At 32.1% G+C, this 72,089-nt stretch overlaps 6 protein-coding genes across 14 annotated transcripts in view; 3 read left to right on the top strand and 3 right to left on the bottom strand.

Moving 5' to 3' along the window:
- The window catches only part of LOC132717817 (complement C1q and tumor necrosis factor-related protein 9-like), an 8,172-nt gene extending 1,489 nt beyond the window's left edge, over window positions 1-6,683 (top strand). The window contains exon 2 of the mRNA XM_060701380.1: window positions 6,259-6,683. Within this exon, the coding sequence (XP_060557363.1) occupies window positions 6,259-6,683 (425 nt within the window). The remainder of the gene's footprint in view (window positions 1-6,258) is intronic.
- Window positions 6,684-11,572: 4,889 nt separating this feature from the next.
- Window positions 11,573-13,994, top strand: LOC132717818 (heavy metal-binding protein HIP-like). Its single transcript, XM_060701382.1, has 2 exons — window positions 11,573-11,912; window positions 12,244-13,994. Exons 1-2 carry the CDS (start codon window positions 11,597-11,599, stop codon window positions 12,660-12,662), a joined length of 735 nt encoding a protein of 244 aa, XP_060557365.1. The 5' UTR covers window positions 11,573-11,596; the 3' UTR covers window positions 12,663-13,994.
- Window positions 13,995-14,681: 687 nt separating this feature from the next.
- On the bottom strand, window positions 14,682-20,856 carry LOC132717825 (uncharacterized). The gene is made up of 4 exons (XM_060701397.1): window positions 20,784-20,856; window positions 19,352-20,337; window positions 17,031-17,248; window positions 14,682-16,692 (listed from the first exon to the last, which is right to left on the bottom strand). The coding sequence occupies exons 2-4, from the start codon at window positions 20,291-20,293 to the stop codon at window positions 16,599-16,601; spliced, it is 1,254 nt and encodes a 417-aa protein (XP_060557380.1). The 5' UTR covers window positions 20,294-20,337; window positions 20,784-20,856; the 3' UTR covers window positions 14,682-16,598.
- Window positions 20,857-23,742: 2,886 nt separating this feature from the next.
- Window positions 23,743-43,224, top strand: LOC132717823 (sperm flagellar protein 1-like). 8 transcript variants are annotated; one of them, XM_060701392.1, is made up of 9 exons: window positions 23,743-24,119; window positions 28,549-28,660; window positions 29,058-29,191; window positions 32,301-32,321; window positions 34,126-34,270; window positions 36,543-36,596; window positions 37,460-37,513; window positions 39,160-39,289; window positions 40,282-43,224. In XM_060701392.1, exons 1-9 carry the CDS (start codon window positions 23,960-23,962, stop codon window positions 40,402-40,404), a joined length of 933 nt encoding a protein of 310 aa, XP_060557375.1. In that variant the 5' UTR covers window positions 23,743-23,959; the 3' UTR covers window positions 40,405-43,224. The 8 variants fall into 8 exon arrangements, with proteins under 8 accessions (XP_060557375.1, XP_060557369.1, XP_060557376.1 ...); XM_060701386.1 differs by lacking the exon at window positions 32,301-32,321 and having other exon boundaries at window positions 29,058-29,284; XM_060701393.1 differs by lacking the exon at window positions 32,301-32,321 and having other exon boundaries at window positions 23,745-24,119.
- On the bottom strand, window positions 42,011-49,360 carry LOC132717824 (uncharacterized). 2 transcript variants are annotated; one of them, XM_060701396.1, is made up of 4 exons: window positions 48,908-49,360; window positions 47,684-47,866; window positions 44,896-45,103; window positions 42,011-44,081 (listed from the first exon to the last, which is right to left on the bottom strand). In XM_060701396.1, the coding sequence occupies exons 2-4, from the start codon at window positions 47,846-47,848 to the stop codon at window positions 43,681-43,683; spliced, it is 774 nt and encodes a 257-aa protein (XP_060557379.1). In that variant the 5' UTR covers window positions 47,849-47,866; window positions 48,908-49,360; the 3' UTR covers window positions 42,011-43,680. The 2 variants fall into 2 exon arrangements, with proteins under 2 accessions (XP_060557379.1, XP_060557378.1); XM_060701395.1 differs by having other exon boundaries at window positions 47,684-47,861; window positions 48,908-49,358.
- A 3,210-nt stretch (window positions 49,361-52,570) lies between these two features.
- Window positions 52,571-70,955, bottom strand: LOC132717821 (F-box/LRR-repeat protein fbxl-1-like). Its single transcript, XM_060701385.1, has 7 exons — window positions 70,404-70,955; window positions 65,108-65,588; window positions 60,170-60,436; window positions 59,803-59,969; window positions 58,093-58,295; window positions 54,164-54,343; window positions 52,571-53,371 (listed from the first exon to the last, which is right to left on the bottom strand). The coding sequence occupies exons 1-7, from the start codon at window positions 70,494-70,496 to the stop codon at window positions 53,200-53,202; spliced, it is 1,563 nt and encodes a 520-aa protein (XP_060557368.1). The 5' UTR covers window positions 70,497-70,955; the 3' UTR covers window positions 52,571-53,199.
- Between the last annotated feature and the right edge of the window lie 1,134 nt (window positions 70,956-72,089).

The raw sequence follows: 72,089 nt of genomic DNA, 5'->3' as shown, positions 1-72,089 counted from the left end.
GTTTTTAATTATAGATCAGTATTTTATACTGTGTGTCGGCCTCCCACATACAAGCATGTATGCTTTCGGATTTAAAGGTATTATAAGAATTATTTTATAGGTATTATTATATTGTCACAATTGGATTACAGTTTTATAAATTTCATTGATGCAAACAAACCTTATTCGTTTTTTTGCTTTTTTATTTATTTTTTTTCATTGCCAGTAAAAAGTATCTTCATTCCCAGTTTATGCTTTTGAACTTCTCCACCTTGACCACAAGTACGACAGACACTTTACTTATTGGTCTAACCTGACGGTCTGGTGATTACACAAGATGATACTTACATGTCAAATTTAATATGATTTGTTTCTAGTTACTTAAGTTCATGTTTTATTTAATGGCAACAAGCGATGTAATAGGACATTGTTGCGCGTTAAGAGACCAGTCATTTGTCACACAAACAGTATTCAAGTGAGGAGTCGCATTTTCCGTGGATTTAGCACGGATTAACGTTCCAGTTCAATGACAAAAGTCTTGCTTAAAATAATCTACATTAGGAAGAAAATTTCCGCTTTGCCTTAATTATTATACATTGAAGTATTTTATATAATCGTATTGCAAGACATATCGTTTACATTAGTTACATAGATTTGAAAGACTGAAATTTATGTTAGTTCTTATTAATTTAATTACACATGTACATGCACGTATGATTATGTAATTACCTCGTTTTGAAATTTCCATCGGATTTTAATTGCAGTCACTATAAATGATTTTGATAAATGTCATATGGCACTACTGTGTCACATTGAGGGTTCCATGATAATCGCCGTATGAACACATACGGTATGAACAAATCCGGTAATTTGCACTTTCCAGTGCCGTTCATGAACAGGCTCTATCAACATTGTCCATTTTGCAGTGTTAGCCTTTCTTAAGGGATTCTGGTTTTCTCTATTTTGCTTTGGTTATGTTTGATTGGGCGTTACGACACACCGACACAAAATAGGTCATTTGGCGACTTGAGGCGACCTCAAGTGTACGCGCATTATTTCAGGCACGAATAGGCACCTGGGTAAAACCACCGACGTTCTGTAAACCACCGACGCTTCCCCCCCCCCCCTCTCCATACACACTCACACCCACAATTTAGGTATTTGGCAATGAGATAATATGTGTTTCAACACATTTAATATCTCATTGCTCAAAATTATGGACCCCGTGGTTAAATGGTTAGTGTCACTCCTCTTTTATTGTCAACCCTCTTTTTGTATACATGAGTGAACCCGTCTTAGATTGTATCCTTTCAAGATTCACTTGGTTTGTAGATTCAAGTTTATAAGGACTCAGACACATTGTACATTTTTTTAGTTTCCTTTTTTCTTTTTTTTTTCTTTTTTTTTCTTTATTTTTTTCTTTATTTATTTATTTATTTATTTATTTTTATTGATTCAATTCTTCAAAATTTTACACTTTTCGTTTTCGTTTGAGTTAAGGTAGAACGCGACACTTTGCGAACTTTCGAGTAGCGTCTTGAAAATTGGCATGCAAAAAATTGACCATATTTCTTATTAGGTTCCGTTGATTTTATTTCAATAGTTCCAGCCAATTTTTGTACACATGACGTCAAAGTTGACCATCAAAGCCCGTTTTTGAACATAACGTCGTTGCGTATCCTTGGCAACTGTTACGGGTATTTCAACGCCATTGGCGGACAAAATATCTTAAATTCTAAAGCATTCGACGGAATTTATTTTTTCTTTGAAGCAGATATAAAACTTATTGTTTTACGCCAAAAATTGTTTGAGTAATGGAAAAAAATTGTCAATTTTGTGTAAAATTTGACGTTCTGTTAAGCCGAAATTTTCGGCTTTTAAGCGGCTTATTAATAAATTTTTGATTTTTTTTTCTTTAAACGTCCTTTAAAATGTATACTTAGTCAAAATAACTAAAAACATTAGGAGGTCACCGACTCATTTTTTTTAGGTACACGTGATTTTATTTCACCAACCCCGTGAGTAATTTTGTAACGAAAGTCTTACGTATGCAGATACGTCTGAGACTTCAAAGTGCGGCAATAATGTTCAGCTTATCAGGAGAATAGTTCTAGAGTTTTACTAATACATATAAACCAACAACAACATTGTTCCATTGCAAATTCTTAAAATTGTACGGAAAAAAAAAACGATTTTTTTTTCTTGTTTTTAAGCATGTTAATAACTTCATAAGGAATTGTAAACAGACGCATGTAAAGAAAATGACGCCAGGCGTTCAACGGCAACGCGTACGCTGCGCAAACAAAAATAAATACAGCTGAGAGTAATCATTTGCGGTGTTCCTTTTTGATATTGTAATACAATAAGATTAGATTAATAAACTTGAATCGAGAAATATGCCTTAAGGAACAAAAAGCAACTACAAAATGTATATATTTTTATGTAAATTTAGAAATTTACGGAAATTCAATCATAAATTAATACGTAGTCTACAAGAAATTCTGCAAATCTATACATTTTGCATTACCCACACTATGAGTGATATACTGTGAGTGATATGTATTTTATTTCACCTATTAAAACCCAGAATTTGAATTTCACTTGTAATAAAAAACTATTGCAACAATTTGACAGAATTGGCGAAATACTGACAAATTAAAATATACGGTTCATAAATGAAACTTAGTCAATTATATTAGCGTGAAGCAAACAGTCATGCTTGAAACGTTAGCTCAGTGGGTGTTGGATTACAGATGTAGCACTTTCGATTCTACAAGTATCTGTAATACATATTCTCTCGTTTTGCTTATCATTTTAGAATATCATAATGTTAAAAATAACGATTAATTGAGGATTCACCATAAACGCTGTATTAAAAACATTACTAACAAATCGGCCTTTGCAAATATTCATTATTCACTGTATAGCCAAATTTATGGTAGAATTTATTTTAGGAACAGGAAAATTTAGAAACATTATTTTAAACATGAAATATAATGAAACGCTGTAAATACACGTCTGCGGATTTTAGCGAACCGGCGGCCCTGAGCTAGATACTGCACAAAGGAGTGTTGCGTTGTAAATCTTTATACAAAATAAAGATATTCAATATATATTGTCATTTTTTTGTCTGTACATGCTACGGGCACTGTAGAGGATCTGTCGATGTTTCACTAACTATTTAATCAGTATGCAACTGACATGTTAATAAAACCGAGAAATATTACATTTTACTCAAAGTTTTACTATTTAATGTTATTCTGACAAATGTCAGATCAGACTATTATTTCTTTCCTCTTGTAGAAAGTGGGTAATTCTGAAGTACATCTTTATTCACTGTTTTATATACAAAATCTGTATTTACAAGAATAAAAAAAACATATTTTGGTAATATCTGATCGTGTAATTTAAAAAAATACGTATTTTAGTAAATACGAACTTCATTCAAAGTTCCCGCATATTACGAGTGTACGGATCACGGTATATTAGTCATATACGTATTGCATGATATACGGTCCCGTACATCAAATTTCACTTATTTTTACCTGTCTATCTATAATATACGGAATTCCGTACCCTTTATTGTATCCATATATTTTCCGCAGTGGTCATAATAGCGTAAAATGCCGTAAAAAGCGGGATTTTGACACAGGGCGATCGTTTTAATAACATCAAAAAACCAAACGCCCCGTGATAGCGTGACTTTTATCCAAAGGGGTGGGGGAAATAAAATCACGTGTACCGAAAAAATTGAGTCGGTGACCCCCTAATTTTTTTAGTTATTTTGACTAAGTATACATTTTAAAGGACGTTTAAAGAAAAAAATCAAAAATTTATTTCAGGAATTTTTAAATAAGCCGCTTTAAAGCCGAAAATTGCGGCTAAACTGAACGTCAAATTTTACACAAAATTGACAATTTTCTTTCCATTTCTCAAACAATTTTCGGCGTAAAACAATAAATTTTATGTCTGCTTAAAGGAAAAAATAATTTCCAACGAATGCTGTAGGATTTAAGATATTTTGTCCGCCTATGGCGTTGTAATACCCGTAACAGTTGCCAAGGATACGCAACGACGTCATGTTAAAAAACGGGCTTTGATAGTCAACTTTGACGTCATGTGTACAAAAATTGGCTGAAACTGTTGAAATAAAATCAACGAAATCCAATCAGAAATATGGTCATTTTTTGCATGCCAATTTTCAAGACACTACTCGAAAGTTCGCAAAGTGTCGCGTTCTACCTTAAACATTTTTTCTTTGATAATTATTGATGAAAAAGTAAAATTCTTCCGTTTAATCCATCCTATTAGTATATGACATATTTTCAAACTGGTCCTTCCGAACGGAAAACAAAACGAGAGCATTTAATGGTGATCCACATGAAAAGAAATTTCGCGAAGTTGTATCATGTATTCCATTTCTGACAGTTTGATGCCGTTGAAACTAATGCCAAAAATTGCATATAATGAGTCTTACAGGATGAAAATGTTTATGGTATATTTATTAGACTTTGGTATCGCCTGAATTTGTACTAGCCTGCTATGTAAAATGACAGGTCACTTATCTATGTCAAATGTAGGTAGACTAGTGTATGTTACATAGAAAATCCCTTTCAAATATTTTATCACTATTTGAAAACATTGAATTCCATAAATCACAGACATCTGTAATTACTGACATGAAAACCATTTTGAGTGCTTGGGCCATTTGGTGAAAGCTGGAGTTCGAGCAAGGGAAAACAATCGGATTGTTAAGGAGTTTTAGGTTATTTTCTATTGCGTTCTTCAGTATGAAATTCTAACGGCTAGCCGTGACAGAATGATAAGACCTACAAAAATAAGTGATCCCAGATGTTTATTGCTAGTTATAGTGGAATTTAAACACTCACGCACACACAATCGAACAGGTACCGTAAATTATTAATTTTTGTTGGGGATAGAACTCATCGAATATATTGAATGTGCCTGTGACACCTGTAAAAATAATCAAGTTGATATTCAGATTGTAGAATGCCTGTACTCACAGTATGATATACGAAGTAAGCAGTCTGATACATTTCTTTGTTGGATTTTACTCTGCACCAACGCTGTAAGGTAACATTGCGACTTTCCAGCTTCGCTAGTGAAGAAATACCTCTGGTGCCCCCTCGCCTTATTTCAACCAGCGACTTGTCGTAAACTAGGTGTTGCATATTCCTTGTATGAAAGAATACCAACAGCGGTGAGGGGCAAGTGGATGGGCATTTGTATAGATATAAACTTGTCTATGTACGCAAAGCAATTTACAAAAGATTAATATTAGATGCACATAACACCTATCATAGTTACATACTATACCTTAATCAATCGCTTTTACATTTAAATTTCAAACAAAAAGGATATTTAAAAAGCATATTTCGTCTTGAGTGAGCAGATGAATCGGGACATTTCTTTATGTCCCATAAAGTTACTAAATATGTACGAACATTTACTCAATGTCTATTGTAACATAATACCACTAGCTAACTTAATTTTATAAAAAACATAATGCATCATGCGACTTTAAGCGGTAGTTTTGCGACATTCAACGGCAAGGAAAAACCATGCGACATTTAACGGTAGCAGAGTTTGCGACACTTAGCGGCAATCGTGCGACATTTAGCACCAGTGCGACATTTAGCGGCATTGCGACATATAAAAGCGCCACCAAAGTTATATGTTTTTTTCATTTAATAGTGTGCAACATACAGTGAATATATGAAAGTACTGGTATTGGCACTAAATAATTCCGAATAAAAGTACTGGCACTGCAGTACTTAACCAAGATCTAGTACTGGTACTAATAAGTACTGGTACTTAATAACTATACCCCTTGTACTGGTGCATGTCTATTCATTATTCATACTTTCACGAAAAAAAAATTTGGAACTTTCATATTGTCAATAAATTTTTGATCTACATACATTTTATGATGTGTTTTCGGTGTAAAATACAATTCAAATGTATTATAAGTCATAAACAGCCCAAAACAAATATATACTTTATTTTCATTTTTCTTAAGCCTTTCATTTTTCACAGTTTTAACGGTTAAGGAAGTTGCCCATTATATTTTATGTAACTTAATATTAACGGACTCGAAATCGATGAATATGAACTTATTTCGTTAAATTCAATTTGTTACAAATATTTGATCTAACATTTAAATTCATTGTGAATTAACATTATGTGTTGTACCAAAAGATAGTTTTCATTGAAAATATAATGACTTGCTTGTGAATTCTTTATGTTTTTCATTTCTAGATACTGTAACACCAACTGTTGCATTTAAGGCAAGATTAAAGTCCAGGACTGCAGTGGTCGGAGGTCAGACCATAGTGTTTCCAGTATTAATCTTCAAGGAAGGAGATGCGTATAACTCAGGTACCGGAAAATTTACAGCACCCATCAGTGGGGTGTACATGTTCAGTTTAGCTTTCTGTGTCTATTCAAAGAAGTCATTGACTGTTAGTATAATGGTTGAAGGAACAAGATATTCAACGTCATTGTTCGATGGTGATGATGGCCATGGATGTTCATCTGCTGATACAGTTGCCATAGTGACCGCCGGACAGGAGGTATGGGTCGAGGTTATATCAGGCGGTACTAGTACTGGTACCATTACAGACCATAGTGATTCATACCGTTGGAATACATTCTCCGGGGCATTAATAAATAGGAGGATTTAATTCTTTGTGAACTTTCTTTCAGGCAATTGTTTATTAAATAGCCAAGTGTTCTGATGTACATGTGTATGGGCGTACATGCATTTATTATATTGTAAGATCTAATGCAGAAAAAAAAATTAATAGTGCATATATTATGCAGAATTTATTGTTATTGATGCAATACTTTTTAAAGCAGCACGTCTCCAGATTCATGTCAGATTTCATAAAAAATTAGAAATGTATTTGTAAGTAAAATATTGTGAGGTGAACAAATAATGTAATTTACATATAGCAATCAGCGCTCACAATCCAAGAAAATTACCAAAAAGTGGTCAACATATGCCACAATCAGCCCTTACTGCGTTAGTAACGCAGATGAAATATAGTAATGAAATACTGCAAAATCAGTCTTAAACCGCATATAACATGCACAATTTTACTTGCATCTTGAATGTTTTACCTTTCTTACAATGATTGTACATTTTTCTCAATATTGATTATCTTGAAATATTTTGGCTCATCTGGAGACATGCACTGATTAATTAGGCTCAGCGGTGTTTATCTTGTAACTATACATGTACTTTTACCTTTTGTTGCTATTAAAAATAATTTCTTTGGTTTATTCATTTGGTATATTCAAATTATTGTAATATATAAATCGCTGTTGTAGTGCTAATTTGGTGACATATGTTTTGTAGTTCGTATTTTTATTTAATAAAGAAATGGAAAGAATACACCAAGGTAACTTTTGTTTTATCAGTAAACTTTGATATATAAATGTTTCTTTGTTGAAATATTTTTTTTTTGAATCCTGTCGAGGATTAAGAATTTTGTTAATGTGAGGAAGGTATTTTGCTAGCATACGATAGGTCGGTGGTTCTACTGAGGTAGCAGTATAAAAATACGACAAAAATTACTTGTCTAAAATGGCATTTGGTACACCAGTAGAAGAATATATAAAACATTAGGCAGAAGTAATGATTCTTGATTGTTTTGCTAGGAAGGCAGGCGGTATACAAATAGTACATAGCAGTAGCTTTTGTCCCGTTAAACGTTTACTCGGTTGTTTGTTTCATTTGGGGTTAAGTAAAAAAATAAAGAGAATAGAATCCCTAAAGTAAGCCCCAGCACGGCAAAATTGAAAAGAAATGTTGCAGGCTCAGTTTGAGTGACACTATTAAGGATATTTGATTTGTCGACTTTCTATTTAGTCGTGGAAAAAGACTTCATATACCCCTCCATAAATTATTTCACCGGGGTTGAACCAGCGAGGCAACGACGTTCCGAAAGCTATTCGGCCGTAATTTAAAATGTGTGTTTATCGCAACCAGAACCATTTTTCCATGTTTCCGATCCGGGCGTATGTAAATTGATTATTTTAAGAAATTTATAATTTTAAATGTAAAAACGCGTTAAAAATAAAATAATTTACGAGTCAATGATGTTGTTGGACTTGATGAAATAAATGTGTAATATTTAACAATATCAGATATAATGTTAAGATAACACTTATAAATTGAAATCCATTTTTTTCTTTGAAAGTATATCGCTTAATCGTTTGTGTCAACTTTTGTCTATTTCATTCCTTTGTTTTTTAAACAATGTCTTCCTTCAAGTCAGTAACCATCTTCATTAATATGTTACGTACCTTCTTTTGAATAAGATATTTCTAAACTTTCTCATTAATATTTCTATTGCTCAGCCTTTTCTCTTTCGTATATGCAAACCATATTCTAAGTCCATTCTAGCTAATGTCTCTGGGGGCATTCGTGGCCGAGTCGTTGACGTGAAACCACTTGCCCCTACCGCTGTAGGCTCGAATCTTGACAGGTACCTTAACTTCTGTTATGTGAGGGAGTTATCCAGCAAGTTTACGGAACCTCGATGGTTCTTCTCAGATGTCATAATGCTCGGAAAGACACATGAGGTCTTACTCAACCAGTAAAGCTGGAACGTCACCATAATACCTATATTGTGTTAATGCGACGTAATACTAAACAAAAAAGCTAACATCACTGTGTTTGAAGTAAGGTAGGGGTCTCTGTAATAGGGGCCATTGGATATCTATTCATTCAATAAAGTGTTCCTTAGACTGTTCATGTAAAATATTTATTTTGATATTTTTGTTGGTGTTTGCTTTTCTGATATCCCAAATATAAATGTCTTCTTCAATATTTTAAACCATTGTGGTAGAATTATTCCTCATAAAACTGAAACGTTTTAATAAGAACATCACGTGTTCTTTTACTTTGGTTCAAATGGATATAAATAGAGAAATTCATATATAATATTGCAGAGTTACGATTCGTTATCATCAACATCTCTCTAGTAAGACAGTAATGTACGTAAATGTTTTAATAAAGTGGCAATTCTTTATCTCCGTGTGAAAATATGCACAAAATAGAGTTACTGTCAGGTCTGACATCTCAAGATATACTGACCAAAAGTTCCTACTAATCTCTTAGTTTTGCGGGATAACCAAAGCATTGTTGGTGGTATAATATGATAATAGCATGTACACAAAAAGCATGTTTTCTCGCAATGAATAGTGTAAAACTCGAAATTGGCCAATTTTAGAGAAAAAAACATTGTTATTTAAAAAGACATTTTACAGTTGATCGAAATATTAATCCTGATCCTATAATTGACCTTATTTTGATCCAATTATTTCTGTATTTGTTTTGTTATTTGTCGATATCATCCCGAAAAATGCCTGTTTCTGTGCAAATCAGTTATTTGTTAACAATTTGTCTATGTACCATTTAATTTTAGGAAAAACACGATCAATTTTAGTTTTATAGAACAATGGAAATAAAATCAGGATCATTTGATCATGATCTTTTGTTTATGAACACGGGACCAGTGTCAAAACCACTAAGCTTTAGCTAAACGATGCATACACTCCAATAATTTGCATCAATTTAGTCGTGCAGAGATAAAAAAAAACAAGTTCCAATATAGTTTAAGCCTTTATGTACCTTAATGTTATGATAAATGAAATAGAAATGGGGAAAGAATAAATTATAACCGAAACATGTTATTCTAATTTAGTAAGCATAAAAATTGACAAAATTTTGCAATATAATATTTTTTAAAATTCATAAGACATTATAATTTCACAAATGTATTCCAACAAATTTTTCTCCGTTTTAGATCCGTAATTGAATCTTTACTTTAAAACTAAAAACTACGGGTGTTCTTACATATTGTGTATTTTGCGAATTCACAAGATAATTGAGCCGCGTCACGACAAAACCAACATAGTGCGTTTGCGATCAGCATAGATCCAGACCAGCCTGTGCATCCGCGCAGTCTGATCAGGATCCATGCTGTTCGCTATCAGTTTCTCTACTTGTTATAGGGTTGGTAAGCGAACAGCATGGATCCTGATCAGACTGCGCGGATGCGCAGGCTGGTCTGGATCCATGCTGCTCGCAAACCCACTATGTTGGTTTTGTCGTGACACGACTCATATGTATTTTTGCTGTGATCTTTCGTATGACATCTTTGACTGCGTAGGGAAACTACTCACAAGTATTTAATTATATTTGATGTCTTAATGATCATCACCGTGAAGTTAATACTTCATTCATTTTAGAAATTTATATTTCACAGTCGTGTGCTGGTTAAAAAAAACGAAAGAAAGTCAGTGTAGAAAATAAAAAAAAGATGGAATAAACATTAACATAACTATAAAAGAGGATTAACATAATTATACAACGACCGTGTATCATATTAATATAATATTTTACATATGTATAGGAGAACAAATAAGTTTTCAGCGTCATATTTCGTATCGCCCAAAGTATGGAATATTGTCTTTGCTATTAATTTTTAAACTGATAATGTTAAGTTTTCACTTGCCCTATTCACACAATATGTAAATGTTGCAAAATGTGCATCCATTGCCTTGCAGTTGTCTTGATCCAGCATATGCACATTCGATAATTCAGCATAATGGCCTTCTGATTTTAAACTGATATCTTGATATTCATATGAGCCGCGTCACGACAAAAAGCAACGTAATGCGTTTGCGACCAGCATGGATGCATACCATCCTGCGCATCCGCGCAATCTGATCAGGATCCATGCTGATCGCTATCAGTTTCTCTACTTGTAATAGGGTTTTTAAGCGAACAGCATGGATCCTGATCAGACTGCGCGGATGCGCAGGCTGGTCTGGATCCATGCAGGTTGCAAACGCATTACGTTGGTATTGTCGTGTCGCGGCTCATATGTTTTTTCGTAGACTTAGTTTGATATCAATTGTTAAGATTAGCTTAGTCGCTTCGTCTCCAATTGTTTCAAGTAGATATTTCATTGCAATATTATTACGAGTTCCTCGTTTACATTTATACAATTCTTATCTTTTTTGTTGTATTAAAAATGTAAGTAATAAATGTAATATTTTACTGTTTGACATTTGATCACTCATTGACACACATTATAGAATTTATAGAATTTCACAAAGTTAAGATGCCAACTATCGATATACCTAATACCGTTCATGAAAGCACCGTTTCAAGATTGACTGATTTGCGATGACGTCATTAGCCGCAAAAAGAAGTGTAGAGTTGACCTGATGGGTTTTTTTAAGTCGTGATATTCCAAAGATGATAGACTTAAGGCCAATACATAGTTTTTCAGACCCCTTAAAAGTTATACTAACTTCGGACTTTTTCCCTTGGTCAATATCATTTTTTTAGGTCCGGAAAACTATATATACAATTTAACACCAGTCTTTAATTTTGTTATATTGTTTTTTCTTATTCTAAGACAACACAGAAGGTAGGCAACATTGATTGTAACATGGTGGCATGAATTGGATTCCGTAAAATGATTTTAAGTTAATGAATACATCGTGGCAAAAATGAAGGTCGTCTAATTCATTCACTTGCAAACAACAAAAGCAACAGGTTTGTTATTCGTGAGACATGTCGCTCTCTAAAATAGTGTTTCTTCTATTTCTGTTGACAAATGGAAGGAATTGTGAAGAACCTCGCTGTTCTAAATATGATTTTGAGGAAAAGGTGCTGGAAAAAATGGTACGCATAGAGTTTCAAATGGAGAGACTGAAACTTGAGGTAGAGCAATGTGTTAACAGAGTTGAAAATATCAAGACGGAAGTTAGCGATCAAATGAAAACAAAACAACAAGAGCTAGAAAATGGCTTCGAGACCAGTATGATAGAAGTCGGTAATGTTACATCGGAGGTTAGGGCAAAGCTTCTTGAACTACAAAATTTCAAAGGTAAACTTTCAACCATGTGTCCCCCATTGATTTTCTAACATGCATTTAAAATTCCTTAACATTGAATTCCATGACAACATTGAATATATGTGTAAGAGCTGAAATAGTAAAGATAGATATTGGTAAGATAATGTCAAAAGAAAAATTGGCATTTTATTTTTTCCTCTGAATACTAGCATCATAAATTATGAAAAACTCGAAAAATTAAATTAATCTGATATAAATATTTTGTCTTAAATAGATATTTAAAGTCGTTTGATAGAAATCATTGGTATAAAGGTTTCATTGTGAATTTACAGCATGCGGTGAATGTATTCTATTATTTTTCCAGATATGGCCGTAACACCAACAGTTACATTTAAAGCGAGGCTGAATGAAAATACAGCAGTGTTGGGAGGTCGGATCATCGTGTTTCCTACAGTAGTCTTCAGAGAAGGAGGCGCATATAACACTGATACCGGAAAGTTTACAGCATCCGTCAATGGGACGTTCATGTTCAGTATAGCTTTCTGTGTTTACATAAAAAAATACTTTGTTGTTAATATAATGATTGACGGGAATAACTATTCAGCACCATTGATATATGGTGATGATGGCCGTGGATGTTCATCAGCTGATACAGTTGCCATAGTGACGGCCGGACAAGACGTCTGGGTCGAGGCACAAACAGGTAGCAGTACTGGCGATATCATATACCAAGATAAATACAGATGGAATACGTTTTCCGGCACTTTGATAAATAGGCTTTAATCTGAATTTATTCTTGTGAGTTCTTTCTTGTTTTTAGAGAGAAAGTAACTATAAATAGTCTATGACAATGGATGTGTGTATGTATATACTACTGCAAGACAGAATGTGTCGATTGACGTCCTATCTGTTAGAAATTCTGGTTCAAGTACGAAACTTGATCTCTACAGGTGTGCCACTTTTGCAGGAGCACTGTTATATACATGATAAACTGCTTTACTACCTTTTTCATAATTCTTTCCCTAGTGTTTGTAATTTCTTTTTTATGTTTCATTTGAGAGGAAATTAAATGTATGCAACTAAATGAGAAATTATTTACCGCACAGGAAGCAAAATGTAAACAAAGTAGTTGTCAAACTGTTTCTTTAAAACATATGTAAGATAACAATATAACAAGAATATTGGTTTCAAAGATGGATGCTGCCATATATAACTTTAACGAACATCGAATGAGTAAATGTAACAACATATAACCAAATGTGACAACATATAACCAAATGTGACAACATATAACCAAATGTGACAACATATAACCAAATGTGACAACATATAACCAAATGTGACAATATACAACCAATATTTATCATAACCAGTTATAAGTCAATAGATGAACATGCATGGAGTAAGGAAAGGAAGTGTGACTAAAAGAAGGAGTGACTTTTATCTAATAAAATAATTCATTCTTATATCTTCTTTTATTTGGTTTTATATTAAATCGACACTGTCACATAATCACATTCAAGTTTTACTGGTGGAGGGAAATCTCAGATGATCCTAATTTCATTTCACAGGATCAATCAGCCTAGCATTCTTTATTAAAGTACATTCTAACAAGCTACAAACTTTTCCCATCTTTAACACACAAGGAAGTTAAATGTATTATTACACGATATAATTATCTGCACGCCAAATGTCACGTCATTGAAAAAACTTCAGCTCAAGGTAATTCAACTTTTTTTTTCAATCTTCAAGAAGAGTTGCCGTTCGTCCCTCATACAGGGAATACAAGACGAGGTACCAGAGATTGTCAACGAGGCACTCTAAAGTGATGTCTTATAATTTATTTTCTCGTTATCTTTCATACAGAATATAAAAGAGCACTACAAGCGAATTTGTGAAACGTCGATTAAATTCTCATCTGGTAAGACAGAAAAGTTATGTAAGTGAATACGTGTAAAAGAATAACTCATTTATTGCATAAGACTTTATGTATAAACATCATCTTTGTTTTTATAACAAAGCAAAACATAACAACCAAAATTATTTAACATACAGATAAAAATACAATGTACAAATGTAGTTGTAAAATAAAAATGGAAGTATGTTCTTAAAATAAACAAAACGTTGTATTTTTATTATTAAAACTTGGATTCAAAAATATCCCAAATGAAAGCTTATTAATAACGGTTATAACTTATAAAGTGAACATTAAGTATATTTAAGGGAACAGTTTCAATTATGAAGTATCACTGTCACTATTCGGGAAATAAATATGTTTAAACTAAACTTGATGTTACCACCAGTTTGAAGGACGATGGAAATATGTTATTGTTCAAACGGACTGACAAAATATTTATCAAAGTAATATCAATTTAAGTATCAGGTTTTACTTTTGTAAGAACAAAACCATTCTATGTGTTAGGACTTATATCACCATAGAAATCAAACCATCACCTTTCTTCCAGATAAACGATGAAAACCAGTTTCAAAATGTGATAATTTGAAAAGTCGAGGACATTTTTTAAAACAAAAGCGAACAAAATATTGTTTGTTGTTTATATTTCAAATCATGCGGCTGATATTTATTTTAATTTATTTTCTACCAACACTAAGCACAATCTACACCTCAATCAAGATTTGTCTACAAGATTTGAAGGTCTACTACATACTGGACAGAAAGCCATAACTCGTTATCATGGGCCTATCTATAAATATTCTTTATTTGTTACGTTTGTAAATTTAGTTCTGCAATCTTCTATGATAATAGATAACATAATAATAATAGTAATAAAATATTTTTAAAAATATTAATAAGTTAATATTATCATGTATTTTGATTAGCATATTTCACGTAATCTACAATACTGATGCAACGCATGTGATACAATATCATGCTATGAAAATGACCGAACAATAACATAAATGAAATTAAATACTGCAAACAAAAACTTACTCGTAATCCGTTTATTTATTATGTCGTTCTAAAGTGACCCCATTAGTGACTGTTTTTAATTACAAGTTGCGGATTGTCAGCCATTTTACATTGAATTATACTCCCCTGTATTTTCTAATAAATGCATATAATGTCACTAAAACATCATACATATTCTAATAACAAAATGTTTGTAAACAAGTATTCGTTCTCCATAAAATCTTCGTAATTTTTACTATATAACGTGTTTGTCATCTACTGTCTTCAAAATACGCTCCATTGTATCTATGTTACCATGATTGACTAAGTCACTGACTTCTGACAGCGTTAAAAAGCAGATAAGATTTAAAATTTAAAAAAACATGGAATAAGGGAGATAATTCAAAAATAAGCCGCATACTAAATAATTCCTGTAGACATAAAACTAATCGTCGGAAACATTACTTTATATGTACATTGACTACATTCAATGCTTATTAATATAAACGTTTATAAGTATCTCAAAAATACAAAAATATAACACACATATAAACTATGAAATAAATAAAACGAAAAGCTTACCAAAATATGTTTATTTAACATTATCACGAGCATTTTGCAATCTAATATGAATGCTAACAATGACAAAGCTCTTTTCGGTATCTGTTTGCTTAAGAGTTTATTCTTTTTTAAAGATAGTTTATTAAAGCCATTAACATTATGCCAATGCAAAAGTATATAGTCAATGAGCAGGTAAAAGTCGAAATAACTAGACATTTTACTATAATTGTATTCAAATTCATATTTCATTATAAGAATGATCAATAATACAGTGACTAACAGACATTTCTATAAATAGCGTTCAGCATGAATTGGTACTGTTCAGTTCTTAAAACCAATTATCAATTATTGGTCAATCACTATAATAAAAATCAATCTTTTGTAATATATACTAATTCAACTCAGTTTGATCAACAGTGAAAAAAAATGAGCATAATGTCACTTTGTCATCTATTCTGCGATCTCGAAGTGTGTTATGGTTAGAACCGGTCACGTGTCCATTAAGAAAAGATCAGGATCCGGATGAAATGATGCTGGTTTTATTTTCATTGTTTTTATAAAACTATAATTACTCGTATTTTGCTAGTACACTGTTTGTTATTCAGTCCAGTACTCGTTATAATATTTTCTCTAATAATTATGAAGTTTGTCCAGGTTGTAAGAACCGACAAGACAATTTAAGAAATTCAGCAGAATAAAGATTATAACACATCAGCAGTGAGCACGTGACATTATAAAGTATGCTTACATTAATCCCAGTGGTTATAATGCATAGAATATTAAACAGTGTTTGACTAGTGAGCCACTGAATATGATGCGATATACACCTGTTAATGTCATATTGACCGAGGCGATAGCCGGTTAGTAACTTTTGCCGGTCAATTTAGCTGGATTATATGTACTAGGTCATAATAATGTGGTAAATGTGGATAATTCTAAACATAAATTTACACATATTAGCAAGCCTATTGTAAACATCATTCTGCATAAATGTAACTACACTTAATTGACCAGTATAAGGTAAATGGCCCATAATGAAAGCCGGAATGTTTCTGCCATTTCACTCTCTAATATGTACCTGATATTTGGATACATTTTTGTCATTATGGACGTCAGAAAACATCGGAGCATGTCAACAGAACAGTCAGATTAAAACATTATACTTGTAACTTATTGCTGAAACTTCAAACAGTCATTATAGGGCATTTACCTTGTGTATCACAGATAAAGTTACAACTAAACACACATTACGGATTTTCATCAACACTTTCTTCTGTAACACCTTTTGCTGCTAGTTCTTGTTGTACTCGAGTCAAATATGTCGGATCTGGATAGCCGAAACTAAAATACATTAAAACATTGAAATAAGTTGATTCTGATTGTCATCGGTTTTAATATCCTAAACCTAGAATAAATAATTTACAAAATTAACAAATAGTTAATTATACTGTTTATAAAGAGAACGGAACGTTGCTTTCCAGATGTGTACTAGTTAAACCTTGGTTAATGGTCATGGTTATCTATCCGATATTGGTCTTTATAAACTCCTTTCTAGTGAGTTAACATGGTACGTTTTGCAGAAATGACTTGAAATATTTTAAAACAAAACGGAAAGACAACAATAAATGTATATGTATACACAATGAAAGACTCGGTAAATATTTATAATAGTTACATACTTTTCCTGGCCACCACTTGTCGATGTTTTATGGTGTATATCATTCCACGTGACTACATTATCACAACCAGTTGTCCTTGACCTTCCAATTGTAAATGTCAGACGTCTTTTGAAAGATGCTTTTAGTAACTTCAGAACTTTTTGACCCTCGGGACAGTTTGGGAGATAGGCTGTACGACTGGTACCGTGATACTGCTGTCCCGGATTCGGATGTTCACTCTAAAGATACACAGAAAAAATACGAACGATTACTATTTTAAAATGCTAACATATATCTGAAAAAGATGAATTTATTTATGAAAAAGAAGAAAGCTATAACAAAGTGTTAGAAAAAAGAGGATAAATACGAGATTTATAAAAATAAACAGCAAACTCTTTGATTAAGAGGGGTTTAACCACTCGAAACGTTGGAGGATGATAAATTTGTGAAATAGATAGTTATATATAAGTAAAAAATTTTAAAAAAAATCAAATGATATACGATGCACTGTTTTGGAGGGATGAGTTATTTTTAAATCCTTAGTCAATCCCCTTTATTATGAGGTAAATACATGAGCATATTATTGAGTTCTGTAGTTAGAGGCGCTAGGCGAGTCAAATTTTGCTGTATCCAGTCAAGTTTTGTACTAAAAATGACCTTTTATTTCACATCACCATTTTACACACTATTTTGACAGAACTTTGACACTAAGCGCGCAATATGGATTAGATATGACTAATTCTTTGGGAAAAAGACCAGACGGAAAATTCAATAAGAATTTGATACAAATGTTTTGGACTTTGGACATGGAAAATGAAAACGAGGCTTAACCTAATTATGTTTTAAATTGGAAGATCACATGGTGCAGTGATTGGTAACAAATAATTAAATTGTAATGCATTTGAGTGAGGACCGGAAAGCAGACACATACTCAGAACTGTGATTGACAAAAGGGACTAAGCAGACGATTGTAGATATTAAATATGATAGGATACTATGTATAAATTGTCTTATAATATTGCACGTTTGTAACGTAGGTTTTCATTGGACAACCATGAAGTGTATATAGTTTTATTTAAACGGCTGCTGTCAATTTATGCAAAAATCTCATTTTTTCTCTAAACAAGAGGGCCATGATGGCCCTGAAATCGCTCACCTGAATCTGAAAACTCTCCATGAACAAGAATAATTTTGACCCCATGGCTTCTATTTGAACAAGCTTGGTAGACACCCATTAGAAGATGTTTCCTGCTAAATATCTGAGCTCTAGCTCTTTTGGTGTCTTAAAAGAAGATTTTTTTTAAGTTTTTACTATATAAATATAAGGAAAATCAATGACCCCACAGGGCTGGTCAATTTTGACCCGGGCTTTTCTTTGAACAAACTTGGTAGATACCCACTAGAAAATGTTTCTTGACAAATATCAAAACTCTAGCTCTATGGGTTTTTTCAAAGAAGATTTTTAAAGATTGTACTATATACATATAAGGAAAATCAATGACCCCCCCCCCCCCCAAAAAAAAAAAAAAAAAAAAAGAAAAGAAAAATTTTGACCCCAGGGCTTTAATTTCAACAAATTTTTCTGCATGGAATTTAATACTTTGAATAATTTTCAAAGGTGACCACCAAAGGAACATTAATATTCCGGACTGTGAAGTTTCGATGAAATTGGCTTGGCAGTTTATGAGGGTATGTCGTTTAAAGTAAAAGTTAACGGACGGACGGACGCCGCAAGAAAAGCGATCACAAAGCTCACCTTGTCACTTTAAGACAAGTGAGCTAAAAAAGGAAGTTTGCTGTATTATAAATTCGTTATAAATATTTCTGACAGATTATATAACCGCACATAAACGGTTGTTTGCAAAATAGCGACTCGAATTATATTTCCATTTATATATTTCCGTTTATATAGCTAGGGCCTTATAACCTTTCAAAAACTTTTAATGTAGGCCTACGCGGCCTATTAAATCAAACAAAACAGATATGTACGAATCTCCTTAATTGAGATCTAGCTTTGATAATAACCAGTACTAAACTGTCAAATTGAAGGTTAAATTCACGTGACGTTTAATTAAAATGCCATTAAATAACTACATTAAATCTGAAACACGCAACTGAACAAATTTATATTGGTTATTTACACAATGATTATGTGGTATATATGTAGTGTACTAATAATCATATATCAGGTTGATAAAACCGATTGTACATTCACTTTTTCGTTCACGCACTAAACATCATTACATAGTTTGAATCATTACATATTTCGAATAAATATTTCGTATGTATAAGTACAATGTAGTTTCCTATGTATAAGTACAATGTAGAAGAATAAAGCTTACAGTTTGAGTTCCATCGGAGAAACCGTATGATACAACAATAGTATTATACTGTTCGTATCCAGGAAGTTTTACTTTTGATATACTGTCACTCATATACCCCTCAGGCTGGTTACCCTTTATAACTCCATAGGCAACGAAACAATTCGGACATTCTGGTTTGATTTTAAAATATTCGTCTATACAATCAGTACAAAAACTATGCGAGCATTTTTTCAAAGTTTTCGGATTTGTGTGAGAATCTCTACATATGCTGCAAAAGTCGTCGTCCTCTGGTTTTGGACCGGTATACTCCGGTTTCGTAAGTTGAGAATCACTTAACGAAAGTCCCAATATTCCCTTATTAACTTGATTCAAACCAGAACTTTGCGGAAACATTGTGCTTCTAGTGTTCACTTTCGGTTTCGTTTCCGAACCTTGTGACCCATAATGTTTATCAGAATTTGTTAAGATACTTCCGGGTAATGTTTTGATGTTACTGACTAAAGTTGGACGGTCATCGTCGTCGTCACTATCACCAAATAAATTAAACTTAATATCAGAATCCGAGTCCGAATCGTTTATAACGTTTGTTTGTTTATTTTTCAATGCACACGCTGCAACCTGTCCTAAATCATTTTCTTGTTCCATGTTGTCAGTAAAAAATTCGTCTGAAAACCCAAAACATATGTCCATTTTATTTTCTTCCTTTTCATTTGAAGAGTTTGTTTCAATAAACAAATTTGCAAAACCTGCCATGAATTCATCTTCTTCGATATCTTCCTGCATAGTGTCTATGTGGTTGTCATCTAAATCGTTGTTGAAAATCTCTTCTTCCCTAGCGTTGTTGAAAATCTCTTCTTCCCTAGCGTTGTTGAAAATCTCTTCTTCCCTAGCGTTGTTGAAAATCTCTTCTTCCCTAGCGTTGTTGAAAATCTCTTCTTCCCTAGAAGACATGGTCCCCATTTTCACATACTTCAAACTTGAATGTATTATGTTGCCTTTTGTATCTGAAACATTTAAAATACTTTTTATACCAAACTTGAATGTATTATGTTGCCTTTTGTATCTGAAACATTTAAAATACTTTTTATACGAGTATAGCTAGCTTAGCTAGATGTACGTAAGTTTTAAAACAGCTGTGTTGGGTTCAATCTATCTTATATTATATGAAAACAATCTTGTATCCATTGTTGCACTAACATATTGATAAATCTACACAGCCTTATGACATACATACGGAGACTGAGTTCCTAACAATTATTATATTATGCCTACCTACTAGCTGTAGCTATTTTGCTATGGTGTACGTATTGGTCAAAAATTGGTCAGTCAGTTGAATACGTGTATGTCACTAGTGTACCATATATCAACGTAAGAAACTTTTTTACCACTGTTACACCTACCTATTATGTTTATATTAAAATAACTTCAAACAAATATTAAAAAGGGATACCTATAGCTATTTTAACAGTCTCTCTCTGAAACACCCGGCCTAACTCACAGGCACTGGACACAATTAATTTACCTCTATATGCTCATAATACTATATATATATAAAGAATAATCTTTATATATAGTATTATGAGCATATAGAGGTAAATTAATTGTATCTAGTGCCTGTGGCCTAACTGGCTTTATCAATGTCACATAGATATCAGCAGAAAGCGAAAGTAGAAACGTTATCCAATAATAAGTATAACGCTACGAAATAAGCATGAATACCTTGATCAAATAAATCCAGATTGAAATTTGTTTTTTAAACCAACACTTTTCCTTTCTCTTTTTGAATAACACTATATTTTAAATGAATGAATGATCCGTTTATAGGCAAAAAGTAATCGGATATTCTTTGTTAATACTGTAGGAAGTTAATGTAAATATCCGAAACATTGCGGTTACGCTCTGCGCGTTCAGTCTTGCACAACCACTGGTAAATTTAGTCGATACCGAATGTCTATTTTTAGAACTTTACGTATATAGGCTATGAATTAATAAATATTCGTTAACTTTCGCGACTGATTTTATTTCTGAGGAAATACTGTTTAACTCAGAGTGGTGTTCACAATTATTATAAAACGAGTTTAAAAATATTTTGGCTAGACGATTTTTCAAATGGTTATTTTTATCATATCACTTAAGTTAACTTAATTTTATTTATCAACAGACGCTTAATATATAACAAAAGTGCCTTTATATTGCACGTGTGTAATATAAAGAATATAACACGTCTGTAATATAAAGAATATAACACGCGTGTAATATAAAAGAATATAACACGTGTGAAATATAAAGAATATAACACGAGAATATAACACGTGTGTATAATATAAAAGAATATAACACGCGTGTAATATGAAATAATTAGAAAGCAATGGGAGTCATACATGTAATGAATATATTCTATACTGTAGTTATTCGTGATTATATGAAGTTCTCACAAATAACAAGATTAATAAAATCAAGTCTTGTAGAAAATTCTGTGAATGAAGTTTATGTTTTTACTTGTCAACGCATCATGTTATATAATACAATAACAGATAGGAATTTAAACTTTTAAAAATGTCTGAGATGAGCAAATTCATTTGTTTAATGCGCAATAAAGATGAAATAATCGTAAAACAATATATGAAGACGTTATTTTTACTTGTTATCAACTCAGAAATAATACTGAGAAAAAATGAATTAACGTAACTCGGTATTTGTGCTTTTGAGAGACCTTGAATACAGATCATTATCACCTACTGTATATTTTGGCTAGTTTATTTTGAGAATGCTTCTTTACAGTAGTCTGTAGAGCTACCTACACTATACGTATAATCTTTATCTTATTTTTGTAAAAACTTAAGTGTTATTTAAAAGAAAATCTAGAAATACAAGATACAACAGTCTAGTCTAGTTAGAAAAGGTTAGTTTATCAGTTATTTTGTTATAGTTCATTTAACATGATCCTTGATTGGAAATAAAAGTTATTCTAATTTATTTTATTCTAATCTTTTCTATTCTTTTCTATTCTATGCAGTGCAGTTTTGAACTTATATAAGTTTCTAATGTACAAGTTTATTATGTCCGATCCAATTAGTTGTATCCCCTGATTTCGTGGATTAAGCATTGTTCCCTAAATAAGTGCTCTGCATTTGTTGTGTCACCAAACTGCGGGGATATGTCCAACTCGTATTTATCATCTGGTCTGACTGTACTCGCAAGTGGTGCTTTGCCCATGGTAGGGGCGTGGTTATAGTTGATATAGGTGCATTATTAAAAGGGAAATCTAGGAATTCTGTTGTGGCGCTAGTTACCATACCTGTGAATACCTTGTGTGTCTTCCATTGAAAGACTACTTGTATATTGTATATTGAAACATATGTTCAGAGAAATAAATTAAGTTTAAACAAACTAACTAATAATTATGACAGAAAATTATTCTGCTTAGCTTGCCTGATAAATAACTATTATTGCAACTAATACGTATGTTCAAACACAGGACGTACTAATTAATTTCCAAACTCAACATTATATTGCTTAAAATGCGCCAAGTTTAATAAAAAATATATTAGGAAATAAAAGTTATATACCGAAGTAATTAAAAGGCATAGACGGAAATAGGTGCTACCATCAATCCCCATTTGCGCGGGAAAATCCCCACATGTCTGTGAATTACAAGTTTTTATAAACCGAGGCAGTTGTACATATGGTCATCCTAAAATATAAACAACAACGTTGCAATCTTTGAAAAATATTTATTTAGAAATAATGAAATTAAGATAGTCCGAATGTATTAAACAAGGTAAGTAACTCTTCAGCGTGTATTACATTTACAACCATTTGATTGGGTCTCTTAAATTTGGTATAAGCACATATACGTACATGGCATTAAATACTCGCAAAAAAATAATGAAAAAGGGCACACTTCTGATAAATTTCAATACATCTCATAAATTATTAATAGATCGATACAATATAAGTATAGGTTACAGTTTATATACAGCTTTAAGAAATTAATTTTCGAACGAACGAAGTCCATTGAATCGGCTCATTTAACGTATAGATTTAATACATACAGATGAGTTACAGCTGTGTATTGTAAACATTTCGGCAAAATTCAAGCAAAATAGAGCAATTTCATTGACAGACAACCTTTGGCGAACTGTAAATACGTGTAAGTTACAATACTTATACTGGTTATACGAAATATTCCATATCTAGTTTCAAACGTAAAATCTTCATCTTTACCATTTTAACCTTTTAACCTTTTTAAACATCATTATTGACAGCTTAAATTAGTTTTCAAGTGGAAACGACACGCACAATAAAACACAGAAAATAAAAGTCTATTTGATTTTCATTAATGATACTTTTTCGATTCGTTTAACGTACTTAATGGAACACACCAGACAGTTTAAAGTAAACATTATTGGTAACTACATACAACAATACCGATTTCCGGTGAGAGGTTTAAGTGAACGATCTATAAGCAGTGGTATAGGACGCTATACATGAAGGTGATATATATAAACCGAAAATAAAGGAAAAAACAATGGATATGATAAGATATTGACGTTAAAACAAAGGTTCTGTCTGTATTTATACAAGCAAAATATAAGTATAAAAAGACAATATAATTAAAATTCAATGGAGACTATTACAGCTAGAAGAGAAATGAACGGGATGACGAAAGTGGATATGGAGGAATATTTCGATGATGTAGAGGTGGAGTCACTTTATAGCTGGATAGACAGAATACCATTGTCAAGACCTAAGAAAAATATTTCTAAAGACTTCGCCGATGCAGGTAATATATATATATGTAGATAGTCGATAAAGCTTAACATGTAGCTGTGTTTCTCGGTATATTATTGAATCAATACGATGCACTTTTCTAATTTATAGTGCTTATTTAGATTGCAAACTTAAGTTTTTTTTATAAATCTATACGAGTTTTTACGAGTGTCTGATAAAGCACATCTTTTGCAACGAAAAGGTTTTAAGTTGAGTGCATGCGATAACTGAACAGCGTACATAGTTCAATGCCGTGCACATTAACAATACAAATCACACTTGTGACAGAAAAAAAAATCAATGGCCGTGATTCAACCAAAAAATGTTAATCAATCAGCAATTTGTTTAAGAAGTCATGGTTTGTTTTCTTTTCTTCGTTTGTAAACAAGAGGACAGATTGTTTTGCACCGCTAACAAAATAAAAAATAACGACGCTTAAATTGTTATAAATCATACTATAAAACATTTGCCAAATACTTAAATATTGAATAGCTTTAATTCAATGATCCCATTCAATGCGTACAAATAGTTATCTTAATTCCACTGTTCGTTTTAGATAAAAGAAAGTTCGCCAAGCATATCGCTAGATTATAGATCTAGTTTTAGTGATCTCTAAACTGCTACTTTCAAAAATGTTTTCTTAAGTTACGAAAAATTATGGTTGAAAATTGGTTCCGTAGAGCAGTATATATAATCATAATGACTTAATTACTGTTATTTTGATCATTTGAATAAGAACAATTTTAAAACTTTATGTATCAATTTCTATACATTATTGTCAAAGGTTTTAAGTTTCGTAGTTTTCTTTTTGGCATTCTTATTTCTATCTTTGTAAACAACATGTCAAGTCTGTTCTATATATTTAAAGTATTTTTCTGTTCCAATGTTAATTAACGAACTTTTTTAAAAACTGTACTGTTCAAGCCAATGGTTAATATACGTGTTAATACGGTTCTATTATATTCATATACTTAAAAAGACATTTATATTATCATTGTCACTTTCTTAAAATGTTCCCTGTTTTACCATTTCTAGAAAACCTTACACATATTACTATTTCATGTGTAGAAACAAATATCAACTGCGTAAGCATGATACCGTAGTAGTTAGTGTGTAAAAGTACAGATACATGAGTAGTGTTGTCTGTTCTGTTCTGTTCTGTTGTGCTATATTTGACAATCGAAGGAAAACGCATATACAATATTAAGACACTATTCTAAAACGCAGCATGAACCTTAGTTCAAAATATATCATAATTTTTTTTAACTTATATCATATGATAAAAAAAGACATGAAACATTTCTGTTAACAGATGTTAAATGACAAAATAAATTAAAGTTGTTTTTTACGTAACATAAGTCATATAGCAGGTTAATTTATTCAGACAATATCTTCATTCTTTCACAAAACAACCACATTCCACCGTAACTATGTACATAAAGTATAAAGATTATTTCTAAAAAGCGATACACTATTTCCCCCCTTAATATAATAATCATTGATTGTATGGCCGCTTTTGATAACAAAATATGACTTAATTCCACCCAGTACAGGTGATATCGGGTAACGAATTTAAAGGGATTTAAATTGGATCATTAATGACTTTAATAGTAGAAGTCGTTTTAAACCCAAACCTTATCGTGCTATCATGTATAACTCTCAACAAGAACTTGTATGGCATTCAATCTTTTTTTTCTTAAGTAGGTTCGACCCGTTTCTGACAAGATCTACCTGACATCAAACTCTCTGTTAAAATATTTCATAACCTGTATGTCAAACTTTGACGTGCCACTTATGTTTATCTAATTTTTGCAAAAAGATTCCGCCAAATATTTTTTTTTAAACTTCTATGTTTTTTAAAATATTAAACATGGACAAAATATTTTTTTGCGCTGGGGTCTTTCTTTGACGTTAGTTATCCAATTATTAGATTACCATGTACCAGTGTATTTATCTCATTTCCACTAGGGTCTGAGGCACATACATACATACATGCATGCATGCATGCATGCATGCATGCATGCATGCATACATACATACATACATACATACATACATACATACATACATACATACATACATAGTCATGATATTGTTCCGTTTTGTTCTGTTATGACATGACAGTACAGTGCATTATAATAGAATAAACTAATTAATTAAGATATACTGGTTTTACTGGTAACCCTACTGAAATATAAACAATATTTTAATTAACGCCCTGCTGTTCACAAAGACAAGAAAATTTGTACTTTACATATTTATTCTTTGAAATTAATAAACTTATTAAATTGAATACGCTTCCGTGTAGTATTAGAAAGAAGAAATATTAGATTTTTTTTAAAAAATACCCGTTAATTTGTGGGACAAGACATGCTAAATTGCTGCAGGGGGTAGAGTCTATATCTTAAACATGGCCTTGTTTAAGTTATATACCTGACAGCAAACAGTAGCCCGATCCGCTTAATTAATGCTCCCACTCTCAAACCGCGTCCTTTTTCCCTAATCGATCGTTTATATAAACATTGATATTGAATTTAATATTTGATCTAGCCACGAGTATATGTATTAGCTTTCATTTGTAACCCTATATTAGTCGTTATTAATTTGTAGGTTTTCGATCTTTGTCTAAATAAATAAAACTCTCTTTTGAAACGATAGATTTATAAAGCATATGTTTTAACAGTGAAACAGTTGTCTTTTTCAATTTCATGAGTTTTAATTTTTTGTGGTGCATTGATTTACAAGGGTCTTGTCAACGGACAACATACCGATATACAGTTGTTTCTATGACTATTCTTTCACTCTTTAAAATGCAACAAGTAGAATTCATAAAAATATATTATGTGTAAACTTGGGGGTAAATATCTTGACTAAAACCTTTTGTACAATCTTACAACTGTTAATTCCCAAAGGACATTTATAAATATTGATAAAATATCCTATTATGCTTTTTAACAACCGCATATACATTTTAATCGCGTCTCGTACAACATCGAAAAACATTTACTTTTTATTCTTTTCAAACTTTCTAAAGGAATAGATCTTGAATTGATACTTTTATAAATGACATTCTTTTCAGTAGTTCACGGCCACGCTTAACACTCCTGTCATATAAAATATTTAATTTGGAAGGTTTCGGCGGTTATATCTCCACAAAGACTTTAAGATAAATAACAGGGTTGCTATGACATTAATTAAGGCACAAATAATAACGATCTTGAATTACTAGACAAATTTCAAGTCGATTTAATTTAACACCTCAATAACGTTATAACATATTGATATATATTACATTAATTTATTGGCGGGATTTTCTTTTTATGCTGCTTATTGTTGCTACATAGGCTACAGTACACTTGTTTTTTATGCGTGAACTATGGTGTAACGATTATTGTGTAAATACAAGTGACGATCAAGACAAATTCACTTAACCCAATTTCTAATAAGTTGCCTCTTAAAATGCATTGTTTAGGAAAGTCTTAGCAATATAAATCTATATTTTCTTACATATTGTTCTGAAAATTATATGTATCACACCTACATATCAAAATTAAGTTATTGTATAACAATCACCCATTATACGTAATCAAATTTCAGTCACGTACAGCATCCGGAAATGATGTTTACATCAAATGTGAGGATAAATTTAAAATCAATCTGTATGGAATATCTAATCAGGAAAACATTTGATATACCGAACATGTCAAAACAGGAACGTGGATGGGCCTCTACAATGTTGGTCGTGTCTTACATTGTCTTTCAATTGTAAGCTTAAGCTTAACTAGAACATTGTTTTCTTAAACATTGCATTATTTAAGGAAATGATAATTAAACGACATTTAAAACTTAAGGGTCACTGTCCTACCCTTTGAAATATCGCCCCCCCCCCCCCCCACCTAAAAGTGAGACCACTGTTCATGTGGTTACAAATCAAATGTGCGCCGATATGACCAGGATAAACATCAGAATCATTGGCAATGACTGTGTGCAACATAAATATTCGGTTTCCCGAACATGTAAGCAAACATACCTTAAGACTTTTCGAAACAATGCATTTTAAGGGATGGCTATCTAGAAACTTTATAAGTGTAATGTCAACACCAATACATTTCTAAAGGAGCTATGACAAGGTATGTCAAACCTAATATGGGATCCTTTTGAATAGAAAACCTAGTAAATGTTTAATAAGCCAAAAGTGAAAACCATGTCCGGCATCATATAGAGAACCACCTGAATATGGAGAAACATCTCACGAGGAGTTGTCTCCTTTCATCCCTTTTATACATGTATTTTTATCCGCTTTGAAAAGTTCCGTTTTCATCCTTAATATATCATCAATTTCATCATGTAAGCCCTATTAGATGGTGCGCATAATTTTCGCCGTATAGTTCACCATATGATAAACTGGTACAATATATTTTATGCTACTTTTTATTTTTCAGTTCTGGCTGCAGAAATTGTAAAACATTATTTTCCTAGAATGGTAGATGTTCACAATTACACACCAGCAGCATCGACAAAACAACGCTTAGAAAACTGGTACCTTCTTAATAGGTGAGCATCATTACACGATAGAAGAAACACGTAATTACATGTATACCTTCAATAAGTTTCGAACAAAGTGCTGTTATAACAAGTTGAATGAGATATACGTGTATTTAAAAAAAATGTTTGACAATCACTTATGTATTGTAGAAACTTCCATTAAACAGAGATGTTTCTTTAATTTTGGTAACGTTTTGCAATAAATCTATGAAAATATATGAAAATAGACACATTCTTCTGTCAAGATGGTCTGCAGTAGTTTTAAGTACATCAAATTTAAATTCGGATCATCAGACAAATAATTTTTCATTTTATTAATGGACATCATTTGCCAGGAAAGAAAAACGAAAGAAAAAGATAGATTAGAAGCAAATGGAGTAATTATTTGATTTTGTCTTATTTTCAGACGTGTCTTCAGACGATTGGAACTGGATTTATCTGATGATGTTCTACGGGCACTTGCAAACTGTAAACCTAAGGTGATAGAAAGAGTGCTTATGTTGTTACGGCTCCAGATAGATAAGTTTCTTGAGAAAACAGGTAGGGATTCCCACTGGCGCCGGCGAGAACTATATTACCAAAATCCTGACCCAGTGTTAAGGCTTCATCTCAATACACCACCGTCTCACCCTAGTAAGTGATACACGAAACTAGCATTGTCAGTACACGGAGATCTCGTGTAGATGTTGAAATTAACGAATTTTGATCAAAATGCGATACGGTTTTATTAACAATATTGCACAACGGAAACAAAAATAATTGAATTGTCCAATGTCGTTTTAATAACAGTTTATTGATAAGAAGGGATCTGTCCGACTAACCTGATATCATACTGACGGTATATGCTAATGGTAAAGCCAATTGTTTACTAGAAATTATCTGCTGTATTTCTCAAACGGGCTATTCAAGCTCCCTCATTTAGGACTGTCCATTATCAATATTTTTGGCATACCAATATAGAAATAAAGGTTAGTCAGGGAATAGAAAAAGCCTGGTCAGACTGCATGGACATACAGGCAGGTCTGGCTCTATTCTGGTGGCGAAGGCTAAACATTTTCATTTCCAACAGGCTAGAGGTTAAGAATTGATATGTTTTACAGTAATTTATAAAACTATTCCATTACTTTTGTAGAATAGTTTATACGTTTCAAATGTTTTTGGAAATTGCTGATAACATGACATATTTATAAAAAAAATCTGATAAGTTTTGTGATAAATTGACAATTTCTTCGCTTATGTTGAAGAAGTTATTTTAAACATGATGTAAAACAAATTTACAATATATCAGTATGTCCACAAACAAGCGTAAAACTCAATGAGTAAGAAATATTCAGGAATTTTAAATGCGTGAATTAGATAGTGTTTAACAATAAAACTCGTTAAATTTTATGAATTTAGCGAATCTAAAATATAATTTAAAATACATCGCAATTTTGATTGAAATTCACAAATGCGTCATCTACATGGCTCTTTGTACGGACCTTCATATTAGGGCGTAAAAGTTGTTGTTGTAAGTCAAAGACAACAGTTGATAATAATATTTATCTGATAGTATATAGCAGCCCTTTATATTCTATAACCTTTATTTTTAAATGTTAAAAATCTTTAAACATAATATGGACATTTTATTTTGTTATGTTTCATTGATTCTAATAACCGATGACAAGGCAGTGTTACTGTTATTAAATCAACATGAAAGGTGTAGTACTGTACAAGCATTCTCCAGCAATTCTATAAATGTCACGACAAGAATTAGTCCTGTTTGTTTTGTTCTACACTAAGTTTGGCTTAAATTTGTATTTGTCCTTGGATATGGAATTGCTCCTACTTGTACTAGAATGGTTTATTCTTTAATTAATCACTGAAGTTTTAAATAGCATAGGTATATTTGAACATTTAATCTGCCGAAGATAAACACTTTGTCGCATTGATATCAATCGTAGGGGAAAAGATAAGTGGATAAAAGAAATGTAAAAGTAATCCCAAAATATACGTTGCAAATTATCGTACAATTTGGAGGAATTGGGTCTATCATAGTTGTTAGGGATTATCATAAAAGTTATATGTAAGATTATGGTAGTTATACATGTAATGTTATAGGAGTTAACTTATTTTGGCTCACACATTTTTGACTTAGTGACATTGTGGTACGTTTAAACAGCTTAATTAAAAGAGTGATTAACGGTGCTTTATATTGAAAATGAAGTATGATAAGCCGAGGACTAGAAGTAATTTTACATTTTTGCCGAGTGGAATAGGGTGTAAAATTCTAAAAGGTTTGTTTTTCGATACAGTTAATAATACATTAAGTGTTCATGTGTCTGTACATAGTGTGTTTCTTCTGTCGTTCTGTTTGAGTAATAGTTGTTTAACTTTGCTTTAGGCAGACTCGGTAAGGCTGTAGCCTTTTTTACCATTTACGTTTTTTTTCACAGTTCCTTTGTTTGTTCACATACAAATGTTTCACGAGTTTCTTAATCTAGTTTATTATGCAAATCAATGTTAAAACAGTTTTTCTCTCTAGCTTTAAAGGTTTGCTTTGGTAATGAACTATAAATAACTAACATACATCTTATATATAATTAATGAGAGTTTGAAAATCAAGATTGTTGACGTCATTGCAAAAAGACATGTTGCGGATTGCATTAAGAACTACGATCCAATACGTATGAATAAGAATAGAATATGGATTAGGGTTACCCACTTAAGGAATTGATTTTCTAAGATCAAAGACGATATCGTTAAAAGAACCAACAGAGGTGAAAATGAGTTAACTAAATAAATGATATAGAAAAGAAAAACACATTAATATAGCATGTTGTTAGGCATTAATATGGTCATATATAAAATAGAAGTATTAAAACTAGTACATTGTATTTGAATTTCGTACTTTCTCTCTTACTATGTTTATTTAAAATTGTGTCCTCGTGTCGGACGAACTATTATGAATGGAAAGAAACAGGTAGAACTACGTTGAATGAAAGATAAGTAAGTAATAATTTTGAGGTTACGACATGAACAAAATATGTCTATGTTAAAAATTAACACCCAGACATTACACTTACATGTACTGGATGACAATGTATGTATGGCTATGCTGTTAGTACACAGAAATACATAGACAACGCGAGGCAAACCAATAAACTTTAAACAATGACAATTCAATAAAACAGAATAGAGAAAGGTACCGCTTTTGATAAGTTAGATAAGATAAGGCAAATAAAATCATACAATGCAAAATTTATTCAATAGTCATATTTAGGGCATGACTTGCCTGTATTAAAAGAGGTATGATTGCAATTTTGTTGAAACTCGAATTAAGGGTGAGATGTTGTAGTGTATTGGAGACAATGGTAATAATAGTTTCTCTTTTCTGCGGCCACCAAGCAACAAGTCAAACAGTTTGCATTGTTCAATAGTTTATTTCTTATTGATAAAGTTTAAATGTTACAAATATGTTTATATCTACTTTTGTTAAGTAAATAATAGCAAAATACATAGTCAAATACAAATATATTTAAAAAGATTATGAAATCTTAGACTTTAAAATGGCTTCTTTAAACAATTTTGCTAAATAAAAAACAAAAATAGGAAGTTTATAAATAAGTTTGTGTGTTATATTTATTGATACAGTTCAATGTAATTGCAGTGTTTCATGTTAATATGTCAGGTAATTCAAATATTGACAAATTGTTGATATTTTCAGCGTGTTTTAAGTGTGTATCAAGGTGCTATGGGTTAGTGTTCTAGAATTCAGTGTTGCTACATTCAACTGCTTTTTGCAACCACGCATGCGCACTCGAACGTATCATATTATAAACATTAATGCAATATGGTTTATATACTTCTGTATTGTTGTGTATTAATATAATAAGAATGCTGTTTTCAGAAACAATTAGCGTTTAGATGTAGAAAGTTCACAATAGAAAAACACATTACTATTCTTATAATTTCTAAATATCAAATAATGTACTTCATTAAAAATGTCACTTTTAACAAGAAAAAGTAATTTAGATTTATTGCTTCAGTAGCACTCATCATTATAATGGAGTGATATATCGTCACTTTGTATAAAGCAGTTTAGTAGTTTTGCATGGTTTCTCCATCATATAGAATGACGTCACGAATGACGGGATACTCTTGTTAGAAAGCCGACCATAGTGATCGAATGATCGAGTTCATATATACCAGTAGTACTATGCATGTGTTAATAGTTTTATTATTTCATTTTCCATTGATTGAGGTCTCTGTCTGACCCAGAGATTATGATCGCATACTTATAATTACCTGTCCTCATCTGCGTGTTGAGTACCATCAGGAATTTTCAATTCTTCCCATGTTATGGAGCTATCCAGCTAGTTAACGGAAGATCTGGTTGTCATATCTTGTACTCGCTCGTACCTGAATAACGCACAGAGGGGTTCCTTAGATTTACCCCCACAGTTAAAGTTGTAAAGCCACAATATAACCTTTATAGTGTCTGTGTAACTTACCACCTAATACTCAACAAAAACGTAGTATTGTCAAAGCTAGCATTTGATATATTCATAAAATGATTATTGATGCTTAGTTAGAATTTAAATTGAATTTCAATGATGATAAATATAGTAACTTTTATAAAATGTTATGTTTAGATTGCTTGTTCACTCACTAAGTGTCGTTTTACATAAGACTCACTCTGCTAATACTTAGAACATATATATGTGGATTGCATTAAATTATAACCAAACGACTTTACTGGATTGTAGATTTTATTAAGATATAACCAAATGGTTTTATTTGATTTTTAATATTATAAGAATATAACCAATCGACTTGTCTGATCTGTGAGACACATTTTACTATAAGTGTATTAGTAATCAACTTTGATTGGTTGTAATGTATTTAGGTTGAAACTTGTAATGCAAAACTACATGTTTTGAATTACTTAAGATAATTAACATGATTTGTTTTGGTTTGATTTTTACTAAAATAAGTGTTTACTTTCATTAGCATTGTGTTTTGATTCATTTAACACGTGTTGCCAGTTACACGTGGTTTTTCTGATAATGATAGTAATATAATGACACCTGTATTTGTTCACATGTTTTGAGAAAATGCACGCTTTCACACATTCATATTTACTCAAGATTTTAATGTCACATACTTTTACTTGATAAATGTATCTATTTTATAAAATGAATTTTATTTGGTGATAAAAGTTTCAAGATTGATTGATTGATCTATATAACATAAATTTTGTTGCTGGACAATTTTGCTGACGTTTTTGTACCATCAAATAATGATCTAGTGTATGTTTTTCAAATACGGCTTTTGTTGGTTTCATCATCACAGAATGACCAAGCAGTTACTGCTTTTAGCTTATTTGATATGGTATATGCGCTAAGAAAAAAAAATCTAGTAGCGCTTATGCTATTGCTATGATAGGTCTTCCTTTATAATCGGCTTTTACGTTATTTTAATACTATATTCAGATACCCCACCAGGAATCAAGTCCCCAAGGGGTGGAGACACATCAAACAGGTCAATGTCACCAAATAGGCTAACAAAATCTGAGGGAGGTGCCTCACCACGCAAATATAACAAGGGTGAGATCCCACATGGACATCCAGACAGAACGTAAGTATTTGATTAATGTTACAATAATGTTATATATATATATAATTATTATATATATTATGATGTGTTTATTTCTAGAGGACACGGGTAAATGTATTATTAGATAACAATTATTACTGATAGAACATACCTGTATCAAATAACCGACTAAGATCATCTAGAGTTTTGTTTTGTATATGGACAGCAAGATATTTTTATTATTATCAAATGGGGACCAAAAAAGAACGTTAAAGAAAGCCCATGAATGGTGATTGAATACTCAGTCTGGATGTGAAAATCCCTAAAATCGAACAAAAGTATGATTTATGTATGAACAAATTGTAGGGAAAAGACTATGGCAAACCACGTTCTTTTGCATTAGATATTTCAAAATACCATTAACTGTAAATATAACACTTTTGTGATGCTAGTTATTTTTATTGAATGTTATACATCCTCGAACGGTAGTAACTGTCTTAGACTCAGTGTCTTTCTTATCTTGGAAATACTCAAGTAGAAATGTTTTATTATGTAAACGTTTTCTTTTAAATTAAAGAAGCATAACTTTTTATTGATAATCTACCACATATTGTATTATTTCCATTTATCCTTTTTGATAGTTAATTCTTCGTGAAATATTGTTAATACTGATATACTTGCGTGTATATATTTTTGCTAAAATAAATACGTACGCATTTATTCAAAGCTTTATAACACATATACATGTATAAGGTTCTGACTGTCAGACAAAAACAACAAATTTATGAAATTAAAAGCTGTATAGCTTCATTTTACCATGAATAAAACATACAACGCGTTTGAATTACATGAGATCTGTTATTTAAGCGTTGACAAAAATATTTCCTCGTTTACAAAATTAATATTTGATATGTATTTCCAAAACAAATTTCAGATTTAATCTTCTATCACACCGAAGTATTGCATATTACCCGTAAGTCTAGCGTAGCTTCGAGGTGGTTATACAGCTTTTAATAAATTCTCATAGTTTACATATAAACTCGTCTTGCTAGCGTAATTCTAGTTGTTTCTATTACACATACTTGTTTTGTATATTATTTAGATATAGAAACATCATATTTGCATCCTTTTCTGTAAACATAAAGTCTTGTTTTGGGATGAACCCTTAATATTACGTTTAAGCATAGTGTCTTCATGTATTTATATAAGAGGATAGAAGAACGTCAAGTAACATTTAGGCCTGCCCATGTACTTATTGCTGGATAAAAAAAACTTGCTTGGTCATTTGAAGCCAAACAAACAATGGAGAAACTATTTTTGTTCTTTAACATTGCATTTTATTTTCATGTGTATACATAAAATAAGAAATGTCATACGCACATGTCTGGTGTCTAACTTAAGTAGAAGTTAATGAACAGAGTTCTTCATTGTGTTGTGTTCAACAACAACCATATACTAAATCTGTCTCTCGTTTAACAAACAATTATCTACTGATTGCAGCAAATTTCAGTGAGTCTTCAGATAAAATCCAAAGCATATTAAAAGTACTTATTTAACTTACTAACGTCACGGTGTCTTTCTGTTCATTATTATTTAACAAAGTTTCTTTTTTATTCAAAAGTACTACGATTTGTAATTTCTGTTTTAGAAATGACTGCATTTTGTGATAATGTTTGTCTTAATTTTTCAATAGAAGCTTCTTAAATTAGATTTCAAACGTGTTAGAAGAAAATGCTTTTCATTATGAATCGTAAACGAATACAAGTTTTTTTATTATTATTTTTGTACTGGATGATAGTTTAAGAGTTATCAAAATTATCGAACAGTATTTCACTTACTTATGAGCCACTGTACACATTGCCTCACTTCTAGTAATAACGTCACGTGTCCTAGATTAACAATCTGAATTACTTTGGTAAAAATAACAATGTAAATCACTCCGTTATAATCCGATTTTGTTCACAATTCTTGACACGGAACTTTCTTAACGTAGTGATTTATCTAATTTTGAATTTCTTGTAATTTTTGAGCCGGTACATCCAGCAAGGGTCAGACGATTGGTAAGGGTTTTCTAAAATTTAAATTCCAATCGTAGTATTTTTTCGTCTTGATATTTTATTTTGGATGCAATATTCTTAGATTAAATAGTTTTAACCGGCTTTAAATCAAATGCAATTTAGATCAAAATTATTTCATCACGTGCCAATCGTAATTAGTTAGAAAGGTTTTTTATGTTTTCTAGAAACAATTCTCTCTTTAATGTGATTGTAACAATGATTTTTATTGTTTCTACTTTTCCTTTTTTATCTGTAAGAATCTCACATTTGAGTAAACGAGATTTGGCATTCTATGACCCTCGATGGCAAAGGTGAGACCTTGGTAGCACCGCCTGGTATATTTTCCAGCTGGAATTCTGTCCTTCTGGAAACAATTCCATGGCGATAAAACACGTGTTTTAATAAAGATATAAAACAAAAAGTGTACTCAAAGCTATAAAACTAACGTAACAAATGAAAGCATTTATATGAAAATATCAAGACAGTCTTTTCGAAGCAAACCAGCTTGTTTTATAACAATGTTAATGTATATTCTTTCAAATTATCCATATTGACTTTAGTTTCACTGCTTGAGACACGTTTTGGTATCGTTTTGTTGAGTTTTATAATCTGAAAATGTAAAATAATTCTTAACAAATGCATCTTGAAGTATAATTATGTCTTGTTGGTTTTTGTTTATGTAATAGAGCATGTCAATTCTGTCTTTAGTTAATACTGAAAAGGTTGTTTTTTTTTCATCAAATTTTTGCTTTTACTGCTTATGTATTAAACAATGCCTAATAACTTAACATTGAACTTAAGTTACCTTTTAATTACAAGTTTCATATCATACATTTCTGAAAAAGACTTAAGCCTGTGGTTGTCTGTTGTTTTTTTCTATGACTATTTATTTTCATACTGAAGAAGAGATATAAAATCAGATACTGCGAGAAATTCAGAAAACCGTCAAAGTATAGATGCACGGTAAGATCGTGCGTGTTGATTCCCAAACCTACCGTGCTCCATTTTCACGTGTCATCGCAAATGTTACACACGTATATGTTAATTATGTTTGTATCCCTGCCTTATACGTTTGTTTAGAAATACATGCACGACAATGTTAGATGGTCCCAATACAATTTAAGTAATTCAATTTGATATTTCAAAATTCGCTTTTATTGTTTTCCTATTTCAGTTTTGATGCGTTAGCCGTCGATTACCTGGGTTACCCATTTTCTTATACTGATCGGTATTGTCTATAATACACATCTGAACAACTGGATGCACTTCTTTACACTTGCAATTCTCAAATTTGTATCATTATCAGGCACCAATTATTATGGTTGCAACTTTTTTCGGATGAAGATTTCGGAATTTCTGATGCCAGATAAACACATTTATGCAATATCTTAAGTCCTTGATAATGTTCTATGATCATTTAGGTTTGCATTAACTTCACCCAATACAGTAAGAAATAAGAAAATACATGGTTATCATTATAATTGTAATATTTCAAATGCATTATTAGATTATTTAAAAGAATGTTACGGGCAATAACATTTCGAAATCCAAATCAGCTGATTTGTTGCTTAGTACTGTTGTTTTCTGTTTGTATATTTGTGAGCACAGCACTTTATTCGTTTTGCCATTTCATATAAAATGTTACAAGAATTCTCTTGGGTATTTTTGCAATATTAAATACTTGATTATACAATATTAGATGATATGCGGAATGAAAGCTTGCTGTTACATGCTATATGGAATAATTATATGTATTCACCCAACAAAGAGTGGTTCACTAACTTAAACTCTTTTATTGCACTATTTCCACTTTTCGCCCAATCAAGATAGTTTTACACAATATAGATCAGCGGTTCAATTCTGGGTTAAACAGAGCTTTAGCTATTTGTTTGTTAAAAACCTTATTAAATTTAAACGGCTAAAAGTCGATCACAAGTTATTAAATTTTTTGTGTACGCAGTGCCAAATAGAGTAGTTGAATTGTGAATTTAACACGCTCGGGTATTGGAATTCTAGCTATGGATTCTAGAAGGTTTATTCTCTTTCAAACTTTAATTTTTTATGATTGTATTTAATACATTGACTTAAATTTCTTGTCAACGTATGGCGTGATGTTTGTTTTGTTGAAATAACTTTTTAATATTTGTGTTCATCGGTGTTTTGCACGTTTTGTTGCGCAAATCGGAATGAATGGAGAGTTTATTTCTTTTAGATAAGATAAAATACATATTCATTTGATAGTATTTGTCGATTTTATATATGTTTAACAAAAACTGCCATTGTATGCATGAGAAATTATATGCTAGGTTATTTACTCAAGTGCCAAAAAAAGCTATACTGCTTAAAAGGGAATTCATTATTATTATATTACCTGTTAAACAAGCAATTATACTAGAAATTTAAACTTTAGTCTTATTGATTTGTTTTGCCATTATGCTTATCCTATACTTTTGTGAAATTGAAATAACTGTACACATTATTTTTAGGGCGTATATTTAACAATTGAATTCAAAATTTCGCGTGTTTAACTAAATTCACAGTGCAATAACAAATGAAAATTCACTGAAATGAATTTCAAAGTGAACCATATTGTATTATTATCTATATTTATATTTATTAAATGTAAACATGATCATTTTACAGCTGATGAAACTATATAGAATAGAATAATTGAAATGTAAATCTATAACAAAGACAAGTTGTTTGACGAAATAGCTTTGTGTAAAATGATAATTCAAAATAAGAGTCGAGAGGGTCATGTGAATAACTGTGCCCTCTATGCAAATAGAGTAAACCTTAATATTTTACGTTGAAATTAAAAAGTAGGATATAAAATTTTGACAGGAATAACCTGAAGAACTTATTTGATTACAGGTCATATTTTGCTGATAAGCCCTTACCGCTTTTACCAAAGACGTTCCTGCCGCCCGTGTCTGACAATATACCACGTGTTTTATATGAGGAGAAGGAAATGGAATGTCAAGCCAAGGAAGAAACCATTCAGGTGTGTGTCTTTGTTTTCCTCAACTGTATATACATATAAAAGATCAGAAACTTTCAGTCCACCTGTTATTCATTATATTTCATCAGATAAAATATAAATGATTACATCTCACAGAAATCAGCTCCGGCGATAGTCATTTGAGCCGTGTCACGACAAAACCAACATAATGGGTTTGCGACCAGCATGGATCCAGACCAGCCTGCGCATCCGCGCAGTCTGATCAGGATCCATGCTGTTCGCTTACAAACCCTATGACAAGTAGAGAAACTGATAGCGAACAGCATGGATCCTGATCAGACTGCGCGGATGCGCAGGCTGGTCTGGATCCATGCTAGTCGCAAACCCATTATGTTGGTTTTGTCGTGACACAGCTAATTTATAACTGACTTACCCGAAGCCTCTAGTCATAATGCATTTTCTTTCAATATTTTGGCTAGCAGTATTCGTATATCGATATATCTGAATATTTTGGATTAATAAGGTTTGACGACAAACGCTTGTAGAAAATATAACCGGTTTAAATTGACGACATGTTTGTGCAAGCATACATACTAACATTTACAAAGTATCGTTACACATTGAATACTAGAAAGAAAATTATTAACGTTTAAACAATGTTATCTGGTTTAGATAATCTTTAGACAGATGTCTGTGATACACAAAGGTGTTACGTTACATTCGATCTTCTCTGAGAATTCTATTTATTTAGTCCCGTCTATTGTTTTCTGGTTAAGAGCACATATTTTAGTCGTATTTGGGACCATGCGACTGTTGCACTTACACTTATTTGATTCCATAGTAACCGTCACATGAACACATCTACAATGTTTTTGTTGAGTCTGTTATGTATGAATGCGGGGAGGGGAATGGTGGTCGGTAGCGTACCTGCCGCCTTAACCACTGCTATTCATATAAAAAGACCAATTCAAGTGGCGATTGGAGTATCGCCGTGTTTGACATCCTTACAATTTCAACTCAATATTTTTTTGCAGATACTCAATGCTAAAATCCGTCGGTTAGAACATCTGATTCATCTGAAGGATGTAAGAATAGAAGACCTACACGCCACTCTGCAACACAGTGTAGGACTAGGATACTCGACGAGAAAGAGATAATTACCTCCATTGCTGTTAACTTACATACTGTATATTTAGCATAGACATTTTATTTGTTACATCAATTGCTCCATGTGTAAAATATAAAAGAAATCTGTGATATTTTAATAAGTCGCAACATCAATGGTTCATTTCATTATCGTAGAAAGTTAACAGTTTTGAGTACATACATTCAAAATAAACTACTGCCCACATAATTCATATGTGTCTGACATATGAAATGAATATAGAAAGGTTTTTGACACAATTTTAGAAGCCTAACAAGAGTCACGAATTGTATCATGACGTTGCGACTAAAGCAGCTTAGACTTATGTAGATATAATATAACATTTTTTGTATAATTACTTCGATATGATAGCAGTTATAGTGTTATCTGTTCTAGGTTAACATGTATGACATTTATGAACTGGTTAAATGGTCGGCAGAACATGTGTTAGTTACGTGTTGTATGTTCATATCACTCTCTTGTTTTCGTCAGTTATTTATTAACAATCTCATCCACATTGTGTCCGCTGTGTTCTCTCTCTCGCTCTCATTCTCGACTAACCGTCTACTACGTACTAATACATTACAGTGACTGGTCTTATATAAGGCTCAATTGAGTAAGTCGGATACAGAAAGACTTGTAAATGGCACACCCATTAATTATATATACATGTAATACAAAAACAAACATAATCTATATCTATTTTATCCTTTGTTTGTCCATTAATTGATTCTGACTTACACCAGTAATCGCAGAAAACGGTACGGTGGCTGTCTTCAAACTGGATTTATCCGTTTTGCCAAAAATTTACCTACATCTTAGCGTTGGTGTACAGTTTTCATTCTAAGTTTACATTATTGTTCAAATGTTTCTTATTTTAATTATTTGATGATATACTTTGTATCTACCTATGTATGAACCAAGGTTCAATTATGCTTATAACGTTTTGATTAAGTCATATCTAAGTATTATAAATCGACTGTGATACAACAGACATCGTATTATGTTTGAAGCGTTGTTTGTTGATGGAGAAGTTCGGGCCAACTTATCCATAGTTACGTTTCGATTTCGTATTTTGGATTTCGTAACCAAATAATTGAGCAACTATGAAGTGGCGGTTGAGTGAAAATTCACACTTTTTATGCTATAGTTAGATTCTTTCATTTACAGCATTATTATATGTTTATATGATAAGGACAACAAATCATAACTTTTTATAAATATGATTAATGATGTTATCATTATGATTATTCAGTTGTGCGGCAAGACACATTATGAAAAAAAAGACCGCAGAGTATTTAAGATCTAATTCAGTTGATGTTCTTGATAATATTATATGCAAATTGTTTCAACCAATTTTCTTTAATCTAGTCACTATTTCATTAATAAATCTCACCTCCATTATCTCCCTTTGTTGTCAAGTCCTTTACTTTTTCATTACCTCCCCTTATTTGAACTCTTCATTTATGACTTCTATTTTAGTTTGTATGGCCCGTGGATCTTCTTAGTTGACTGTCCATTGTGTATTTGCTTCCAAATATTCTTGAATTATCATTATAATCATTTGTAATACTCAATAACGGTAGGCTGTTAGTTAAGGTACTTTGTTATTGTTGTTGTTGTTTTTCTTCTCTTTTTTATTTATAACTAAGATATGTTACTTTTAATTATGATATTATAAATTGTTGGTAGTCTGTCTGACCTAATCTAATACATATATTACTATAAGAATAAGAAAAGCATTACTTTATTTTTTTTCAAATACCATATAGATGTTTCTATAAGAAGAAATTCAAGTGCAGTTATTTTAAATGGTTATTTCGGTCTTTAAATATCTGCCCATGGCAAAAAAGGAAACCATTTTAACTATGGTAAATGTATGGTTTCATTCAAGATACCTGTCACATCTTGCAAATATGCTATAAAGACAAAATGCAGTGAAAACCAGTATAACGCTACAATAATGTATAAGATATTTGTAAACGTTATCAAATTGAACGTTATGAATATAAAACCTATGTTCTTTGTATGTTGTATAAAAATGTATCAAAATAGTAAATTTAAGGTGCACTACAATGTTTTAGTGGATTGGTCTACAATGGGTATATTTTCTACAAGTATTTCAAAAATTGATTGAAAACAATAGAAGTCTATCATTCATTTGTTATATTTTATAAAATATTTCTTTGGTGAAAAAAGTTCTAAGTAATTTAGCATGAACATTTATATGACGAATATTAAAATAATATTTTGCTATAGAATATTTTATTATATGATGTACTTAAATATGTAATATTTGATCATGTACGACAACATCCATATATAATTATTTCGTTATTTGTTTTCATATGATACTTAATAATATCAATATAATTATTTGTGGTATAAAAGACCTTCCATTACGGACCAATTCACATTTGTCAGTGTGATATACATGTAGTTCATCCTTATAACAAGAAACAACAGTCCATCTGTCCTGTGAAGAAATTTATATCAAAATACTAAATCATTTTTGTACAAATATTTTATTACGATTTTGTTTAAACTAGTATATCAAGTAAAACACTTTTCTCTGTATCAACAGACGTGATTTATAAATTGACAGCATGGATCCAGACCAGCCTGCGCATCCGCACTATGTTGGCTTTGTCATGGCACGGCTCATATATATTATATGTGATTTAATCCATGCACAGTGATGACGAAAAGCAATCAAACGTGTTTTATATTATATATTACTTGTCATTGTATATAATGATTAAAAAATTATTTTTGTATAAGGCATGTGTCATGTTTTGTACTGTAACTATTGAAAATAAATTTATAGAGTAAGTTACATTGTTTGACGTCTCCATTGTAAAACCTGTCATTAATAACATTGATGTATAAAAATAAAACTGTATTAGTGTAATCTAAAATACATGTATATGATACCTTTAAAAAGACTTACTAATGTGAATCTGATTTAGATAAAAAAAAAAAAAGATGTTAAGAAAAACCTGGCCTATTCAAGAAAATCCTTGCTGACATCTGCTCAAAAGGCAATTAAAAGATATTAATATACCTTCTCCAAAACGCCCAGAGTACTTCCACAACCATTAAATTTGCACAAACTACAAATACGTCTATATGCCGTTTCTAGTTTATAAATATTATGCTTTCCTTTGGGAAATAAACATGTTCAATTAATAGAAAGTAAACTGTAAATTTGCTAGCGATTGTTGTTCCAATCTTAAGACACGGGTACGCGAGTTTAGCATGCAATACTATGTGCATGTACATTCTATCTCTATTTCTTCCATATGTGGCTACCTCGAGTATCTTTAGGTTGTTCCTTCTCTGTGTTCTTTCTTCGCTCACGAGCAAGCGCTAAACTTACTTTTTCAAACTTCTTCTCCATAACTTGACGTTTCGTACACTCGGATAGATCTCCCTCATTTACAATAGACCTACTAATTGTTGGATCGTCGTTAGCCACCAGTTCATCACAGCACATTTCTTGAAGGTCTTTCATTTTGTATTTGTCGGCAAGGCACAGGTATCGGATAGTTTCACTGCTGGGAATATGGCCTGCACGTCGACCTTTCTTCTTCTTGAAGAATGACTCGGTCACTGTCCAGGAACAGGATTTTTTGACAGGGGCAATATCATACTCTTCAGCTAGAGGTAGTAAACGAATGGCAGCATCGTCTGTAATATAATTTATATGTTTATTTAATGTTAAGAGAAGACTCGTCACTTTAACAGTTACAGTTTAAAACGTTACACAATATGTGCAAATTGTACTAACCAAGGTTTAACGATATTTTTCCAGTGCATAAAGTGGTACCTTGTAAAATTTTGCGATAATAAGGAAATTCCAAAGGTAATGACTACAATATTCTATGGGTGTGATAAAAATATACGGGTTATAAACATTTTTGGTATCAGTTGAATATCAAGGTTTTGAAGTTACATTTAAATCATTAATCTCTTTAGTTTTAAGTTAAACGAGCTTGATACCAGAGCAATGCAAAGTAGAAATCTTTATTCCTTTGATATGTAAGTTGTAAATCATCATATAAAATTCATAAACATCTTTATCATGTCCTTACAATTAGAACAAAAAAGAGAGCAGGTTTAAACTTTATTTACTAATATCAAAGGAACGTGGTCCATATATATATATATATATTCAAATGGTTTGCCCAGACATTTTATTCTTCAAAAACCTCTCCAAATCTGCATCTCGTGACTTGGTCTGGGAAATCAATGGGTCCGGCATTTGTCTTTATCCCAGCGCTGCCACCTAATGTAATTTTTTAAGGCACACAAACCCACTCGGTGAAAAGCTAGCTCACCACCAAGAGTGATTTGTGTTATATATGGGAAGCATTCTCTTATGTTAATGTTTGCATATTGTAATGCTCAGTATGAGTATTATGACGTTCTACCAACGTCGTTACTCATGCTTACACCGTATATTATTTATATACGCATGTGTACTTTATTAATACATTATTACCTGTAAGATCATATGGCACTCGGGGGTCAATAACACACATTAGATCAACCACGTCCTTAAACGGGTGTTTGGAAAGATCTAGGGATTTTGTACCGGCTGTTTTAGTTTTCCCTTTACCGGCATTGTTGTCTCCTCCTAGAAGCTTCATGAACTCTGTAGAGTTGAACGATAGTAAACATTGATTTGAATACAGGATCTTGTCCCCAACCTTTCAAAAAAAAAAAACTATGAAATGTTAGCGATTTATACATTTGTATATATAGGACATGTTTTTGATAAAAAAAGTTAAAACGTTACAAATATTTATATGTACATCGTCAAGTAACAAATATTTGGCGGAAATGATGATAGAATTTATACCTATTTTAAAATCAAAATTTTGCAGTAAATATCGAAAAGAAGAACAAGGTGTTATATCGAATAATAAAATTTCAACTATGCTATATATGTACACGGGTGTTAAATTATATCTGATCATATGATGCCTTGCTACAACAACAGGGTTTGTTTTTCATAACTTTGAGTAGCACTAATGTATTCCAAACGATCTACCTCGTTCATAAGACAAATAAATCATACTGTCCCTTTTGATGAAACGCTGTATTTATGTAAATTACTAACCAATTTGGGCGTCAATATATATGTTAGTGAAGACGATGAGAAACAGGATCATTCAATAAGTTCAATATCATTAATAGGTTTCCGTAGTTTTCTTCTGATATAATTTTAAAACGCCTCATTTCACTAACCTTACTATAACGGTTTGATTCATGCCGTCTGCATGTAAAATGACCGAGATATTTTAATTCGAAATATATGCTGCCATATACACTGTCTAATATACTGATTATATTGTATAATGGACAACAAAACTGAAATTCGAATCTATATTTAATGCCGCATTAAGCCTGATATAGCCACAACGCAGATATATAATGAATTGTGTGGCATATACCTCAGGTATGGATCAAAGCTTTAAAAGCTGGGAAATTGTCTGTAAAAGATGAGTACCGTTCAGGTAGGCCTACAACCTCGGTTACCAAGGCAAACATTGCTGCTGTAAACGTTATAAACAGCGCCTTAAGTATGCCCAACAACTGGAAACATACAAACGTCGGGTTATTTCTAACTTGCTGACAGGTGATGAAACTTTGGTGAATATGCTTGAACTTTAATGAAGGACCAATAACAATTAGTGCTTGCGAAAAGTTCAAAAACAGTCCTGTAGTCCACAAGGGCCATCAGTACATAGAAGATGCTGTATGCGGTTTTGCTCAATATCTGTGGACCAGTCATTTAAGTGCATAGTCACTGGACATTTCTACAAGAATTCTACAGTTGTTTAAAAAGCAATTAAATGTGTTTAAAAAAAAAGAACAAAAAGAGCTCTTGCAACAGTTATATTACGTTTCTTTGATCATAGCTTACCAAAACGTAAATTTTATATGCAATAGAATTAAGCACACCAAAATGTTAAACCGTAATCTAAAATATCTGAAAGCATTGAAATCAACCGAGATTTTTTTTTTCATACATTCAGTTTTTTTTGAAGTACATATCAAATCAATTCACTTTCTATTCAAAAGTAATGAATAAGTTTTGAATTACTTAAATAGCTTTTTTAAAACCATTTCATTTCTATATATTACATACTCCATTTAAAAGATTAAGAATTTTTGAAACGAAAATAAAAAGAGCATATAGGTTTTTGCTACCTCTTCTTTAAGCTATTGCTTGTGATCATTTAAAGTTGTATTAGTTAATTGATTTACAGTACTCTCAACTCTAAACTCATTGATTTTTGTGTACGAAATAAATGCATTGACAAATATTTGCTCTAGCATGTTGTCGATCTTTGTATATGAGAATTGTTTCTAGCTTTTTTAGTGATTTATTGATTCCTGTAGATGCCATTGTAAAAAAGTGATTTATACAACTTGTACTCTTATTATATCTATGTGACAGTCGCTACTTGTACTCTGTAAGATCCATGTGATATTTGCTACTTGTACTCTGTAAGATCTATGTGACATTCGCTACTTGTACTCTATCAGATCTATGTGACATTCGCTACTTGTACTCTATAAGGGCTATGTGATATTCGCTACTTGTATTCTAACAGATCTATGTGACATTCGCTACTTGTACTCTATCAGGTCTATGTGATATTCGCTACTTATACTCTATCAGATCTACGTGACATTCGCTACTTGTACTCTATCAGATCTATGTGACATTCGCTACTTGTACTCTAAAAGATCTATATGACATTCGCTACGTGTACTCTTTCAGGTCTATGTGATATTCGCTACTTGTATTCTATCAGATCTATGTGACATTCGCTACTTGTACTCTAACAGGTCTATGTGATATTCGATACTTGTACTCTATCAGATCGATGTGACATTCGCTAATTGTACTCTGTAAGATCCATGTGCTATTTGCTACTTGTACTATATCAGATCTATATGACATTCGCTACTTGTAGTCTAACAGATCTATGTTACATCAGCTACTTGTACTCTTACAGATTTATTTGACATTTGCTGCTTGTATTCTAACCGATCTATGTGACATTTGCCGCTTGTACTCTATCAGATCTATGTGACATTCGCTACTTGTATTCTAACAGATCTATCTTGTACTCTTACAGATCTACGTGACATTCGCTACTTGTACTCTATCAAATCTATTTGAAATAGAAAGTTTTCCTTTTTTCCTGAAAACACATCTTTTTGAATACTTGATCTTTACCAAATAATTACAAATAATGTATACTATACCATACCACGATATTGACATCACTAAATTGATCTTGTTCAAAAAATGGAAGCGTTTTATCCGGGCTATCGGCACGTTTTGGTTTCCCTCTTGGTTTGCGTTTTGGCTCTGCTCCTCGTAGTGACGATATTTCGCTAGGTCTGCGAGGGGAACCAGGCGGGCTATTTGACATTTTTGTCCCTTTTCTTTACTGAAAAAAGTTTGTATTATAAGATACTGAAAATGGATTAATAATGCTAAAAATTGGAGACAATTTGGATGATCAAAATAAGATTCGAATTAAATATTAAAGATGTTTCTTTGATTCAACTTGTTTTTGTTTGTTGAGATACACCCCAGGTTTGTTATTTTTTCGTTTGTTGAAATCAATATGGAAACATAATACATTGAGATACAAAACTGTCACGTCGATCTATAACGCGAATATATGATTTGTCAGAAAACCAACAAATAACAAGGAAAGGGTGTTTGCAAATAATTAAAGTCAACCTGTAAAATTGTCCATATATGCTTGACATGATTCAATCGAAACAAATCCATTGCAGAGTGTTAGCTTTTTGATTTACTAAACAACCCATTTCCTTCCTGCTCAGATTTGCATTTAACCAAGTCATTTGTTGACATTCTATACAAACTATTGTAACGCATTGGCAAATTTCTTATATACATTCTTCAAATGATAAAATATCATGTTGTAAAGATGATCAGTGCAGGAAATTAATAATTCATACTTGCATTATTCAACAAAAGATCCTATATCTCGGCATGCTTTTTCACTTTGCATTTTATTTATTTTGATAACAATAAAAAGACATGTTTCGTTGCAGCTTGTCGTAGCTATTAATCAGATACGTTTTATTGCATTTTATTTTATATAAAATATGTGAGTTGGTCATATGTAATGGTGATGTCTACATATAAAAATATTACTTAGATTAACATATATTATATTGTGATATCATAGTTATGGATCTTTATAAATCTAGAGTGGCACATGCGACACTTATTGTCGGTCAGACAGTGTTGAATATATTCTGATGTTTATTTAACATAACTAATTATCATATTATAATCAAATGATTCAAAATACATCCAAAAACATTCACGATAGAGAATAACAATCTCTCTGAAAACATAACAAAACTAATCTTGACTATGCATAATCTGAACATAATAATATTTCACATTGTTCGTAATAAAACAATATAAAAGATATATGAAATTTACTCACTTATTGCAAAAGAATTAAATATTTAGTTTGATATATCCAATATAAGTAAAGCTAATATAAAAGGTAAGTTGATACACAACTTATCTGAGTGCACTCTTAATCAATATGATTGAAGCACAAAATGATGATACTGTAAACCTCACGGTTGCTATGTCCATTGATTCTAATGTTTATTAAAACTATGTTTACTTTCAATTCCTCTTTAAATGTTAGTAAATATAATCGTCTATAGATTTACTTCATTTCAACTTTCAATTCTACTTCAAATTGAAGTAGCGTCCGTATTTTATGAGTTTATAACGGGTGGGTGATGTCGAATGTAATTTATTTCGGTATGAATTGAACGACCGATAAATCCTATTACAGCTTTTCATCAAATGCACGTAAGGTCCATATTTTTTTTAATGCCATTGAAACATACTTATATGACTCGAGTAAATATTTTTCATACTCTCACGTGATGAAAATATATCATTGAGATACGATATAAATTATATTACATGCTGTATAAATATGACGAGTAAGTTTTTATGGATTTTAAACAAGGGGCGAAAACAAAAAGAGAAATCAAATACAAAATGTATATTGATTAAAATCACAATAATGGGACGATGGTTTGAGCGCTTCATTCGGAACTGTTAATTTTATTTTACTTGATAGTTACTAAGTATTCAAACGTAAAATATACCAAATTAATTTTTTTAGGTTTTTTTATCAGACAGGGGATAAGGGGAGTCTATTTTATTAGAAGAGGAAATAAAAAAAATATGAAAGCCAGTAGGTTTTAGGGTCTTTTATTAATATTATTTATTTTTTTTTAATTTATTTATTCATTCATTTATTCATTCATTCATTCATTCATTCATTCATTCATTCATTCATTCATTTATTTATTTATTTATTTCAATTATTTCATTTCATTTCAATTCAATCACATCCTATTTTAGCAAATATTTTATCATTATAAAATCTTTATTTTTGAATGCAGTAATTCACGGAGTTAGGAATATGTTCAATTAAGATAAGATTTGATTGTGAACACTCGCCCGTTTCTTGGGAAGAAAGACAGGCGCATAAATGAATCTTAAAAAAGTTTTTACATTATAAAATAGGGGTGTTTTTTACAATGCATTGAAAACAGCCTATCATTACGGGCGTCTCGAGTCGTGTAAAATTCATTATGCATTGAACATATTATAATAAATTATGATGATTAAACTACGGTCTATATATTAACAAATATTTGGATAACAATAAATTTTCAGCATTTTTAATCGTATCCTTATTCTGACTGATTATAAATATTTAAGAAAGTAGCTGCCACTACAGATATTTGTTGTGTTTTTTGTGACAAATAATTATTATTTATTGAACACGTTACTTGACACACCAAAGAACTAGCACCAACTATACCGCTACGCTACTATTTGTTCTTGTTTACTTTATTCATATATCTATGTGAATTGAATTCGGAAAAAATACGATCCACGTAATCCTAGTGTCCGTTAACACTAAATATCGCGCAGTGAAATGTTATATGGAACTACGTTAAAAAAATAAAACGGCATTTTTCTCAAACACTTTATTGTAATGCAATTTCCTGAGAATGTATGTGATCAAATGTATGAACTGCCCGTAGTTAATTGGTATATGAATTGTATTAAACTCGAACACAAAGGGAAAGTTTAGAAATTTGTTGAGAAATAGTCCATATTGTTTCCTGCTTAAAGATATATGCGTGGTGTTGTGATGTGTTCTGTTCTGTGTGCTTTGGAAACAATTGGAAAAGTCCTCCGATTGTAACCATGTAATCAGCATTTCCTGTAGAACATCTGAAGTGTCTATCACATCAGCATTACGGCAGCCGTAAGGAACGCATTTTGATAAAAATCGCTGTGTTTCGTGCGGCAGGCGCAAGACAGTCGTACAGATTTTTAAAGTCGCTCAAGGTTGCCGCAACGTCGCAGACAAAGTTTCAACATGCACATTATTTCTGCGATTTTTTGTCTGATTTTGGACGTCTCAAGACAGTCTTGAGACAATCGTACGACAGACTCACGATTTCAAGAAGTTCTCAAGTCATAATGTTTTGCGTTTGTCTTGCCACGACCGCAGAGTTGCCTTACGAGCATCGTACGGCTACTGCGGGCCGTAATCGAATGCTGTCACATGACAGTTGTCAATCGCGTAAGACAGTCGTATAACTCGTACGACAGCTATGCAACAGCCCTACAACCGTTGCGTCAGTTGCGCATCTTGTAAAAATCATATCCTTTGAAAATCCCAAACATGTTGCGGCTCTTTCTTTTGTGTCCCATGTATTCACCCATTGACTCACGATCCAGCTCCTGGAAGAGTGTTTGATATTGGCCAAACAACGGACGTCGCGCAATCAAGGCACCGTGTTCACATAGATTTAAGGATCAGGATCAAAATCAGGATCAAATTTTAAAAACTCAAATATTCTCCATTGTTTATCCTCATAGATTAAATATCTAATATCTTGATTAAATTGGAAAAGTATGATCAATTTTTGTTTCATAAAACAAGGAAAATAAAATCAAGATCATTTGATCCTGATCCTAATCTATTCTTTGTGAACACGGGGCAAGAATTTTACCCACAAACGCATGCCCGTCTTCTCCGGCCTTGTTGCACTCTGAAAAGCAACGCCAGAACAATTGCTTGGCGCAATTCTTCACTAAGTCTCCGTCTTCGAATACTCAAATGCAACCTTTGTTGTTGAATTGCCGTCCAAGTTTGATTGAAACAATTCGAGGAACTCTAATGATGGTGTTGCATTCAATCCTCACTTTCGAATTCGTACGATGAACGTACATACATCGTACGGCAACCTTGCGAATTATTGTTGAGCGTGCGGTGCCCATGCGATTTTTTTTAATTTCGTACGATTTCCTTACGACTATCTTAACAATCGCACGTCTGTTGCACGGTCAGTTTGCGACGACCGTACGAAATGTTGTTCGTTTTTGTCCTACTTTCAAGCTTAAATATCATGCGAGTCATGCGACCGTCGTACGAACATCGTACGTCTGCCTTACGATCTACATATTTGTCTAGATAGATTGCGAAATAGCCTGCGACGTTTCTATGCACAAATTTCTCAACAAATCGTACGAACCAAACTTCGTGCGGCTGATGTAATAGAGGCTTAAGTTACCGCTATATGCGAGATCGATTAAGTTAAAACATTTCACTTTCTATGGTAGCTGATTTGTGCCATATCGTAATTTTGCTCCGCGGGGCGCCAAAGAAATAATGTTACCACTTTGTCGTAATTTCGATCCGTTGGGCGCCAGACGATTACACGAAAATGCTACAAAGTTTTGGCTTACTCTCCTGCGCATCGGTCTAATGTTTCACTATCGTTCACTCATGAACTAACGGTTCTTCCAAGGGAGCGTTATTTTCGCTATGCGTAGCGTCAGACGAAAATACGAAATTACGAAAAAAGTGACCACGGAGCGAAAATATGACATGGCATAAATAAGCAACCATAATTTGTGAAATAAAATCAACATGATCTTTAAGCTCTCTGAATGTGATGAGAGATCATCTTAAAAGTTGTTTCCCTAGAATACCGCTTATTACAATGTTTGCTATGCGATTATATAATCTAATTTATAATAATAAGCAACTCGTTTTGTATAAAAGGATATTTTACTATAATTTGATAAATTTATAACAATCCGAGATGGCTCTATGACTTAAAAACATTCATTTTATTGCACATATTGTCCGCACATATATTTTTCTTTAATTTTAAAAATAACAAAACCGGGGTACACATGGTAAGAGCTATTTTAGTGATAGGTTTTGGTTAAAGCCAGCTATAATGACAATCCTGTAAATGATCCTATTTAAAGTCATGTGACTACAATAACAAGATACTGTGTGTCTCTGTTACATGTACGACGCTAATATTGTGCAATCATTACATGTACCTGCATCAAAAACTTTGTAAATTTATACAAGAAATGTCAATATTCTTCCGTTTTTATAACGTGTAACATACATCTTGACATCGAAACACCAATTGATAATATAGGTTGACATAACTTATGTGTTTTTGGCACAAATAATGATGGTATTCGGAATGGCTTTCGTTCAGACTATTACTCAAGATAGTCTATGGGGTCAATTGGTAATTTTTCAATCTTCATAGTCAGAGTTGTCTCCCTTGATCAACGTTACTTAAGATATTTGTCATCATCGTCACCAAGCAACGGGTTTGAAAGTGAAGCTAGATAAGTGTTGTGTATATAGATGATCTAGTTGAAGAGAAGGTCATTAAAGCAGCTGACTAGACTGTTTATACTGGTAGAGTAGTTTGTTGTTGTCCTCACAACTTTCATTCTGTCTGCACGCTCGAAATTAGACTTTACCATCTCATAATACTCACCGTCACTCAGTGTGAACGACTTTAAATGTGGACATCGCAATCTGCATGTACAAAAAAATATTAAAATAAGTCAGGATTTCAAACATGACGAGTATATAACCAGACATTAAAGGAACTTCGCTGAGGTCTAATCTTTATAACATAGAATTTGAATTTCTTATAAAGATCAGCTGGGAAACTTCAAACAGAAAGATATACGGCAGATAATTAAGAAATATTCTAAGAAATGAATTGTAAATCCTTCGTATTTTTGTGATATTCTTTTCATTCTTTTCAATTTTGGGTTAATTAATTATTCTTGAAATACGGAGTGCACGAGTTATCTAAAATTGTGCACACGGGTTATTGGTCTAGACTTACATCAAATGGAACGTCGTGTGGACTTCAGTGGAGTCCCTTTAATGAATATTTATGATAGATTTATGATAGTCTCATTACTTAAGTTATCATTATTTTGTTAGCATAGTATTTCAAAATTAAGATACTAGTTGAACAGGTATGTAAATTTTGAAATAATGCGTTAGCAAAACAATTTCTCATTCGCCATTGCTTTTCTAAAATCTTTCGGTATTTAAGTATTTTAATGGTATGTTTGTATAGATCTCTGATTGGTGTTTATATAATATGTAACCATGATAATACTACTTAGCCTCATTTGTCATTCTGTTTATGACTGTTATTGGCTGTTCAAAATTTTATATTATAACCATTTGCGTGTTATATAATTATACATGTATATTCCTTGGTTTAAACAAAACTGAAATTAATCAAAATATTTATAACGAAGGGAGCTAACTCCACTGTGCTTGTTTCATATTAAGGTTTATTTTTACCTGATATGATCGACGAACTTGTTGCTCTTATCACTGAACCTAATAGTATCAGGATCCCATTGTATCTCTAGTCGGCTCAGGTATGCACAGTTCTGGGCGAATCCCTCGATAACTTGATCTATGTGAACCTTCGTGGTGAGCTTGAGAAACCATCCATTAGCCGTACCCAGCACGCAGATCCTGTAATATTAATATATCAACACGTGTATATATACGTCAGAAATATTTGTGTTTTATACTCCTTATATTTTTTTTAAACAATTCAATGTAATAATGTGATTTCTTTGTTTTTTGTTTGTTAATTTTGTTTTGTTTTGTGTATGTGGTTGTTGTTGTTGTTGTTGTTGTTGTTGTTGTTTTTGTTTTTAATGCAAAATATTAATTACATTCATTGTTTGTTGACATATATTGCATACTTAAAGAAATGAAAAACGAGAATTATTTAGATTTGTGCAAAAGTAATGTTCGTTGTAAGTTGAAAATAAAACTAAGACATGCTTAGTTTTCAAATTAGATGCATTACATTTTAGCGGTTTATATTCTTTTTACCGCTTACGAAATCATATCAATTTCAATTACTTCTAAAAAAAACTCGTTCTACAAGGGAGTACCAGGTTTTAACACACGTAATAAACCAGTGTATATGATGTATGAGTCATATTACTTGAGTCTGTCATCTTTTTTGAATATGTGATTGCTGTGAATTCTATATAAGAAAAAAAATTTCACAACGTAAATTGTAGTGTTGTTATTGAATATGTAAATTTGCAAAATTATCTACGCAAAATATCAAAATATTTTTCTTATAAATACTTTGATAAATAAAATATTGTTTATATTTCTTAGTTGAAATTGTCAATAACTTAATTTTCAATGTATGTTCGAGAAGAGTAGTCAAAATTGTGCTCTCTTATGTGCAACCAGACAATGTTAGGCTGAAATAAAAGTATTAATACTTAACTACAGAGAATCAACGTCTCTAATACACTGATTACCGATTGAAAGTGTTCAAAAGATCCAAATTGCTTTATTGTGATTGACAAGTTGCCATAACTTAATTTTCTCACCAGCCTGGCTGAATAAAATGTCAAATTAAGTCGAAAATACGATTAAATGAATTTGTCATTGTTGTTAGCTTACACGATAAACGAAAGACACTGAAATAATCATGTCGATTATTGAATAACATTAGCGAGAAAATGTTTGATCTATATATAGGCCTACTTTTTATACGAAAAATATTCCTCTTAAAGATGTTCATGTATGGAAGCTAAACTGGGAGATATAAAAATAAAAATATAGCAGTCTCGACATATCTCACAATGTCTGATGTAGTTAACTTGTGATAGTTTTTACATCCTTTACATTAAAAGACCCGTATTGATTTTACGTCGGACTGAATTACATGTTCTGGGAGAAGATATCCGCAGCTGGCGGGAATAAAATATTTCCGACAACTTTGAAAGCACCTTATCAATAATTCAGATTTGGTCGACAAGTTCTAGCCTATATGTCTGTAAGTATATTTCCTGTATGGCGTTGATTAAAAATCGTTCTATTTTAAGCCTTGTATATTTCCTGTATGGCAATGATTAAGAATCATTCCATTTTAAGCGTTGTACATTTCCTGTATGACGTTGATTAAGAATCGTTCCATTTTAAGCCTTGTATATTTCCTGTATGGCGTTGATTAAGAATCGTTCTATTTTAAGCCTTGTATATTTCCTGTATGGCGTTGATTAAGAATCGTTCCATTTTAAGCCTTGTATATTTCCTGAATGGCGTTGATTGAGAATCGTTTCATTTTAAGCCTTGTGTATTTCGTGTATGGCGTTGATTGAGAATCGTTCTATTTTAAGCCTTGTGTATTTCCTGTATGGCGTTCATTAAGAATCGTTCCATTTAAAGCCTTGTATATTTCCGGTATGGCGTTCAAAAAGAATCGTTCCATTCGAAGTCTTGTATATTTCCTGTATGGTGTTCATTAAGAATCGTTCCATTTAAAGCCTTTTATATTTCCTGTATGGCGTTCATTAAGAATAGTTCAATTTAAAGCCTTGTGTATTTCCGGTATGGCGTTCATTAAGAATCGTTCCATTTTAACCCTTGTATATTTCCTGTATAGCGTTCATCAAGAATCGTTTTTATTAAAAAACGTTCCATTGTAAGCATTGTATATTTCTGCATGGTGTTCATTAAGAATCGTTCCATTTTAAGCCTTGTATATTTCCTGTAAAGCGTTCATCAAGAATCGTTTTTATTAAGAAACTTTCCATTGTAAGCATTGTATATTTCTGTATGGTGTTCATTAAGAATCGTTCTATTTTAAGCCTCGTATAATTCCTGTATGGCGTTGATTGAAAATCGTTCCATTTTAAGCCTTGTCTATTTCCTGTATGGCGTTCATTGAGAATCGTTCCATCTTAAGCCTTGTATATTTCCTGTATGGCGTTCATAAAGAATCGTTCTATTTTAAGCCTTGTGTATTTCCTGTATGGCGTTCATTGAGAATCGTTCCATTTTAAGCCTTGTATATTTCCTGTATGGCGTTCATAAGAATCGTTCTATTTTAAGCCTTGTGTATTTCGTGTATGGCGTTGATTGAGAATCGTTCCATTTTAAGCCTTGTATTATTCCTGTATGGCGTTCATAAAGAATCGTTCTATTCTAAGCCTTGTGTATTTCGTGTATGGCGTTGATTGAGAATCGTTCCATTTTAAGCCTTGTATATTTCCTGTATGGCGTTCATTGAGAATCGTTTCATTTTAAGCCTTGTGTATTTCGTGTATGGCGTTCATTGAGAATCGTTCCATTTTAAGCCTTGTATATTTCCTGTATGGCGTTCATTAAGAATCGTTCTATTTTAAGCCTTGTGTATTTCGTGTATGGCGTTGATTGAGAATCGTTCCATTGTAAGGCTTGTATATTTCCTGTATGGCGTTCATAAAGAATCGTTCTATTATAAGCCTTGTGTATTTCCTGTATGGCGTTGATTGAAAATCGTTCCATTTTAAGCCTTGTCTATTTCCTGTATGGCGTTGATTGAGAATCGTTTCATTTTAAGCCTTGTATATTTCCTGTATGGCGTTCATAAAGAATCGTTCTATTTTAAGCCTCGTATATTTCCTGTATGGCGTTGATTGAGAATCGTTCCATTTTAAGCCTTGTATATTTCCTGTATGGCGTTCATAAAGATTCTATTTTAAGCCTTGTGTATTTCGTGTAAGGCCGGTTATAAAGAATCATTCTATTTTGAGCCTTGTGTATTTCGTGTATGGCGTTGATTGAGAATCGTTCCATTTTAAGCCTTGTATATTTCCTGTATGGCGTTCATAAAGAATCGTTATATTTTAAGCCTTGAATATTTCCTGTATGGCGTTCATAAAGAATCGTTCTATTTTCAGCCTTGTGTATGGCGTTGACTGAGAATCGTTCCATTATAAGCCTCGTATATTTCCTGTATGGCATTGATTCAGAATCGTTCCAGTTTAAGCCCTTGCTTGGCCGGAAGAGATGAGGCTTTGTCACAAGTATAGAGACAGGCTAACATGACATCCGTGAAGTCTGATCAGGCTTTTTACTGTTGGTTGCTAAATATTTGTATTTTGATATTGAAATCCCTGAAACTTTGCATGGACTGTTCCAAATTCAAAGCAGGGCATATCCATTAAATAAATACAGTTGAGTTAAAGGTTAAAGTGGCTGAATTTAAGCGCGAGATGTTAGTATTTTTTCGATTATAAAGTTCATGACGTTCAATATTCATTATTATTATTATTATTATTATTATTATTATTATCATCATCATCATCATCATCATCATCATCATCATCATCATCATCATCATCATCATTATTATTATTATGTAAAACTGCATAATTTACTGACAAAACAAAATGAAAGACTCAATGATAAATTAGAATGAGTACCTAATATTTGGTAAGAACCCGATCACATTCAACCAGAAATTTTCTGTGAGAATAGGTTTTCCTGAGAGCACGAGACCGAGAAGTCGTCTGCCGTGTAGCTGCAGGAACTGGTAGATTGTGTTCTCGGACAGTCCGGGTGTCGAACTTATGTCTATGGCACGTAGCTGCTTGAACTTTCCCCTCTGAACCATTCCTTCTAGGATCTTAATACAAATTATACAACTATGATATAATAAGTGTATTGTGCTGCGTTAATATTGTCAACATTTCAAAATTATTGCAATCAGTTACAGAAATCACCGTGTATTTTGTAAAATATATGGAAACGTGTTTAAGATATTTAGAAATATTTGGTCCTTAACTAAATCATGTCTTCATAAAGCCCACTTTCTCTTAAACTATTCTACATCTATCATAAAATATAGAAAAAATTCTTGATGATTTTCAAGGATGGTTATAGAAAATCAAAACCACATGATCCCATGATTCTTGCCAAAATTTGCTACTTATTGACAAGAGTTTCCACATGGACGCAGCTTATTACGACGAGCTAATTAACCAGTGGTAATTACAAACTCAGAATACTACATAATTAATAAGCATTTCAGTAAATCATGTCAAACATGTACGAACAAGCAAAACAAAAAGGTATCTGGCATCGATAAATGAGAAATGCAAGTCATGCCAAATTGTTACAATCTATCTACAAGGAAGAACAACGAATCTTAATTTTAAAGTATTACATACAAGATCTACTAAATAACTATGTTTTTTAAAGATTTATTAACAAAACCTTCAGTATAACTAATATCATTCATTCATAATTCTGTCACATTTGTTACGTAGATTATCATTTGAAAATCGTTATTTTTATCACCGGTATTTTATTTATAATACGGCGCATTTGCAACCTCGATTGTCATAGAAAAATCGTGATTTTTATTACACGTATTACATTGTACATTAATCATACGGCGCATTTGTAACCTCGATTGTCATAGAACAATCGTTATTTTAGTTAATACAAATTTATTTTAGTTCGATTGTGTTGGAAGCTATAAGCTTATTGAAAAACTCTCGAATCCGTTCCTGGAACCAACCAGTACTAAGCAATGAATATAAATTTTCTTGCTCAAGGAAACAACGGCTTTCATTACTATACTGTATTAATAATGCGACGCATTTGCAACCTTGATTGTCATTGAAAAATCATGATTTTTAATACACGCTTTATATCTATTATAAGGCGCATTTATAACCTCGATTGTCATAGAAAAATTGTGATTTTCATTATCATATTAATAAAAAGGCACATTTGCAACCTCGATTGTCATAGAAAAATCGTGATTTTATAGCACGTATATACGGCGCATTTGTAACCTCGATTGTCATAGAAAAGTCGTGATTTTCATTATATGTATTATATTAATAATACGGAGCATTTGTAACCACCATTGTCATAGAAAAATCGTGATTTTTTTTAGCACGTATATACGGCGCATTGTCAACCTCAATTGTCATAGAACAATCACGAACAATCGTGATTTTCATTATCATATCAATAATACGTCAGAATATGCCCAGAATACATTTGTGTTCCAGACGGCAGTACTGAGGATAAGATTCATAATCATAGTATTTTCTAACCAAACAATATAAATAAAAAGAGTTTGCCACTTTGTAAATGGTGACTATGATGTATAAACTAACCTTGTCGGTAAAGAATTCACAATGTCCCAGACCAAGGAACGTGAAGAACGGGATACGGTTTAACACGTTCTCGAGACATTCAGACGACAGTTCTGTTGACGTCAGATCAAGCTCGTGAACTTGGGCTGTTTCCCAGGGCACGTTCACCATGTATTCATTCTCTAAACCTAATTTTAACACACATAATACAAAATTATTAATTTTTACTTATCATTTATTATGCAATTTACAATATAAGAGTTTTTTACAGAAAACAAAATTTAATCTTAGTTCTAAAGGAAATCTATACGGAAAAGTTAAGAAATGTAATACATGTACTTAATACTAGTTAAAACTAAAAATCCAGAAATAAACAGTTTGACAATACCTGTATGTGTCAGCAGTAAAGTTTTCAGCTTCTTACATCGTTGTATGAGAGTTTTAAATGACGACCCCTTCACACGGAGACAGTAGTTTAAGGCTAGACAATCTAAATGTATACAGTTTGAAGTCAGTAACTCGATGTGAGAATCATCTATAAATGTGATACCGTACATGTTGACAATACGGAGGTTAGGAGTGTGAGCCTTGATCTTGCCGATATTGACAACCTCGTACACGTCTTCATCTCCTTCACTTGTCATCTCAAATGTCCCTAAATGTAGAAACACGGACAATATATTAAGCTCAAAGAAACATATTGACTGTATTTCATCTATTTCATTTTTACAAAAAGAGCGGGAACAAAAGTTTCAACTTTAGTGGCTACTATTCTAGCATCAACTCACTGATTAAAATGACTGTAAATAGTAAAAAAAAACTGTTTCACGTTATTGTTGATTGTTCGGAATCAACATCATAGACCGAAAATGATAGTTTGCAACACCCTTGTAACTACATTGTTGCACCATATAGCGCTTAAGAAATTATCATATCTCTTTCCTTTAGTTTTCAAATTTGCTTGGGATATTGATCATCGCCATAAAATGACCTCTACTGACTTTCAGTAGATCAAAGGTCAAGTTCAGTTTGACCATAACAAGAAAGTATGTTCGAACTCTTTTGCCTGCAGTCTTCATAAACAGTAGGGAGACCAGAAAATGACCAATTTATGTTTTGTGGTGCTGCCCGTCGCCGTCGTCTGTTGCTTAAGTCGTAGAAGTCAACGGCAGAGTTGTCGTCTGTTGCTTAATCGTAACCGTCGTTATTGATGTACATGTCACCGTAATTGTCGAAGTCTAGCCACCATAGTTACCGTAGTCGTAGCTGTCGTGGTATTAGAGGTCTTAGTCGTTGTCGTATCTGTACTCGTAGTAGTAGAAGACGTGGTCTTAGTGGTGGTAGTCGGTAGTTTTAATAGTTTAAGTCGTAGTCGTTGTAGTCGTGGTCGTAATCGTTTTACAGCCGTATCGTAGCCGCACCGGGAGTCGTAAAATTCTTAGTCGTAGTAGTTGCGGTCATAGTATTTGGCGTAATCTTGGTCGTAGTTGAAGCCGTCTTGATCATCTAACAAACGGCAATATGCAGCATCTTGACGGTAAACTGTATACGGTGTAAGGTGTACAAATGTATACGGTGTTACAGTTGACGTATACCACTTGTGCTTAAGGTAGCTCGCTACTTTCCGACCGAAATTTGACAACATCTCAGATCTTGATGATTTTTGGTATACATAAATATAGATATGTAAGCTTTACTTCTGCAGCATTATTTTACATATAAACAGCGTTACTATGACGTCAAAGCGCCCTCTATCGGTGGCGGCGAAATTGCGTCTTTTTTATCAATAAACCGGTCTGTTCTTATTAATTTTCATCCGATTTCCTTCGTTTTAATTTTATAATGTTCAGTAAATGTATGTCTTTGAAATAATGTCTTTCTTTAACATTTGCTTAATACTCTGCGATTCTACGTCATTTTTCTCTACATTCTGACGTCCATTTATGATACAAATATCGCGCGATATCGCAATAAAGATTGTAAAATAACAAAAAATCAACACGGTGAATTTTGCTATAATTTTTTTAACATGTAGTGAAGTCATGAAAGAAAATATTTATGCAATAAAAATATAGGGTCAACGCGTAAGATATTTTGCTATTACTATTTTAATATAAGATAAAGGATGAGTAAAACGTAATGATTTTGGTGACGTCAAATATTTTTCTCAAGGAAATTGTCACGACTTTTCCGATGAATAGTATACTGACTGGAATTAAAATGTGTGAAAACCATCAACAACAATAGTATTTAGACATATTCCGTAAAATGTTCTTTTAAAAGTCCTGTCAGGTGCCCGCATTTCGATGAACAACTTCAATCATATACATGTACAACAAATCAGGGTATGACTGTCTGCACAAGTTGGTATCAAACTCTAAAAAACTGAAACGAATGGTTATAAATACCTCGAGGACTAAAAGAATTCAGAATATTGAAAGATATAATTAAAAGGTCACCTTAGCTGAAATAATACAAACATAAATTTTGCAAAGAATGTCAGAAAAAAAGAATGAAAAGGCTGGTGCAGTCGCAGTGTCATCATGTTATGTGTATCTCGGTACTACATAAACTTCCATATTATCATACGTATGTAACATTTTCGAATTGTATATATCAGTTAGTAGGAAATGAATCAAATTTACGTTTTAAAAATGTATGATCAACTCGAAGTAACGATTTGTACGTAAGTCATGATTCACTGGTAGTCTTAATAATAAAAATCTAGCAGACATTTATTTTAAAACTTTTCTACTTGTATAAATTTTTGAGCCGCGTCACGACAAAACCAACATAGTGCGTTTGCGACCAGCATTGATCCAGACCAGCCTGCGCATCCGCGCAGGCTGATCAGGATCCATTCTGTTCGCTATCAGTTCCTCTACTTATTAAAATGTTTAAAAGCGAACAGTATGTTGGTTTTGCCGTGACACGGCTCATTTATTAACAGCCATCAGTTTTTCTATTTTCTCTCGCAGCTAAATACTAGTAAATAATATCCCTGCACTAAGCGCGAGACTCAGATTTAAAGGAGGAATCACGTTCTCATGCTACGACTTGAATTTCTCACGCATTTCACATAATTACAGATATTCTTATTTATTTAAAACTCGCTGACTCGCGGCGACCTGAAGCCGTGATCATTTCTCGATTCGAGGCGAAAGATCCGTTGATTTATTTTGTATGTTCATAAGCGGATAATTTTGCATATAAGAATTAATACATATTCCCTTGTATTGAAGACGATCATGTAGGATCCTCAATTTGTGTGAATATGGTTTTCTGAGAAGCTCATTTTGTCTGCACATAATACAGTGCTATGTAGAGCCTATGAAAATAATGAACTATGCATTTTATGTTTTATATCTTCTTATTTTTTAATATTGGGTTTAGCGCCGATTTCAACAGTATTTCAATTATAGCTGAGGGAATTTAACAAAAGTTATCAAGTGTTTCTCACAGTATCAAGTTCTCTACGGAAATAAATGACAGGAGTCCGAGGTGGACCTTGAAACATTTCATACTCAGTAAACAATTTTAATAATTAAAATAAACAGGATAACATCTACAGAGAAATGCCCTTTGTTGCCTAGAGTGGTTGCTCTACAGAGGTAAAATGTAGTGGAGCCCTATAGAAATAAATAATATTTTGAAGGTCGCTTTGTTATACTGTAATGAAAAAGCGGTAAGTAGGTATACGTAAATCCGAGTTCCAAAAAGTTTTAAAGTTTGTCATTTTCTAATTATGACATTTTAATTAGATTATAATTATATAATCTATGTATTGCACATACTTAAAAATGGTAAGCAAAAATAAATGTTTTTGTTTCTTGTACAGTTTGTTTTTAAATATTCTTAACAGATTTGAATATTATTTCTGAATTTAATTTATCACTTATTGCACATTTGTATGCATATCTATTTTAATTGTATTTTTACGATTGTAACTTAAAATAAATATTCTAACGGGTATAAGCTAAGCGACCTAATATTCTTACTTCATTCATACAGCAATATGTGAATCTTATTTTTTTGCGCTGAAACTAGTTAATTCATATAATAATATAACACTTTTCACTCTTTCATTACAAACATCAAAATATAAAATAAAAATTAAAAGATGTTTGAGACTGCGTCCTGCAAATTAGAAACGTATTTACGATTAAACATTGTAAATTTGCTGATCTAGCGCATGCTTTCAATGAGAAAATAATCAACAATTTACAAAATATACATTTCATCAAGTTCCTGTGTTGTTTATACTTACAATCGTAATGTTTGACGTAAGAAAATTGTTATTTGGTATTATTCTTTGAACTCCAACGTCTATTAACGCCACCAAAACCATTACGTTACATTCCCTTTATTTTATTTTAAAACAGTAATAGCAAAATATCTTACGCGTTGACCCTATATTTTTATTGCATAAATATTTTCCTTCACTTTCTCGCTACACGCTCGAAAAATTATAGCAAAGTTCACCGTGTTGAATTTTTTTTATTACACAATCTTTATTGCGATATCGCGCGGTATTTGCATCAGATATGGACGTCAGAATGTAGAGAAAAATGACGTAGAATCGCAGACTATTAAGCAAATGTTAAAGAAAGATATCATTACAAAGACATACATTTACTGAACACTATAAAATTAAAACGAAGGAAATCGGATGAAAATTGATAAGAACAGATTGGTTTACTGAGAAAAAGACGCAATTTCGCCGCCACCGATAGAGGGCGCTTTGACGTCATAGTAACGCTGTTTATTTATAAAATAATACTGCAGAAGTAAAGCTCACATATCTATATGTTTGCATACAAAAAATCATCAAGATCTGAGATGTTGTCAAATTTCGGTCGGAAAGTAGCGAGCTACCTTAAGCTATATACGCCGTATGCTGTATACGGTGCAACAAAGAATGTGTGGCTGTTTAATGTTGAAACGGTTTATCAAAAAGTTGTCTTTTTGTGCTAAACTTCAAAATGTATTTATTACATAGGAATAATGTTAACCTTCCGTTTCAACATTTGCTTTAATTTGATGCATCAACCATGGTCATATGCCATTTCATGATGATATAACAATATCGTTAATTCTCTGATTTAAAACAGTTAACAAATCAAAGTACATGTAATAAGTAAATTCTATTTTATAATAATTTGCATATACTTTTTATAGGTTACAAGCATGTCTATCGATTTACGGAAATTATTTAATTTTAAAGACAGTCTATTGAAGTAATGATCTTAAGCAGACGAAAGTACAAAATTACTAGAAAAATAATTTCTGACTTTGGTAAAGATATATGATATTATTGTCTACTTACCGATTAAATGAAGGACTTGTAGAGAAGACAGGCAGCTATAGATCCGCCTCATAAAGCCCTCTAAGAAGATAACCTCGGACAGACATATACACAGACTACGGAGATTGCATGGGAAAGAATTTAGATCATTAAAGTCATGAAGTTGCATAGCATTTGAGAAATCTATTGTCATATATTTCAGAGAGGGGCACTTGTTTGACAGTTCGTGTAAGATAGGTGGAGTAACAAGTTCACATGGTAGCTCGATGTATCTCAAAGTTGGACCGAAACGGACGTTAATTAGCGCCATTAAATTCTCAAAACTGTTCACGTAGAGTCCATTGTATTCGGGTCGGAGTGATACAACCTTCCATAGCTGATGGTTGTACGCAAGGAGGCGCCACTTTTTGCAAACACGCGCTAGTATTCCCAGCTCTCTCTGATGGAGGAACGAAAAGATGTGCAACAGACATTTGTCCGGTACGTTGTCTATGGTACAAGTCTGAAAATATAAAAGTTACAGTGTGCTTAAAATAAATTAGCACAATATACAACGCTCTATTTTGATATATCATTATATATTAGAATTAAATTTAATGTCTTTTATCGTTCACATGTGAAAGCATGATCCGCGGAGGCTTTGATCTAAATGATATGACGCTTTCGTGGCATGTCATTATTTTCTGATCTACCTAAAATAGTCAGAATGTCTGGCTTAATAATCACCGTGTGGCTAGCAGACGACTAGTTCTAGCAGACGACTAGTTCTAGCAGACGACTAGTTCTAGCAGAGGACTAGTTCTAGCAGACGACTAGTTCTACCAGAGGACTAGTTCTAGCAGACGACTAGTTCTAGCAGACGACTAGTTCTAGCAGAGGACTAGTTCTAGCAGACGACTTGTTCTAGCAGAGGACTAATTCTTAATGTAATGCTTTGAGCTTTTTCTATTTGTGTATACATTAAATATCGTTGGATAAAAACATGATAATTCTGGTGGCGATAACAGCTAAATTTGAAGACAATTATTAACATAGAAACTAATTTTAGATATGAATTATACATGATATAGGTATCTCCGATGGTGATATAAAATATCAAATAAGTTATGGTACGTTTGGTGATTAGATAGTTACCTTTTTCAAATGTTTTGGTGGTTTTTTTCAATGATGCATGTAAAAAAGACTATTAAATTTTCATTTACATAATTGTTATACAAACACGTAATTATGTTTTATAACTGAATATAAGAAATAAAAAATTGTCTATGGTATCATAAGTAAATCAATGACTTGAACGTATGTAATTGGTCTGACCGATTAATGGCATGAAAATTCGTGTTACGAAGTACTTAAAGTATTCATTCGTGCATACAAGGATGTAATTTTAAGGCGGAATATATATGTTGCCAATAGAAATCTTTAAAGCCTTTCAAACTGTCTTTTAACGATACGGTATATTGTATGTTTCATATGGTAAAAAATATGAAGAAAAGCATTTCTATAATTATATTAAACAGTCGTCTTTGTAAGAACAAAAACAATCTGTTTCATATGAACGCACACTTAAAGATGTTTAAGCTCTTTCATACAACAATGCAGAATCTTTATCATCAAAGATAGTATAATGGTGTTGAAAGAACCTATAGAAATATATTTTACCATAGAGTAACAATCATGTTCAATAATATTGAAAGCAAACACACGTTTCTTAGAATCACATTTTACTTCAATAGCGGAAAACATAAAACCCGTTGCTATGGAAATGATTTATAGATAATGCATTGAGGATAATCCGTGATTCCCAAAGCAACTAATGTTTTAAACGTTTTACAGATTGAGAAGGGGAAAATGCAACATCAACCTAAACTTTAACTTACACCTATCATTGAGTTAAAAATTAATATGTTCAGAAATTCAATAGATGTATATTCTAGAGTGTAAGTAACAAAGATGGGCTTGAATATAATTACAAAATTATACAAAAGCTTTTAATGCGGCAGATATTTATGCCAGATCTGAAACATACTGAAAATTAATATTTAAAGCCACTGCATTTACGAAAAAGTATCGGACATGCTTTTATTTTATTCTTTATTATAGTCGCATCTATGTAATACAATATATACAATATATCATAAATAAAAAAACATATTCAATCACATTAGAAATGCACATTGTCACTCTCTACAGAGTTATAGGAGACTTTGTATATGTTAATATCATAATATAAGTTAAAATCACTATTACATAATGGAGTATTCACATTTGCTCATTAATCTACATCTTGAGCAAAGTATACTGTATTCAACAGCTTGTATATACATGTATATTGTATGTACATATAGATAGGGGATTAAACCGTTAAAGTTTTTGTGAGAATATTTTTGGAGGATTTTGAGTCGATTCTACTTTGAGTTCGTATCTAAAAGATGCCATATATGGTCTGAAATCCACCTCTACATTACACATATTGTTTGGCTATATACATATGTAATTGTCGCAGTTAAGATTTCATAATTTTGATCAATATAAATCCCATTTTGCATAATAGAAAAAAATACATTGCTATAATGATAACTCAGTCACGTGATATAGTGAGGGCAACACTGTATGAATATAATAGTATGTGAAAAAAAAGTTTGGCCAATTAATGAACTTATATATTAAAATACTATCATAAAAATAAAGAATTTGAAGGGGAAATTGTCCATACTTTCCAGTACATCTTTTGAGTGAATCATATAGCACTATATTGATGAATCCAATATATCTTTTAAGTTGATTATAATAAAACTTTGCAGTTTCTTCTTAGAATAACTTCTGATGATTATTATCTATCTTAAATTGCAGTTTTGGCAAATATATTTGCTTTAAACTCATTATATAGTACATTGGCAGTTAAGAAGAGAGACATATTTACACAAAAACTTAACTGTTTTAATTATGACATTCATCTGAAACTGACTTAAGTGGATATAAGTAAAATTAATGTTTTACATTTAAAACAAATGAGCAGTGTGAAATAATTGCTGTATTCACTTTATTCGACACAAGATCAGAACATGTTTGAAGTTTATTCCTAGGATCCGGAAAAATACCAAATACATTTTTTTTCTTTATAATTGAGAAGCATTGGTAAGATCTTGCTATGACGCAACTCTTAGTGCTACATATATGTACCTGGTATCGCACAATGTTATCAAGTATAAATATATATATAACCTTGTAACGTATCTTATATAGAACAAACAAAATGTGTATAAGTCAGAAATTTTGGTAAAAGCCAGAAATGCTTATCAGTATTACTGGGTGCACCTAGTTGTCTAAGGTAGTTATAATGAGCTCAATAATGCTCTACAGGTAATGGAGCATCTGTGAAAATAAAGCTAAACAACACATGTTTCCCGGTAAGACCTAATATTCTGTTGTTAAATGCTTTTAAATGCCAGCTTATTAAATAGGATCAGTATTTGTACACGATAATATTACTAACGATCATACGTTTATAATGTACCCGTGTAAAAAGGTAAATTCACAGCGTATTGAATAATAACGCCATGCAATTATCAATATAAATGTGTTTTAAGTACGTGGTCTTTGTTTAACTGTAAGGAAAACGTTGCCATTTCTTCATGATACAAAATCTGTCTCGTGCTGTATCTACTATCGTTCATTCCCTTTTTTCCTGTATTTAGAAACTTAATTGTTAATCAATAGAAAATCCTGCATTCGTTCTAGAAATGTAACAGACGGTTTCTGTCAGATAATTTCTCAGGAGAAACCTTCTAGTAATCAAATACTGGAAAATAATGTTCCCTGAGCACAACAGAGTTGTTGCAAAATTGAGTATACGAGTATACTATACTTAATTATAATACAAAAACTAAAACTAAAACATATAAAAAACGATATAGAGGTAAGATTACATAAAACGTTACATATACATGTATTCTAATATTAATGCATGACATTGTTTAGCATTTCAGAATCATTTGCAACTATTCAAGAAGGCATACAGTCAACACGTTTGTTGTACCTACAGCAGACCGCTGCTTGGGATTCAGGCATTGATATTTTTACTTTTTCATAACATACGCGCTATTTCATACACGTAAGTGTTTTAATAATGTCAATTTGCTGAACAGAAGCATATAAAATCGACAGATTGGAACCCAGGCTACGGACTGCGTACAGACAACACATTACTTGAACTCACAGCAGACCGCATAGTCAACTCCTTTGTGTACCAACAGCAGACCGCTTACAGTCAACTCATTTGCACGCAAACTGCGTACAGTTAAGTTGATAAATGAACCCACAGCAAACCGCGTACAGTTAAGTTGATAAATGAACCCACAGCAAACCGCGTACAGTCAACTCTTTTTTAAGTAAGACATCGATCGTGACAAGGTAATATAACTCTCAGACCATTACAATTGTTACAGACCTTCTGAAGATATAATCATTCATCTTCAAAGCGACTATTTTATTCACAAAATTTATTGTTTTTTTTTTTGTAACAATCTTAGAAAATGAAAAAAACAACTTTTGCAACGCTTTCAAAGTAAAAAATATCAGTAATTTATTGTCAGTGTGTAAGAACATATGACACCGTTTAGAATAACCAGACAATAGAAATAGTATAAACTTTGTATACGTTTATAACGTAACGTAAGGTTATTAACTTAATTTTAAAATTATCTTCAAAAGCAAATATTTTCAGTTAATTATAACAGTAAAGTAGGTCAGCCTATAACACTTTTGTCGATATCTTGCTGGAATTCTTCTGGCGCGGATTTCTCTTGAAATTGTTTTATTGTGTATAGTTTTCTTTCATGAATAATAAATATTACGACCTATTTGACCTCTAGCTACCTGGCTAATTGTTTTACAGGTAAGTTAGCGAAATAATATTCTCAATAAAACACACACTTTCATGTGTTAAAACTTGAACTATATGATGGAATCTGTGATGCATATATACATAGAATCATTTTAGGTGACCGTTGACCGCGGACAGCAGGTGACTGTTGAACAGAAGTATAAAATAGAGTGATTTTCGTTGGGGCCGGAAATGACTGTTCAAGTCAGGTGACCGCCAAAAGGAGGTGACCGTTAGTGCAGTTTTTACTGTATATTTAAATACAGGCCAGCATAATATAATTTGTTCCACTCATTTAAGACTTAAATATTATTTAATTTATGATATTTCAAGTTAAGAAAATTTTAATGTTCCTATATACATTAAAAAAAAACAACAAAATTTAAATATGTATGTACTATAAATGGAGACTGAGACATTACCCGTTGTACTTACAGGTTCGAGCCTATCCCTATGGGATTTGTGTGCCGATGCAATTTGAGAGGCGTCCTGTGCCACATCATAAATCGTCGAATGAAATTCCATCATTTTTTCAAGAAATTCCCCGAAATCAGATTTATCAAGTGATTTATTCTGCAGACAGATTATATTTCCTTATTCCCAGACTTTTGCGAAATATTCACTTAAGCTTGCAGAAACACATATACTCCTTAAAGGCTAGATTCCAGACAAAGTCAATATGATCATGTCTCGAGTCTAAATCTTCCTATTACAGTCTATCATCATGTTATTATAAAATCGCATCAACCATTATATCGAAAACAAACAATAGATCACCGTCTTAAACACAACAAACTCCACATATTTTTTCCAGCATCATACATAATAACAAAATACTAGTATTTCAAACACAGCTATCTCTGTAAAAAGAGCAAACTAAACCCAATCGGTTTTCTTACTGCCTTGATTAGAATAAAGATCAAGTGCGCTGTAAGTTTTGGCTCAATATTTACTCAGTTATATTCGAAATATAGCACACGCGATTTTCTACCGATATTCTTTGCTGTTCACTCTGTACCTTTAACCTTCAACCTGTTTAACGTGTATAACAGGTTTTCCCAGCCTTGAAATACTTTTATATTAAAATGCTAAATAATGCAGCCATTTGAGCCGGACTACGCGGGTGTGCATGCTTTTTTGGCTCTGTGAATAGTGAAGCTTGTGCTCCAATAGTTAAAATAGGATCTTATATTGATGCCAAAATTCCTCACAGTTAACCTTTCTATGATATTATTAATCGGCTGGTTTTATAGCTTTCTCTGACGGTTAAAGACGCTCGCATCATTGATAAGAGCAATAAGCAGACGACAAAATTACTTGGTTAGTTTGAAGTAAATAAAAGAATGTGCATTCAGATTTTTCGTCATTTTTCTGATTTGTAGTAACATTATTTTTATCAACTAAAACAAATAGTAGAATACGAACCTCGGGAAAACAAAACAACAATGATTTCAATTTGGCTCTGCACCAAATTCCAAGTTACTAAGGTATTTTTCTATAGAACAAACAGACATCCGCTGTTTTATTCATTTTCCAGTCTTTAGAAACTATTAAATTAAATGTCAAACAGACAAATACTGTTTCACAACCGATTGTCGTCTTTAGAAGAGCAGTTTAATATTCTGTGTTTCTTTTTCATAGAATTACACTGAAAATGATGTTTTGGAGCATTTTCTAAGATTATTTGGCATGCGTGTAAAAATGAGCTATAGATTTCAATGTACATTGAATTATCTACCAATTCGCAGTGTAAGGGAGGTAATGCAATTTGGTTATTCTAATAGACTCCGTGTTATGCCTTCCCTTAATCAATCTACTGTAAGAATCTACTCGGATGCAGTACATGTATGTATACCTGCATAGTATTTGTTTAACACCATGTCAATGAAATGGAAATGGTTTCACAACTGTATAATTTGATACACTAGAGGATTGTCTGATTTTTTTAAGTTTAGTAGTACATGTAGATTTTACCTTATACCTCGAAATTGTGAAAGCAATGAGTTGAGACAAGATAGTGTTCATTACAAAACAAAACAGGACATAAAAATAAACAATAAAATAAAACCGGCATAAACTATAGTACTATAATACTTGATTTGATTTACAACAATACTGTTT

Source organism: Ruditapes philippinarum, unplaced genomic scaffold (genome assembly GCF_026571515.1).
Source record: "Ruditapes philippinarum isolate M1 unplaced genomic scaffold, ASM2657151v2 ctg2260_1_1_1_1, whole genome shotgun sequence".
NCBI classification, from domain to species: Eukaryota; Metazoa; Mollusca; class Bivalvia; order Venerida; family Veneridae; genus Ruditapes; species Ruditapes philippinarum.
Note: the sequence above shows the minus strand (reverse complement) of the source record. Positions and strands in the feature narration are given on the sequence as shown.

Excerpts from the sequence above, each read along its gene's own strand:
- LOC132717824 (XM_060701396.1), bottom strand. The coding sequence starts at position 47,848 with ATGTCAAATAGCCCGCCTGGTTCCCCTCGCAGACCTAGCGAAATATCG. Across the intron at positions 45,104-47,683 it reads TTAGTGATGTCAATATCGTG|GTTGGGGACAAGATCCTGTA; the intron begins GTATGGTATAGT and ends TTTTTTTGAAAG. Across the intron at positions 44,082-44,895 it reads AGTGCCATATGATCTTACAG|ACGATGCTGCCATTCGTTTA; the intron begins GTAATAATGTAT and ends ATTATATTACAG.
- LOC132717825 (XM_060701397.1), bottom strand. The coding sequence starts at position 20,293 with ATGGGGACCATGTCTTCTAGGGAAGAAGAGATTTTCAACAACGCTAGG. Across the intron at positions 17,249-19,351 it reads TCTCCGATGGAACTCAAACT|AGTGAACATCCGAATCCGGG; the intron begins GTAAGCTTTATT and ends GTGTATCTTTAG. Across the intron at positions 16,693-17,030 it reads ACAAGTGGTGGCCAGGAAAA|TTTCGGCTATCCAGATCCGA; the intron begins GTATGTAACTAT and ends AATGTATTTTAG.
- LOC132717821 (XM_060701385.1), bottom strand. The coding sequence starts at position 70,496 with ATGATGGAATTTCATTCGACGATTTATGATGTGGCACAGGACGCCTCT. Across the intron at positions 58,296-59,802 it reads GTGAATTCTTTACCGACAAG|ATCCTAGAAGGAATGGTTCA; the intron begins GTTAGTTTATAC and ends ATTTGTATTAAG. Across the intron at positions 54,344-58,092 it reads GGGTTCTTACCAAATATTAG|GATCTGCGTGCTGGGTACGG; the intron begins GTACTCATTCTA and ends TTAATATTACAG.
- LOC132717823 (XM_060701386.1), top strand. The coding sequence starts at position 23,960 with ATGGAGACTATTACAGCTAGAAGAGAAATGAACGGGATGACGAAAGTG. Across the intron at positions 24,120-28,548 it reads TAAAGACTTCGCCGATGCAG|TTCTGGCTGCAGAAATTGTA; the intron begins GTAATATATATA and ends TTTATTTTTCAG. Across the intron at positions 36,597-37,459 it reads TATGACCCTCGATGGCAAAG|TTTTGATGCGTTAGCCGTCG; the intron begins GTGAGACCTTGG and ends TTCCTATTTCAG.
- LOC132717818 (XM_060701382.1), top strand. The coding sequence starts at position 11,597 with ATGTCGCTCTCTAAAATAGTGTTTCTTCTATTTCTGTTGACAAATGGA. Across the intron at positions 11,913-12,243 it reads TGAACTACAAAATTTCAAAG|ATATGGCCGTAACACCAACA; the intron begins GTAAACTTTCAA and ends TTATTTTTCCAG.